Source organism: Salvelinus namaycush, chromosome 33 (assembly GCF_016432855.1).
Source record: "Salvelinus namaycush isolate Seneca chromosome 33, SaNama_1.0, whole genome shotgun sequence".
NCBI classification, from domain to species: Eukaryota; Metazoa; Chordata; class Actinopteri; order Salmoniformes; family Salmonidae; genus Salvelinus; species Salvelinus namaycush.
This window is the reverse complement of record NC_052339.1, coordinates 22,760,425-22,819,908: the sequence shown is the minus strand read 5'-3', so window position 1 is coordinate 22,819,908 and position 59,484 is coordinate 22,760,425. Positions and strand designations below refer to the sequence as shown.

The 59,484-nt window shown below is 42.9% G+C and overlaps 2 protein-coding genes across 2 annotated transcripts; one reads left to right on the top strand and one right to left on the bottom strand.

Annotated features, from left to right (window-relative positions):
• Positions 1-1,549: 1,549 nt before the first annotated feature.
• Positions 1,550-38,388, top strand: LOC120027709 (high affinity cAMP-specific 3',5'-cyclic phosphodiesterase 7A-like). Its single transcript, XM_038972699.1, has 11 exons — positions 1,550-1,562; positions 27,102-27,191; positions 31,069-31,250; positions 31,359-31,422; positions 32,044-32,240; positions 34,012-34,143; positions 34,367-34,458; positions 35,898-36,042; positions 36,171-36,267; positions 36,399-36,479; positions 36,602-38,388. The coding sequence occupies exons 1-11, from the start codon at positions 1,550-1,552 to the stop codon at positions 36,913-36,915; spliced, it is 1,407 nt and encodes a 468-aa protein (XP_038828627.1). The 3' UTR covers positions 36,916-38,388.
• Positions 38,389-38,826: 438 nt separating this feature from the next.
• Positions 38,827-52,744, bottom strand: LOC120027826 (mitochondrial fission regulator 1-like). Its single transcript, XM_038972875.1, has 9 exons — positions 52,664-52,744; positions 46,304-46,401; positions 45,015-45,116; positions 42,081-42,211; positions 41,616-41,836; positions 41,101-41,353; positions 40,786-40,984; positions 40,567-40,629; positions 38,827-40,457 (listed from the first exon to the last, which is right to left on the bottom strand). The coding sequence occupies exons 2-9, from the start codon at positions 46,337-46,339 to the stop codon at positions 40,410-40,412; spliced, it is 1,053 nt and encodes a 350-aa protein (XP_038828803.1). The 5' UTR covers positions 46,340-46,401; positions 52,664-52,744; the 3' UTR covers positions 38,827-40,409.
• Positions 52,745-59,484: the final 6,740 nt, after the last annotated feature.

Sequence of the window (59,484 nt, the reverse complement as noted above, 5' to 3'; positions counted from 1 at the left end):
AGAGGGGAGACTCGTCCCAGCAGGAGAGGGGAGACTCGTCCCAGCAGGAGAGGGGAGACTCGTCCCAGCAGGAGAGGGGAGACTCGTCCCAGCAGGAGAGGGGAGACTCGTCCCAGCAGGAGAGGGGAGACTCGTCCCAGCAGGAGAGGGGAGACTCGTCCCAGCAGGAGAGGGGCGACTCGTCCCAGCAGGAGAGGGGAGACTCGTCCCAGCAGGAGAGGGGAGACTCGTCCCAGCAGGAGAGGGGAGACTCGTCCCAGCAGGAGAGGGGAGACTCGTCCCAGCAGGAGAGGGGAGACTCGTCCCAGCAGGAGAGGGGAGACTCGTCCCAGCAGGAGAGGGGAGACTCGTCCCAGCAGGAGAGGGGAGACTCGTCCCAGCAGGAGAGGGGAGACTCGTCCCAGCAGGAGAGGGGAGACTCGTCCCAGCAGGAGAGGGGAGACTCGTCCCAGCAGGAGAGGGGAGACTCGTCCCAGCAGGAGAGGGAAGGGAGATGTTTGCTTTTTCAGAACACACACCATCGCTTGCCATGGTGCGACTACTGTCCCTCTAAACATTTGTTTTTCTCCCACTGTTTGGCCATAAGTTTGAGTCTTTTCCTCTGTGGTCACTGCAGTGTTTTTTCTGTGTGGTTCTGGTACCAGTGTGCTTGGTCCTGGTGTTTGTGGAAGCAGGGACATAGGACGGGCTAGAGCTAGCGTTACTGAGGGAGCCGGTTCAACATGTGCCCAGTTTGAGGCCAGTGGTTTTAGCTCTCTGTCAAACTCAGATCTCACTCACTCACATTTCCTCTTGTAAACAGACGGGGAAAGTGTAGGGTTCAAGCACAAAAACAAAAGTTTTCTTGGAGTTATGCATGTGAATGGGTGTGAAATATGCTCTAGAAGAGGCGGCGCGGCTCCCATGGCCACAGCATGGGAAGAGAAGGCCTTGTTTGTGTCCATAGGGCTTTTAGTTTGCAGCAATATCGTATCCTCTGTAGACGAGATCCATGCAATGATATTACATTTAAAGGAGAAACACCTTCTAGGGGCCTATGCATGTGTACGTTGAGGTGTAAAAAGAGAAGGCTAAAGTATATTCTGTGGCTTCAAGGTGTTTTACTTAGCGCTGACATCAGGATAATGTCCAAGTAGATTGGAAGCAGAGGGTGCTTGTCCACCCTAGGAGTCAAGTAGACATTAGTTTGACGCTGGACACTATGACAAGTCCTGTTGTACAGGACAAGGAGTAGAACACGGTCCTTTAATCATGTGGTCTACATTACACACAGGCAAGATTACCTCATTTGACTCCTGAGTTGGCGTTTACATCGAGAGAGCCAGGCCATTACAGGGAACAATGCAGCTGCCAGTACCATGTGCCACTGTGCCTGGAGCATTGATCGATCACTGAAATACACACCTCTTCACTGATAAGGCCAGGCCACAGAGCCAATTGATATTTCTAATGTGTGTAACCTAGATATACAAATCTGTCGACAGAAACACAGTGTTGGAGCAGTAAGTCACATGCTGATTTACGACAGGAAAAAGGAGAATTGGTAAATATGATCCAGCGAGGTACACAACAGGACAAGATACCACTAGTTGTTTTTCTGCAGACAGAGGGGATCCCATCAAGAGTTGTTGGCTGTGGGCATGTTTGGGGGGGGTGTAAAAGAGTGCACTTTTTTGTTGCGTTGGCCCGTTGATGTTAACTGAAGTGATACGGTTTTGAGATGGTGGCATGTGTGGCTGGATTGACGTAGTTTCAGGATGTGGTAAGAATTCTGAAGGAGCTGTTCAGAGCCTTGCTGCTGCTCTTTCACAACCACACGGCTTTAACCCCCAACATGCAAACTGACACAACCTTCATGAGAATAGTCTGACTGTTCCCTGAATGGTGTACCCTCTTTAGGAGTAGCACTTTCCCTTATCAAATGTCTGGAGTTTTCTTTACATGACTCAATTAACAGGAGTATTTACTCTCCCTGGAGGAGTTTAGGACTACAGTTCAGGACCTTATTTACAGTAGGAAACAGGAAGGATCTAAACCAACCATACAATTCTCTCTCTCGGGGCCCCTCTCTCACGTTAGCGTTGTTTATGTGCTACTGTGTTGAGTACAATGGGATGTGAGAATGAGGCTGTACACGTCAACACCACAGACAGTTTGTGCTGCATGCTCACTGCTCGGCCTACATGCAAGTCTTCCTTCCTGCTCTTTGTGTTTACTCTGTGAAACATTAGCATTGGAGTGGCGGTTATGAATGACTACATTTTTACCTTGATTCACTTCACATACAACAGGTGTTTCAATACCCTGAGCCACTGCCTGGATGCCTGTGAAATTCCACTGCAGCGAAATCTCCCCGCAACAGCCCGGAGTGGAGTGTGTCCACTCCCTATATAACCCGTGTTAGCAAGCAGATTCAAACTGGATTTGTGTAAGCAATGGCACACATGCGTGCACACATGCAGCAACCTGCGTTGCATTTACGTCCAGGTTTATGGCTTTAGCACTGCCTTACTGGAATGTACCATGATGTATTACAGCATTGCACCGCGAGGGTCCATAACTCAGGAGGAAGCTGTCACTTTATGAAGCTCAGCTGCTTTTTTTATCTGTTTAGACACACCATGTGTGTGTTATTCCAGAGTTTATGGGAATAGTGATGGCTTCCTCCTTAGCCTGACTTGTGCTGTCTGTCTGTGGGCAGTCCTCAGCTAGAACCCAGTGTTTCATGCCCTCAGCTAGAACCCAGTGTTTCATGCCCTCAGCTAGAACCCAGTGTTTCATGCCCTCAGCTAGAACCCAGTGTTTTTATGACTGACAACATGAGGAAGTCAGGTTTTATCAATGGGGCTAAAACAGGGAAGTGTGTGTGGATGAGCTTTGACCAGTCTCTGCTGAACACCACTGTAAAGACCTGGAGCTACTGGACTTGGCATAAATTATAATTCACAGGGTTAGCTCTGTAGAGTTCTGGTTGGGAATTAGAGGTTGACCGATTATGATTTTTCAACGCTGATACCGATTTATTGGAGGACCAAAAAAAGCAGATACCGATTAATCAGACAATTATTTATATATTAATGACAATTACAACAATACTGAATTAACACTTATTTTAACTTCATTTAATACATCAATAAAATCTATTTAGTCTGAAATAAATAATGAAACATGTTCAATTTGGTTTAAATAATGAAAAAACAAAGTGTTGAAGAAAGTAAGTGCAATATGTGCCATGTAAAAAAGCTAACGTTTAAGTTCCTTGCTCAGAACATATGAAAGCTGGTGGTTCCTTTTAACATGAATCTTCAATATTCCCAGGTAAGAAGTTTTAGGTTGTAGTTATTATAGGACTATTTCTCTCTATACCATTTGTATTTCATATACCTTTAACTATTGTATGTTCTAATAGATACTTTAGTATTGCCAGCCTAATCTCGGGAGTTGATAGGCTTGAAGTCATAAACAGCGCAATGCTTGAAGCATTGCGAAGAGCTGCTGGCAAATGCAGGAAAGTGCTGTTTGAATGAATGCTTACGAGCCTGCTGCTGCCTACCACCGCTCAGTCAGACTGCTCTATCAAATCATAGACTTAATTATAATAACGCAGAAATACAAGCCTTTGGTCATTAATATGGTCAAATCCGGAAACTATAATTTCGAAAACAAAACGTTTATTCTTTCAGTGAAATACGGAACCGTACCGTATTTTATCTAACGGGTGGCATCCCTAAGTCTAAATATTGCTGTTACATTGCACAACCTTCAATGTTATGTCATAATTATGTACAATTCTGGAAAATTAATTACGGTCTTTGTTAGGAAGAAATGGTCTTCACACAGTTCTCAATGAGCCAGGCGGCCCAAACTGCTGCATATACCCTGACTCTGCTTGCACGGAACGCAAGAGAAGTGACACAATTTCCCTAGTTAAAAGAAATTCATGTTAGCAGGCAATATTAACTAAATATGCAGGTTTAAAAATATATTGATTTTAAGAAAGATTTTAAGAAAGGCATTGATGTTTATGGTTAGGTACACGTTGGAGCAACGGCAGTGCTTTTTTTCGCGACTGCGCTTGTTAAATCAACCGTTTGGAGAAGTAGGCTGTGATTCAATGATAAATTAACATGCACCGCATCGATTTATTTGCAACGCAGGTCAAGCTAGTTAAACTAGTAATATCATCAACCATGTGTAGTTAATTAGTGATTATGTTAAGATTGATTGTTTTTTTATAAGATAAGTGTAATGCTAGCTAGCTCCTAACCTTGGCTCCTTGCTGCACTCGCATAACAGGTAGTCAGCCTGCCACGCAGTCTCCTCGTGGAGTGCAATGTAATCGGCCATAATCGATGTCCAAAAATGACGATTACCGATTGTTATGAGAACTTGAAATCAGCCCTAATTAATCGGCCGTTACGATTTAATCGGTCGACCTCTACTGGGAATACAGATATGCATCTGTCGGTCACAAATACCTTAAGATGGGCCTCGCAAATGGGCCTCGGGATCTCATCACGGTATTTCTGTGCATTCAAATTGCCATTGATAAAATGCAGTTGTCCGTAGCTTATGCCTGCCCGTACCATAACCCCACTGCCACCATGGGGCTCTCTGTTCACAACATAGACATCAGCAAACTGCTCTCCGACACAACACCATGCACGTGGTCTGTGGTTGTGAGGTCAGTTGGACGTACTGTCAAATTCTCTAAAATGACATTGGAGGCGGCTTATGGTAGAGAAATTAACATGAAATCCTCTGGCAACAGCTCTGGTGGACATTCCTGCAGTCAGCATGCCAATTGCACGCTCCTGCAACTTGAGACATCTGTGACATTGTGTTGTGACAGCCTTATTCTAAAAGGACGTTTATTTTTCCTCATCAATCTACACACTACCCCATAATGACAAAGCAGAAACAGGTTAATTTTGTATTTTTTGGTAATTTATTAAAAATGGAAAACAACTGATATCGCATACAGTACTGGTCAAAAGTTTTAGAACACCTACTCATTCAAGGGTTTTCATTTTTTACTATTTTCTACATTGTAGAATAGTGACAACATCTACTATGAAATAACACATGGAATCATGTAGTAACCAAAAAAGAGTTAAACAAATCAATGTTACAATTTATATTTGAGATTCTTCAAATAGCCACCCTATGCCTTGATGACAGCTTTGCACACTCTTGGCATTCTCTCAACCAGCTTCATGATGTAGTCACCTAGAATGCATTTCAATTAACAGGTGTGCCTTAACCTCTCTGGGGTAGGTGGGATGCAATCGTCCCACCTGGCCTATAGCCAGGGACAATACAGAGCGCCATATTCAAATAAAATGATATAAAAATCAAACTTTCATTAAATCACACATGTAAGATACCAAATTAAAGCTACACTCGTTGTGAATCCAGCCAAAATGTCAGATTTCAAAAAGGCTTTTCGGCGAAAGCATAAGATGCTATTATCTGATGATAGCACAACAGTAAACAGAGTAGCATATTTCAACACTGCAGGCACGACACAAAACGCAGAAATAAAAATAAAATTCATGCCTTTGATGAACTTCTTTTGTTGGCACTCCAATATGTCCCATAAACATCACAAATGGTCCTTTTGTTCGATTAATTCCGTCCATATATATCCAAAATGTCAATTTATTTGGCGCGTTTCATCCAGAAAAACGCAGCTTCCAACTTGCGCAACGTCACTACAAAATATCTCAAAAGTTACATGTAAACTTTACCAAAAGATTTCAAACTACTTTTGTAATACAACGTTTAGGTATTTTTAAACGTTAATAATCGATCAAATTGAAGACGGGATGATCTGTGTTCAATACAAAAAGAAAACAAACTGATGCAACTTTTCTGGTAATGTGCCTCAAACAATTTACTTCAAGTGACTCATTTAAGATGGCTGTACTTCTTCATTACACAAAGGAAAAACCTCAACCAATTTCCAAAGACTGGTGACATCCAGTGGAAGCGGTAGGAACTTCAAACAAGTCCCTTAGAAATCTGGTGTCCCAATAAAAACTCATTGAAAAGAGTGACCTCAAAAAAAAGAAAATTCTGAATGGTTTGTCCTTGGGGTTTTGCCTGCTACATAAGTTCTGTTATACTCACAGACATGATTCAAACAGTTTTAGAAACTTCAGAGTGTTTTCTATCCAAATCTACTAATAATATGCATATCTTATATTCTGGGGATGAGTAGCAGGCAGTTGAATTTGGGCATGCTATTTATCCAAAAGTGAAAATGCTGCCCCCTACCCTGAAGAAGTTAAGTTAATATGTGGAATGTCTTTCCTTTAACTTCTTACGGCTGAGATCACGTTAATGGGATCGACTTGACAACAGCCAGTGAAAGTGCAGGGCGCCAAATTCAAACAACAGAAATCTCATAATTAAAATTCCTCAAACATACAAGTATTTTACACCATTTTTAAAGATAAACTTGTTGTTAATCCCACCACAGTGTCCGATTTCAAAAAGGCTTTACGACGAAAGCACACCATCTGATTATGTTAGGTCAGTACCTAGTCACAGAAACACAGCCATTTTTCCAGCCAAAGGGGAGTCACAAAAAGCAGAAATAGAGATTAAATTAATCACTAACCTTAAATTAATCACTAATCACTCATAGGACTTCATGTAACACAATACATGTATGTTTTGTTCGATAAAGTTCATATTTATATCCCAAAAATCTCAGTTTACATTGGCGTGTTATGTTCAGTAATGTTTTGCCTCCAAAACATCTGGTAATTTTGCAGAGAACCACATCAATTTACAGAAATACTCATCAATATTGATAAAAGATACAAGTGTTTTACATGGAACTTTAGATAAACTTCTCCTTAATGCAACCGCTGTGTCAGATTTCAAAAACTTTAATGAAAAGGCACACCATGCAATAATCTAAGTACGGCGCTCGGACACAAAAACAAGCCATACAGGTACCCGCCATGTTGTGGAGTCAACAGAAGTCAGAAATAGCATTATAAATATTCACTTACCTTTGATCTTCATCAGAATGCACTCCCAGGAATCCTAGTTCCACTAAATGTTTGTTTTGTTCGATAAAGTCCATAATTTGTCAATACCTCCTTTTTGTTCGCGTTTAGTTCAAAAATCCAAATTCATGACGCGCAGGCCAGACAAAGTCAAAAAATTCCATTACAATTCGTAGAAACATGTCAAACGATGTATAGAATCAATCTTTAGGATGTTTTTTAACAAATCTTCAATAATGTTTCAACCGGAGAATTCCTTAGTCTTTAGAAACGAAAAGGAACGCAGCTACCTCTCACGGGGGCGCGTCTGAGTGAGCTCATGGCACTCTGCCAGACACCTGGTTGAAACAGCTCTCATTCCCTCATCCTTCACAGTAGAAGACTGAAACAAGGTTCTAAAGACTCTTGATATCTAGTGGAAGCCTTAGGAAGTGCAATATGACCCCATAGACACTGTATATTGGATAGGCCAACCTCAGATTTCCCACTTCCTGGTTGGATTCTTTCTCAGGTTTTTGCCTGCCATATGAGTTGTGTTATACTCACAGACATCATTCAAACAGTTTTAGAAACTTCAGAGTGTTTTCTATCCAAATCTACTAATAATATGCATATCTTAGCTTCTGGGCCTGAGTAGCAGGCAGTTTACTCTGGGCACCTTATTCATCCAAGCTACTCAATACTGCCCCCAGCCATAAGAAGTTAATGAGTTTGAGTCAATCAGTTGTGACGTGACAAGGTAGGGGAGATATACAGAAGATAGCCCTATTTGGTGAAAGACCAAGTCCATATTATGGCAAGAACAGCTCAAATAAGCAAAGAGAAACGACAGTCCATTACTTTTTAAGACATGAAGGTCAGGCAATACGGAACATTTCAAGAACTTTGAAAGTTTCTTCAAGTGCAGTCGTAAAAACCATCGCATGCTATGATGAAACTGGCTCTCATGAGGACCGCCACAGGAATGGAAGACCCAGAGTTACCTCTGATGCAGAGGATAAGTTCATTAGAGTTACCAGCCTCGGAAATTGCAGCCCAAATAAATGCTTCAGAGTTCATTAACAGACATCACAACATCAACTGTTCAGAGGAGACTGTGAATCAGGCCTTCATGGTCGAATTGCTGCAAAGAAACCACTACTAAAGGACACCAATAATAAGAAGAGACTTTCTTGGGCCAAGAAACACGCGCAATGGACATTAGACCATCGAGTCCAAATTTGAGCTTTTTGGTTCTAACTGCTGTGTCTTTGTGAGACACAGAGTAGGTGAACAGATCTCTGCATGTATGGTTCCCACCGTGAAGCATGGAGCAGGTGTGGGGGTGCTTTGCTGGTGACACTGTCTGTGATTTATTTAGAATTCAAGGCACACTTAACCAGCGTGGCTACCACAGCATTCTGTAGCCATACACCATCCCATCTGGTGTGGGCTTATTGGGACTATCATTTGTTTTTCAACAGGACAATGACCCAACACACCTCCAGGCTGTGTAAGGACTATTTGACCAAGAAGGAGAGTGATGGAGTGCTGCATCAGATGACCTGGCCTCCACAATCGCCCGACCTCAACTCAATTAAGATGGTTTGGGAAGAGTTGGACTGCAGATTGAAGGAAAAGCAGCCAACAAGTGCTCAGCATATGTGCTAACTCCTTCAAGACTGTTGGAAAAGCATTCAAGGTGAAGCTGGTTGAGAAAATGTCAAGTGTGTGCAAAGCTGTCATCAAGGCAAAGGGTGGCTACTTTGAAGAATCTCCAAGTAAAACATTTTTGATTTAACACTTTTCTTTGGTTACCAGATTTCATATGTGCTATTTCATAGTGTGGATGTCTTCACTATTATTCTACAATGTAGAAAATAGTAAAAAATAAACAAATACTTGAATGAGTAGGTGTGTCCAAACTTTTGACCGGTACTGTATGTGTGTATACACCCCTCCCGTCCTTTTTGACATCTGTGTGCTGGGGTTGTGACCTCTAGTAGAGTGGAGGGTAATCCTGCCCGTTGGCTGCTAACTGACGTGATGAGTGACCATACAGGCCAGCCTAGACACCGGCAACAGATGTCAGCCAAAGCTCTGTGTATGTTTTGTGAATGTGTGAGTAAGAAGGTTATATCCACTAGTTTGGGGTCTTTGCGTATGGTTATGCCTGTCTGTGTTTTATCTTTGTGTGTGTTCCTCTGCACATTTAGCTGTGACATTGATATAGTGACCATACTAGCACACAAAGCCCAAACATCTGCCCAAGCCAATGCCAGCGTTGTGTACAGTATGTTTGTGTTTACAGTGAGGTGGGGTATCGGGGCATGTTACTTTGCCCTTATCCAAAGGTAGTATCAGGCTGCCAGCCTTGTGTTGTGAGTGTGATGCCGTTCTGTATATGCCTGAGCGCCTCGCCCACACACACGGTTGTTATTACGCACACGCTAAGTGGCGGTGCTGTGTGTAAACACAGTGACGTGTTGACAGTAAAGTACTGCACCACATTACCTACCGTGACTCAAGCCTGTTTGCCAGATGGTAAAAGATTAGCCTTGGATTGGCTGCCACCGTCATGTTAGCTTAGACTTATAGGGACAGAGGGAGACGGACATACCCAGAGAAAGTGTGTATGAAAATGTGTGCACTCACTACTAAATTACTAAAATGTAAGTGTGTGTAGGCTTGTAGGAGAACAAACTTGGGAGAATCTCAATTGCATACTCCTTGCAGCCTCGCTCCTTGCTTCCTTCTCAAAACCCATTGGATGAGACCCAGAGGTCCCTCTCTCTGACCTTCTCCAATAGGTTTGGAGAGGAGTGGGGACACGGAGTATGCAATTGAGATTCTCCCCTCTGATCCTTATCTGTGTTTGTAAGTGGTTAGAGTTTATATCTATCATGGTCCAAACACCCCAACACCGTTGTGAAGAGGGTATGACATTGCCTCTTCCCCCCTCAGGAGGCTGAAAAGATTTGGCATGGTCCCTCAGATCTTCACATTTCTACAGCTGCACTATCGGGAGCATCTTGATTGTCCGTCACCGCTTGCTATGGAAACTGCTTGGCCTCTGACCGCAAGGCGCTACAGAGGGCCAAGCTCTCTGCCATCCAGGACTTCTATACCAGGCGGTGTCAGAGGAAGGACCAAATAATTGTCTGACTCCAAGACTGTTCTCTCTGCTACTGCACAGCAAGCTGTACCAATGCATTAAGTCTAGAACCAACCGCACCCTGAACAGCTTCTACCCCCAAGCCATAAGAAGACTGCTAAATAGCTAATCAAATGGCTACCCGGAGTACCTGCATTGACAGTTTATTAAAAAATATATTTTTTTAGCACTGATTCTATGCACACACACTAGACTCTACCCTTACACTGACACCCCAATACATACACACACTACTGTACATACGCCCACATACATACATACTGACGTGATATACACTCCCCACACGCTGCTGCTGTCTATTATCTATCCTGTTGCCTAGTCACTTTACCCCTACCTATAGCTACCTCAATTACCTCGTACCCCTGAACCTCGACTCATTACTGGCACTCCCTGTATATAGCCATGTTATTTTCTACTCCGTGTGTGTGTCTCATTCACTGCGTATTTATTCCTTGTCTCTATTTTATTTGTTAACTCTGCATTCCATGAAAAAGTACCTGTAAGCATTTCACTGTTAGTCTACACTTGTTGTCTATGACGCATGTGACAAATAAGATGGTGTGTCACAGTGGTTGGTAAACTGTTCACTATAGCTTTACTACACGACTGTGTTTTCAGATGGGACAATTGACAATAGGACCAGGCCATAACCTGCTTAGACATTTTGTTAATTGTAATGTGTGATTTTTAAGCCTCAATAAATGGATGTTTACACAGCCTCTACACATACTGCATTGTGGGAGAAAAGGGCTTCAAAGTGTTACATTTTTCCTTTTGAGAGAAGAGCCCAGAGGGGATGAGAGAGGAATGGTAAAAATCATGGATACAAATGAGGCTGAGCCGATTGACGTCACCTGTGTGGTCACCTGTGTGGGCAGCCTGGTCTCATAGACTGGACGGACATGGTAAATATAATTCTGGGACCATTTGTATGATCCAATTTTATTTGTCACGTGCGCCGACTACAGCAGGTATAGACCTTACTGTGAAATGTTTACTTATGAGCCCTTAACAACAATGCAGTTCAAGAAATAGTTAAAATAACAATAACGAGGCTATGAGTTGGGTACCTAGTCAATGTGTGGGGGTACAGGTTAGTGAAGGTAATTTGTACATGTAGGTAGGGGTGAAGTGACTGCACAGATAATAAAGAGCAAGTAGCAGCACTGTAAAAACAAAACGGGGGGGATCAATGTAAATAGTCCGGTGGCCATTTGATTAATTGTTCAGCAGTCTTATGGATTAGGGGTAGAAGCAGTAAAGGAGCCTTTTGGACCTAGACTTGGCGCTCCTGTACCGTTTGCTGTACGGTAGCAGAGAGAACAGTTTTGGAGTCTGACAATTATTTGGGCCTACCTCTACTGACATGCCTAGTATATAGGTCCTGGATGGCAGGAAGCTTGGCCCCAGTGAGGTACTGGGCCGTACGCACTACCCTCTGTAGTGCCATACCAGGCGGTGATGCAACTGGTCAGGATGCTCTCCATGGTGCAGCTGTAGAAGTTATTGAGGATCTGTTGGGGTGGTATGCAAATTAGAGTGGGTCTAGGGTTTCCGGGATGATTGTGTTGATGTGAGACATGACCAGCCTTTCAAAGCACTTCATGGCTACTGATGTGAGGACTACGGGGCAGTAGTCATTTAGGCAGGTTACCTTCACTTTCTTGGGCACAGGGACTATGGTGGTCTACTTGAAACATGTAGGTATTACAGACTCAGTCAAGGAGAGGTTGAAAATGTCAGTGAAGACACTTGCCAGTTGGTCCACGCATGCTTTGAGTACACGTCCTGGTAATCCATCTGGTCCCTCGGCCTTGTGAATGTTGACCCTTTTTTTTTAAAGGTCTTGCTCACATCGGCTATGAAAAGCGTGATCACACTGGTGTCCGGAACAGCTGGTGCTCTCATGCATGCTTCAGTGTTGGTTGCCTCGAAGCGAGCATAAAAGGCATTTAGCTCGTATGGTAGGCTTGCGTCACTGGGAAGCTCGAGGCTGGGTTTCCCTTTTGTCGTCCGTAATAGTTAACAAGCCCTGCCACATCCGACGAGCGTCAGAGCCGGTGTAGTGGGATTCAATCTTAGTCCTCTATTGACGCTTTGCCTGTCGGAGGGCATTGCGGGATTTCTTATAAGCGTTCGGATTAGTGTCTCACTCCTTGAAAGCGGCAGCTCCAGCCTTTAGCGCGGTGTGGATGTTGCCTGTAATCCATTGTTTCTGGTTGGGATATGTACGTACGGCCACTGTGGGGACTACGTTGTCGATACACTTATTGATGAAGCCGGTGACTGAGGTGGTATACTCCTCAATGCCATTGGATGAATCCCGGAACATATTCCTTACCAGACGTAGCTGTTCTGTCCTGCCGATGCATGGAAAACCCAGCCAAATGTATATCCGTGTTGTCGTTCAGCCACGACTCTGTGAAATAGAAGATATTACAGTTTTAATGTCCCGTTGGTAGGATAGTCTCGAACGGAGATCACCCAGTTTATTTTCCAGTGATTGCATATTGCCCAATAGAACGGATGGTAGAGCTGGCTTACCCACTCGCTGACAAATTCTTACAGGGCACCCAGATATGTTACATTTGGTATGGTTACATAAGACAGATGGTTACTTAAGGGGGGGGGGGGGGGTAGTCTTGTGAGGCTGGTGGGCATCCATGTACGTGTTTGTGAGAGACTCACCTTTCTATAGAGGGGTCATAATAGTTTGTAGGCCAAACCATTCGTACGCTACATACATTTTTGTGAGAAGACTGATTTTCAGGATGCCTCATGGTCCGATAAACACTGCTCTTGCTCTGCCACCTTTCACTGCAAATGCAGAAGGGGGGGGGGGGGGAGCAGAGAGGGGGGGGGGAGAGAGGGGGGGAGCCCCTCTCTGTAGACTAGGTTTGGAGGGGGGTGTGTCGTGCAAGGGGAGGTGAGCCAAGGCCGTGCCCAGGCCTGAGTGTCTGTCTGTTGGTGATAGCTAGGCTGGGGTGACAGGAGGTTGAGGATATCCCTTGGTTAGGTCCTCATGTTACTGCAACCTGCTGAGTAGGGCCAGGCACCAACATACACATACTAGGCCTATACAGTTGAAGTCGGAAGTTTACATACACTCAGGTTGGAGTCATTAAAAATCGTTTTTCAACCACTCCACAAATGTCTTGTTAACAAACTATAGTTTTGGCAAGTCGGTTAGGACATCTACTTTGTGCATGACACAAGTAATTTTTCCAACAGTTATTTACAGACAGATGATTTCACTTATAATTCACTGTATCACAATTCCAGTGGGTCAGAAGTTTACTTACACTAAGTTGACTGTGCCTTTTAAAAGGCTTGGAAAATTCCAGAAAATGATGTCATGGCTTTAGAAGCTTCTAATAGGCTAATTGACATAATTTGAGTCAATTGGAGGTGTACCTGTGGATGTATTTCAAGGCCTACCTTCAAACTCAGTGCCTCTTTGCTTCACATCCTGGGAAAATCTAAAGAAATCAGCCAAGACCTCAGAAAAAAAATTGTAGACCTCCACAAGTCTGGTTCATCCTTGGGAGCAATTTCCAAATCCCTGAAGGTACCACGTTCATCTGTACAAACAATAGTACGCAAGTATAAACACCATGGGACCATGCAGCTGTCATACCGCTCAGGAAGGAGACGCATTTTGTCTCCTAGTGATGAACGCACTTTAGTGCGAAAAGTGCAAATCAATTCCAGAACAACAGCAAAGGACCTTGTGAAGATACTGGAGGAAACGGGTACAAAAGTATCTATATCCACAGTAAAACTAGTCCTATATCGACATAACCTGAAAGGCCGCTCAGCAAGGAAGAAGCCACTGTTCCAAAACCACACAAAAAAGCCAGTGTACGGTTTGCAACTGCACATGGGGACAAAGATCATACTTTTTGGAGAAATGTCCTCTGGTCTGATGAAACAAAAATAGAACTGCTTGGCCATAATAACCATCGTTATGTTTGGAGGAAAAAGGGGGAGGCTTGTAAGCTGAAGAACACCATCCCAACCGTGAAGCACAGGGGTGGCAGCATCATGTTGTGGGGGTGCTTTGCTGTAGGAGGGACTGGTGCACTTCACAAAATAGATGGCATCATGAGGCAGGAAAATTATGTGGATATATTGAAGCAAAATCTCAAGACGTCAGTCAGGAAGTTAAAGCTTGGTCGCAAGCATACTTCCAAAGTTGTGGCAAAATAGTTTAAGGAAAGCAAAGTCAAGCTATTGGAGTGGCCATCACAATGCCCTGACCTCAATCCTATAGAAAATGTGTGGGCAGAACTGAAAAAGCGTGTGCGAGCAAGGAGGCCTACAAACCTGACTCAGTTACACCAGATCTGTCAGGAGGAATGGGCTAAAATTCACCCAACTTATTGTGGGAAGCTTGTGAAAGGCTACCTGAAATGTTTGACCAAAGTTAAACAATTTAAAGGCAATGCTACCAAATACTAATTGAGTGTATGTAAACTGCTGATCCACTGGGAATGTGATGAAAGAAATAAAAGCTGAAATAAATAATTCTCTCTACTATTATTCTGACATTTCACATTCTTAAAATAAAGTGGTGATTCTAACTGACCTAAGCCAGGGAATGTTTACTAGGATTAAATGTCAGGAATTGTGAAAAGCTGAGTTTAAATGTATTTGGATAAGGTGTATGTAAACCTCCGATTTCAACTGTATATACACAGGAAGATCTAGTATTGTTCTAGGTCTACGTTTGTGTTCAATTTAGACAATGTTTTCCATCTTTTGACTGTATGAGTACTCGTACCCTCAGTCCTAGTCGGAAGGAATGCCTGGTCTGTCTCACTTTCTCTTTTTCTGTGTATGTTCTTGTCTGTCTCACTCTCTCTCCTCCCCCCTCTTTCCATCTCTCGTGCTTGGTAAGCCTAGAGAATCAGTGGGAGTGTCTTCTGCTGCTGTCTTAATCAGCAAGCAGCTTTGCTCTATCGTCACGGTAACAAGGAGCATATTACTGGGGGAAACGAGGTGTAATTAAGTCTAAGGTTTTACCAGATGGACAACTCAACTCTGTCTGGAGCAGCATGTTCCCCTACACCAGGGCCCGCCAACCTTGTTCCTGGAGAGCTACTGTCCTGTATGTTTTCATTCCAACCCTAATCTAGCGCACCTGATTCTGATAATTTGCTGGTTGATAAGCTGAATCAGGTTAGTTATACCTGAGGTTGGACCGAAACCCTACAGGAGGCTAGCTCTCCAGGAACAGGGTTGGAAAGCCCTGCTCTACACACAGTACAGTCTCTCACACCATATCTCTCACACACCACACAAACACTCTCCACGTGAGTGTTTGCGTGTGGGTACACAGCATGTGTGTTTCCCGCACCAGCTGATAAACAGAGGGTGGGTGTGTGCGCGCGCACTACCATACAGATGAGGAAACTCTATTAGTTTAACGCAACATATCAGCAGCCCAGCAGTCCTCCGTAGAACAAAATTAACCACATGAACCTCACCTAAATGACTTTAGTAACCAGTAGGCCAACACTACCTGTATTATTCAACTGTTGCATTTCATTCGTTACATATTTCTCTGGTGCTCTACTGACTGTCTCGGAAGCATTCATGTTTAGCAAAAAATAACTTTTTTTCTCTCTCTCCTCTCTCCAGAGACGAGGGGCCATCTCTTATGACAGCTCAGATCAGACCGCTCTGTACATTCGTATGCTCGGTAAGTACTACCCACTGTCACATACACATCACATACAGTACAGAACAACTTATGCTAGTTACTGTTAGACCTGCCCACAGTCCCCATATTCAGAATGAACAGGCATCATCAGGCTTCTAGATTGCATCAATGAAAGGAAACAATTTCTCAAAGAATTTTCTGCCACATTATATAACTTGAGTAACAAAACGTGAGAAAGAGATGGATAAGTTGAGAAACTCGAGAGAGAGAGAGAGAGAGAGAGAGAGAGAGAGAGAGAGAGAGAGAGAGAGAGAGAGAGAGAGAGAGAGAGAGAGAGAGAGAGAGAGAGAGAGAGAGAGAGAGATGAGAAACGTATATGTGGATTTATCCGATTTTATTGGGATCTCCATTAGCTAGTCTGACATAACGATAAAGACATTACAGACAAAAATACTTAAACAATGTACATAAAATGTAAAAACATGAACATAGACATTACAGACCTATATGCATACATACATACATTACTACATACAGTATACATAACTAGGTCAGACAGAGGAGTGGTGTTTTATTTGTTTTTTAAAGCTAATTTTGCTGTTTGCTCGAGTAATTTGAGATGGAAGGGAGTTCCTTTTGATCATGGCTCTATATAATACTGTGTGTTGCCTTGAATTAAATTTCTATGGCAACGAATTCTTCAGAACTAACCTGCTCCGGGGCAGGCTAACTCGGGGCTAACTCCATTTATCATGAATGAAGTCTCTGAGCCGTGAGTTGAGGACCAATTAGGTAATTTTCCTCCCTCTCGCAAAGATTCTGTCATCATCCCCTTCATTTGAAGAAGATGACTGATTAAATATTTGATGAATCAAATGTTTTTTTTAATCTTAAATGATTTTAAACTACCTATCATATTACACATGAGTAATCAGAATGAATTAGAAACTTCCTGCACAGTAAGACTTTATGCTTAATATAATTATGGGTGGGAAAATAATCTATTGTGCACACCAAAGACTGCATCAACGATAAGTAATAAAGTAAAGACGGCCCTTCTAAAATCCTATTTCACACCATAGCCTGCTAAATTTGCAAGATAACTTTCTTTTTTATGTTTTTGGCACAAATTAAAATGTCACCGACTCGCACATGGATTGATGTTTCAGCATTGTCTCAGAGACGAGTTCGGCGTTTGACTAACCGTGTGCGACATGCACATGCAGTTACAAGCCTGCTAGAGTTGGCGTCAGGTGGATGAGCAATCCACCGTCGTAGTATGGTTGAAGCCTGAGCTGGTATGTGAAGCTAACTGAAGCTGGCTAGCTTTAGAAAATCCTGAGTAGATATAGCTTACTTCGTAGTATAACCCTCAGGTCAATCCCTGGTCCCTTTGATAATCTCACCATCGCATAAGGCTTAAGTCATGAATGCGTCCGTCCAGGTCAGCTGTCGGTCCACAGTATTAAGCCTTTCTGTGATTTTGTATCAGATTTTCTGAGGCAGAGATCTAATTTTGTGTCCTGCTGAGCCCATAGGCCTCTGGAATGTTCTAGGCCCTCTGTATGGATGCCAGGAGTCCACTCTACTTAGACCAGTGTGGGTGCTTGCCTGTGTGGTTGTTGTTTGTAACAGTCTCTCCTGTCTTGTTGGTATGTACACTGAGTACCATGAGACTGGCTAGCTGAAAGCTATGATCCCTTACTGATGTCACTTGTTAAATCCACTTCAATCAGTTTAGATGAAAGGGAGAAGACAGGTTAAAGAAGGATTTTTAAGCCTTGAGACAATTGACACATGGATTGTGTATGTGTGCCATTCAGAGGGTGAATGGGCAAGACAAATAACTTAAGTGCCTTTGAACTGGGTATGGTACTAGGTGCCTGGAACCGGTTTGAGTGTGTAAAGAACTGCAATGCTGCTGGGTTTTTCAAGCTCGTGTGTATCAAGAATGGTCCACCAACCAAAGGACATCCAGCCAACTTGACACAACTGTGGGAAGCATTGGAGTCAACATGGGCCAGCATCCCTGTGAAATGCTTTCGACACCTTGTAGCGTTCATGCCCCGACGAGTAGAGGCTGTTCTAAGGGCAAAAGGTGGGGCAACAACATTTTTAGGAAGGTGTTCCTAATGTTTTGTACACTGTGTATGTTGGTTATGTTATCTGCACTGCCACACAACAATTGGGGATAACGTTTATGGAATTGAATTTGATTTAGCCCTGCCTACTACAGGGAGTCCCAGTCTAGTTGACCAGATCATACCAAAACAGAGTAGACTCATGTGGGGACACATGGCCTGTTCGGTTCAATGATATATATATATTTATATATTATTTATATGTTTTATATATATATTATTTATATATTATTTATTTATTTATATATATATTATATATCAGCAATCCAGGGTTTATATACAGTTGAAGTCGGAAGTTTACATACGTTTTTCAACCACTCCACAAATTTCTTGTTAACAAACTATAGTTTTGGCAAGTCGGTTAGGACATCTACTTTGTGCATGATACAAGTCATTTTTCCAGCAATTGTTTACAGACAGACATCATTTGAGTCAATTGGAGGTGTACCTGTGGATGTATTTCAAGGCCTACCTTCAAACACAGTGCCTCTTTGCTTGACATCATGGGAAAATCAAAAGAAATCAGCCAAGACATCAGAAAAACAATTGTAGACCTCAGCAAGTCTGGTTCATCCTTGGGAGCAATTTCCAAACGCCTGAAGGTACCATGTTCATCTGTACAAACAATAGTATGCAAGTACACTGCTCAAAAAAATAAAGGGAACACTTAAACAACACAATGTAACTCCAAGTCAATCACACTTCTGTGAAATCAAACTGTCCACTTAGGAAGCAACACTGATTGACAATACATTTCACATGCTGTTGTGCAAATGGAATAGACAAAAGGTGGAAATTATAGGCAATTAGCAAGACACCCCCAATAAAGGAGTGATTCTGCAGGTGGTGACCACAGACCACTTCTCAGTTCCTATGCTTCCTGGCTGATGTTTTGGTCACTTTTGAATGCTGGCGGTGCTTTCACTCTAGTGGTAGCATGAGACGGAGTCTACAACCCACACAAGTGGCTCAGGTAGTGCAGCTCATCCAGGATGGCACATCAATGCAAGCTGTGGCAAGAAGGTTTGCTGTGTCTGTCAGCGTAGTGTCCAGAGCATGGAGGCGCTACCAGGAGACAGGCCAGTACATCAGGAGACGTGGAGGAGGCCGTAGGAGGGCAACAACCCAGCAGCAGGACCGCTACCTCCGCCTTTGAGCAGGAGGAGCACTGCCAGAGCCCTGCAAAATGACCTCCAGCAGGCCACAAATGTGCATGTGTCTGCTCAAACGGTCAGAAACAGACTCCATGAGGGTGGTATGAGGGCCCGACGTCCACAGGTGGGGGTTGTGCTTACAGCCCAACACCGTGCAGGACGTTTGGCATTTGCCAGAGAACACCAAGATTGGCAAATTCGCCACTGGCGCCCTGTGCTCTTCACAGATGAAAGCAGGTTCACACTGAGCACATGTGACAGAGTCTGGAGACGCCGTGGAGAACGTTCTGCTGCCTGCAACATCCTCCAGCATGACCGGTTTGGCGGTGGGTCTACCTCCGCCTTTGTGCAAGGAGGAGCACTGCCAGAGCCCTGCAAAATGACCTCCAGCAGGCCACAAATGTGCATGTGTCAGCATATGGTCTCACAAAGGGTCTGAGGATCTCATCTCGGTACCTAATGGCAGTCAGGCTACCTCTGGCGAGCACATGGAGGGCTGTGCGGCCCCACAAAGAAATGCCACCCAACACCATGACTGACCCACCGCCAAACCGGTCATGCTGGAGGATGTTGCAGTTCAATTCTTGGGCCAACTCTCTTCTCTGTATACATCAATGATGTCGCTCTTGCTGCTGGTGAGTCTCTGATCCACCTCTACGCAGACGACACCATTCTGTATACTTCTGGCCCTTCTTTGGACACTGTGTTAACAACCCTCCAGACGAGCTTCAATGCCATACAACTCTCCTTCCGTGGCCTCCAACTGCTCTTAAATACAAGTAAAACTAAATGCATGCTATTCAACCGATCGCTGCCTGCACCTGCCCGCCCGTCCAGCATCACTACTCTGGACGGTTCTGACTTAGAATATGTGGACAACTACAAATACCTAGGTGTCTGGTTAGACTGTAAACTCTCCTTCCAGACTCACATCAAACATCTCCAATCCAAAGTTAAATCTAGAATTAGATTCCTATTCGCAACAAAGCATCCTTCACTCATGCTGCCAAACATACCCTCGTAAACTGGCCATCCTACCGATCCTCAACTTCGGCGATGTAATTTACAAAATAGCCTTCAATACCCTACTCAATAAATTGGATGCAGTCTATCACAGTGCCATCCGTTTTGTCACCAAAGCCCCATATACTACCCACCACTGCGACATGTACACTCTCGTTGGCTGGCCCTCGCTTCCAAACCCACTGGCTCCAGGTCATCTACAAGACCCTGCTAGGTGAAGTCCCCCCTTATCTCAGCTCGCTGGTCACCATAGCAGCACCCACCTGTAGCACGCGCTCCAGCAGGTATATCTCTCTGGTCACCCCCAAAACCAATTCCTCCTTTGGCGGGCCTCTCCTTCCAGTTCTCTGCTGCCAATGACTGGAACGAACTACAACAATCTCTGAAACTGGAAACACTTATCTCCCTCACTAGCTTTAAGCACCAGCTGTCAGAGCAGCTCACAGATTACTGCACCTGTACATAGCCCATCTATAATTTAGCCCAAACAACTACCTCTTCCCCTACTGTATTTATTTATTTAGCTCATTTGCATCCCATTATTTCTAGTTCTACTTTGCACATTCTTCCACTGCAAATCTACCATTCCAGTGTTTTACTTGCTATATTGTATTTACTTCGCCACCATGGCCTTTTTTTGCCTTTATCTCACCTCATTTGCTCACATTGTATATAGACTTATTTTTCTACTGTATTATTGACTGTATGTTTGTTTTACTCCATGTGTAACGCTGTGTTGTTGTATGTGTCGAACTGCTTTGCTTTATCTTGGCCAGGTCGCAATTGTAAATGAGAACTTGTTCTCAACTTGCCTACCTGGTTAAATAAAGGTGAAATAAATAAATAAAATACTCTACACAGGCTGGTGCGCCATAACCAATCAGAGCTGCAGTAGGCCTATATGCAACAAGCTGTTGCCATATATGGATCTGTGCCATTCACTTTGAACTGGACTGTGTCTTGGCTACAGCATGAGCGGTCGCGAGTAGATGTGCTTGTTTTGAGATCAAAGTGAGCCATGTGTACACATTTGTTCATATTCCTTGATAGTTAGTGAGTTATTAGTCCAGTAAAAGCTAATTTCTTGTCAACAATGGGGGAGTGGTTGCTTCCTACAAGAGCACAAAACATGTGCATTTCTATCCATCTTTGAAAAGCGAGTCAAGTAAAGAGCTTTTTATATCTTAAAGGGAAAGTGTTGTATTTCGAGACGGTCTTGAATACGCTAACTAGCCAATAGGCAGAGCGTAGCATAATTTCTCTGATTCTGTGATATTGAATTGTATTTTGTAAAGGGGTTTCTTGCATCAAACACAACATTTTCAGTCACACCCTTGTCTGATGGACAAGTGGATAAACAAAACAGGTTGTCAAGCCCTGCATGTTTCTTTTTTCAAAAGTCTAATGGATTGTAGGTATTGAACACCACAAGTTGGCTGCTACTGTAGGCTGAATGATAGAACAGCTATTTCCATATTAGACTGTTGTGTTATGTGTTTTTCTCTATGGTTTTTGATGGTAGGTCACTCTGGTAGGCCTACATTATGATGAAATAGCCACTGTTGGCTACTTGGCCACTGTTGAAACTGTAACTTAAAGCTGGTACAGCCTCTGTGTTCACAGTAAAACTTAAAGCTGGTACAGCCTCTGTGTTCACAGTAAAACTTAAAGCTGGTACAGCCTCTGTGTTCACAGTAAAACTTAAAGCTGGTACGGCCTCTGTGTTCACAGTAAACGCACGCCGGAAGTTGCACAGAATTTTCACAAAGTTCAAGTTTGCGCTCAGCAGACCTGACATTTGCTCAATGCCTGGCTAGAATGATCCCGCCTCCTCCCTCATGTAAGGACATTTATTCCCATTGTTCGAGCAGTCTAGTCCCTTATCTTGTCAGTGTATATAGAGTGTCTAATCAAAAATGCATCTTTTGACCAATGTGTAAAATATAATGTAAATTGTGTAGATTCTCCTTTGAGAAAGAGACGAGGTTTGCACCACTGGTTATCATAATCCATACAAAAGTTAATGGAGTTTTTATTAACCCTTGTAGGATGGCCGAAATTATGGTGACTAAATCAACGGAGGACAGAGAAAAAAAAAGTGGTAAAAAATCTGGACAGTAGCATTGTCCTAACAAACTGCCAAACACACTGTGAAGTCATATAGAGAAGACAGACCTAATCATGTGGATTGGAGCTATATTGAATATAACCACACAATTTAAGAGTTCTTAAGTTGTTTTAAGGCATCTGTGATCAACAGATGCATATCTGTATTCCCAGTCATGTTAAATCCATAGATTAGAGCCTAATGAATTTATTTCAATTGACTGATTTCCTTATATGAACTGTAACTGAGTAAAATCTTTGAAATTGTTGCATGTTGCGTTTATATTTTTGTTCAGTATAAAACATGAAAATACTACATGTCATGTCTCAAAATCGATATCTATCTTACCCCTATATTGTCTTGCGGATTCCAGTAGAAAGACGACAAGTTCTGGGCGATGGATTATCTTGGCAAATTTGTGCACAGAACTTGCGATAAATAAGATTTTGGTGAATATGGAACATTTATGGGATTATGTATTTCAGCTCATGAAACATGGGACCAACACTTTACATTTTTGTGCAGTGGAGTACAGGTTTTTCATATTCATGTGAAATTCCTGTTCTTTTTCAAAGATTTCTCACAAAAAGCGTATCTCTGTTAAATGTCAATGGTACACTGAGCGTACCACAAGCTTTTTATTTTCAATGCCTTTTACATCTAATTCAACTCGTGTTAATTTTGCTTTTTGCAACCCGCAATTTTGTAGACGAGCTTCACAACATGTCTTTAAAAGCCGCTGCAAGAAACGGGCACCGCTCCTTCAAGCTCTGCTTATTATCGGATGTATTAGGTTACGAAATCTGACTTTTTGGATATAATGTTAATGAAATGTTATTTAAATATTGATAATTTATTCAGAACATGAATAATCATATTTGTCTTGGTAAAATGTATTTTATAACATAAGTGAAATTTCATCACCAAAGTGTGTTTTCGCCCACTTTGGACAGAGGTGGGTGGACACCCTACAGTATATAGATCATCTTTGTTGATAATCTTTGTTGATTCCTGCCTGGTGGAAGCCATTATGGTTCATACTAGAGATCGACCGATTATGATTTTTCAACGCCGATACCGATACCGAATTTTGGAGGACCAAAAAAGCCGATACCGATTAATCGGACGATTTTATTTGTAATAATGACAATCACAACAATACTGAATGAACACTTATTTTAACTTAATATAATACATCAATAAAATCAATTTAGCCTCAAATAAATAATGAAACATGTTCAATTTGTTTTAAATAATGCAAAAACAAAGTGTTGGAGAAGAAAGTAAAAGTGCAATATGTGCCATGTAAGAAAGCTAACGTTTATGTTCCTTGCTCAGAACATGAGAACATATGAAAGCTGGTGGTTCCTTTTAAAATGAGTCTTCAATATTCCCAGGTAAGAAGTTTTAGGTTGTAGTTATTATAGGAATTATAGGACTATTTCTCTCTCTACCATTTGTATTTCATATGCCTTTGACTATTGGATGTTCTTATAGGCACTTTAGTATTACCAGTGTAACAGTATAGCTTCCATCCCTCTCCTCGCCGCTACCTGGGCTCGAACCAGGAACACATCGACAACAGCCACCCTCGAAGCAGCGTTACCCATGCAGAGCAAAGGGAACAACTACTCCAAGTCTCAGAGCGAGTGACGTTTGAAACGCTATTAGCGCGCACCCCGCTAACTAGCTAGCCGTTTCACATCGGTTACACCAGCCTAATCTCGGGAGTTGATAGGCTTGAATTCATAAACAGCAGAGCTGCTGGCAAAACGCACAAAAGTGCTGTTTGAATGAATGCTTACGAGCCTGCTGGTGCCTACCATCGCTCAGTCAGACTGCTCTATCAAATCATAGACTTAATTATAACATAATAACACACAGAAATTCGAACCTTAGGTCATTAATATGGTCGAATCCAGAAACTATCATATCGAAAACAAAACATTTATTCTTTCAGTGAAATACGGAACCGTTCCGTATTTTATCTAACTGGTGGCATCCATCAGTCTAAATATTCCTGTTACATTTCACAACCTTCAATGTTATGTCATAAAATTTTGGCAAATTAGTTCGCAATGAGCCAGGCGGCCCAAACTGTTGCATATACCCTGACTCTGCGTGCAATGAACGCAAGAGAAGTGACACAATTTCACCTGGTTAATATTGCCTGCTAACCTGGATTTCTTTTAGCTAAATATGCAGGTTTAAAATATATTCTTCTGTGTATTGATTTTAAGAAAGGCATTGATGTTTATGGTTAGGTACACGTTGGAGCAACGACAGTCCTTTTTCGCGAATGCGCACTGCATCGATTATATGCAACGCAGGACACGCTAGATAAACTAGCAATATTATCAACCATGTGTAGTTATAACTAGATTGATTGATTGATTGTTTTTTATAAGATAAGTTTAATGCTAGCTAGCAACTTACCTTGGCTTCTTACTGCATTCGCGTAACAGGCGGGCTCCTCGTGAGGCAGGTGGTTAGAGTGTTGGACTAGTTAACCGTAAGGTTGCAAGATTGAATCCTCGAGCTGACAAGGTAAAAATCTGTCGTTCTGCCCCTGAACAAGGCAGTTAACCCACTGTTCCTAGGCCGTCATTGAAAATAAGAATGTGTTCTTAACTGACTTGCCTAGTTAAATAAAGGTGGAAAAAAAAAAAAATCGGCAAAATCGGCGTCCAAAATGACCGATTTCCGATTGTTATGAAAACTTGTAATCGGCCCTAATTAATCGGCCATTAGGATTAATCGTTCGACCTCTATTTCATACTGCAAATTAGTTTGTGATAACCTTGAATACACTACACATTTGCATTTCCTGCTGTGCAGGACATTTCCTGCAACAACAGGGTGATCAAATTCGGATCTTACACCTGTAGTATTTTTGGATAATATGTTGTTGGAAGATAAAGTTCGATAAAAACCCACACCGATTACTGACCTCACACTAGTTTAAAAAATCTGAAGACAATCTAAATCATTAGCTATTTTGCTTCAGCATGAAGCTTAATTCAACGACTTAACAATGTATTTTCTGCTGCTAGCTTTCCCCTGGTTATCTCTGGCTCTAGTATTAGGCCTACTTTGAGAGCATGTGTTTGTGTGGACTCAGTGGATATTACAGTTCTTGTCAAGAGGTGCAACAGGGTCCCTGTTTAGGACATGCTGGCTATTTGCCAGGGTCTGTGAAAAGTTCCTAGGCCAGTCTGATCTGTTGCTGTGTTGTCATACAGTGGGTTTAAGAACATTAGAGTGTAGAGGTCAGGACACATGGGTAATCAACTGTCTGACCCGTATTCCCCCCCAGCTCAAGGCCCGTTGGCACGCAGAATGGAAAACCTTGACTCTCTGCATCTCATCACACACACACACATTTACTTGCCATTGCATCTGTGTGAGAAAGTGGAAGAGTTTGTTTACACCATACATAACCTTGTATATTTTCATTTAATCTGTGAATGCTGTGTAAACTATATGTAATGTTACCATCCATTACTTCCTTTAATGGTAATTCCCAGTTTTGCTATTTTGCGAGGGGCTTTTGTTATATTCAAACAGCTGTTCCCAAGTAAGTATCAAGCTGGTGGGAGAGAGACTGTACACTACTGTATGCCTGATTTGATCTAATGTACAAATCAGTATTGAAGAGCTGCATTAGTCTGGCAGTCTGACATTACTGCTGAATGACTCATATAGAAGACTGGGTTGCCTGGGAAAGTGCCATAGTACCATAACGATACTGTCAGCGCTCGCCTCTGAGTATAACGCACTGACCTGTCTACTCTACTGTGTTACTGCAGGTCCCTCTGCTGCTCCTAGCCTGTCTGACTACTAATACTAGTGTTACTGCAGGTCCCTCTGCTGCTCCTAGCCTGTCTGACTACTAATACTAGTGTTACTGCAGGTCCCTCTGCTGCTCCTAGCCTGTCTGACTACTAATACTAGTGTTACTGCAGGTCCCTCTGCTGCTCCTAGCCTGTCTGACTACTAATACTAGTGTTACTGCAGGTCCCTCTGCTGCTCCTAGCCTGTCTGACTACTAATACTAGTGTTACCGCAGGTCCCTCTGCTGCTCCTAGCCTGTCTGACTACTAATACTAGTGTTACTGCAGGTCCCTCTGCTGCTCCTAGCCTGTCTGACTACTAATACTAGTGTTACTGCAGGTCCCTCTGCTGCTCCTAGCCTGTCTGACTACTAATACTAGTGTTACTGCAGGTCCCTCTGCTGCTCCTAGCCTGTCTGACTACTAATACTAGTGTTACTGCAGGTCCCTCTGCTGCTCCTAGCCTGTCTGACTACTAATACTAGTGTTACTGCAGGTCCCTCTGCTGCTCCTAGCCTGTCTGACTACTAATACTAGTGTTATGTGCCTGGCATGGCATTGCATGCTCAGCTGTCAGCTTTTCCTTGGTCTTTTAGGCTGTGTTAACACAGGCAGCCCAGTTCTGATATTTGTTTTCACTAATAGGTCTGTTGACCAATAAGATCTGATGTGAAAAAATCTGATGTGATTGGTCAAAAGACCAATTAGTGGAAAAAATATCAAAATTGAGCTGTCTTTGTAAACACATCCTTGGTGGTCTACAAGTTGCCTCTCTTTGATGATTGAGAGAGCGTGAAAGTGTTTTTGTGTGTGAGAGGAGTGTGTGTGTGTGTGTGTGTGTGTGTGTGTGTGTGTGTGTGTGTGTGTGTGTGTGTGTGTGTGTGTGTGTGTGTGTGTGTGTGTGTGTGTGTGTGTGTGTGTGTGTGTGTGTGTGTGTGTGTGAGCTCTTTTTCCACTGTATGTTACATGACTCTTGAGGATGTGTGTGTTGCTTCCCTCTAGGAGATGTGAGAGTGAGAAGTCAGGTAGGATTTGACCCAGAAGGAAAAGGTTCCTACTCATACCTGTGCATCGACTTCCGCACCCTACACTGTGAGTATGAACCATGATAAAACCTTCCCATTCCTCACTACCTGCCTTAGAGGCTTTTCTCATTGACGAAAGTTGGAGAGGCAGTGTGACGACATTTCAATTGAAATAAAAACTACATTAACTTTTCAATTAACATTAGCGAAGGGAACATTGTGCCGCGAGAGGGTTTGGCGCTTGGCAGAAGACATTTACTGTAAATATCCCTATGAAATATCCCAGTATAGCCACTAGCCAGCATGCTTCAACTTTGCAATCGACTTTTATCTTAACCATATTACACGTTTGAAAAAAATGGAACCAAACCACATTACACTCTTCAATAATGCAACAATTCACAAGCATGCGTCGACAATAAAGGATTTCATTTCTCGTCTGTAGGCTACTGGTTACATTTTAGCTTCAAGACGAAAGCACAGAAGTGCATGTTCTCATCAAGTAACGCTAGCCTATCAAATATAAGATAAGGTCTACTACACCCTCATATGAATATAAAGGTACAGTAGGCCTACCTTACACCCTTATGTAAGGCTTCATTTTGATCAATATAATGGAAATAATTTGGCCTACATTTGGTAAAAGCAAATTGTGACTGAAAACGTGGGTATAACATATATACAGTATATACAGTGGGGAGAACAAGTATTTGATACACTGCCGATTTTGCAGGTTTTCCTACTTACAAAGCATGTAGAGGTCTGTAATTTTTATCATAGGTACACTTCAACTGTGAGAGACGGAATCTAAAACAAAAATCCAGAAAATCACATTGTATGATTTTTAAGTAATTAATTAGCATTTTATTGCATGACATAAGTATTTGATCACCTACCAACCAGTAAGAATTCCGTCTCTCACAGACCTGTTAGTTTTTCTTTAAGAAGCCCTCCTGTTCTCCACTCATTACCTGTATTAACTGCACCTGTTTGAACTCGTTACCTGTATAAAAGACACCTGTCCACACACTCACTCAAACAGACTCCAACCTCTCCACAATGGCCAAGACCAGAGAGCTGTTTAAGGACACCAGGGATAAAATTGTAGACCTGCACAAGGCTGGGATGGGCTACAGGACAATAGGCAAGCAGCTTGGTGAGAAGGCAACAACTGTTGGCGCAATTATTAGAAAATGGAAGAAGTTCAAGATGACGGTCAATCACCCTCGGTCTGGGGCTCCATGCAAGATCTCACCTCGTGGGGCATCAATGATCACGAGAAAGGTAAGGGATCAGCCCAGAGCTACACGGCAGGACCTGGTCAATGACCTGAAGAGAGCTGGGACCACTGTCTCAAAGAAAACCATTAGTAACACACTACGCCGTCATGGATTAAAATCCTGCAGCGCACGCAAGGTCCCCCTGCTCAAGCCAGCACATGTCCAGGCCCGTCTGAAGTTTGCCAATGACCATCTGGATGATCCAGAGGAGGAATGGGAGAAGGTCATGTGGTCTGATGAGACAAAAATTGAGCTTTTTGGTCTAAACTCCACTCGCCGTGTTTGGAGGAAGAAGAAGGATGAGTACAACCCCAAGAACACCATCCCAACCATGAAGCATGGAGGTGGAAACATCATTCTTTGGGGATGCTTTTCTGCAAAGGGGACAGGACGACTGCACAGTATTGAGGGGAGGATGGATGGGGCCATGTATCGCGAGATCTTGGCCAACAACCTCCTTCCCTCAGTAAGAGCATTGAAGATGGGTCGTGGCTGGGATATCCAGCATGACAACGACCCGAAACACACAGCCAGGGCAACTAAGGAGTGGCTCCTTAAGAAGCATCTCAAGGTCCTGCAGTGGCCTAGCCAGTCTCCAGACCTGAACCCAATAGAAAATCTTTGGAGGGAGCTGAAAGTCCGTATTGCCCAGCGACAGCCCCGAAACCTGAAGGATCTGGAGAAGGTCTGTATGGAGGAGTGGGCCAAAATCCCTGCTGCAGTGTGTGCAAACCTGGTCAAGAACTACAGGAAACGTGTGATCTCTGTAATTGCAAACAAAGGTTTCTGTACCAAATATTAAGTTATGCTTTTCTGATGTATCAAATACTTATGTCATGCAATAAAATGCTAATTAATTACTTAAAAATCATACAATGTGATTTTCTGGATTTTTGTTTTAGATTCCGTCTCTCACAGTTGAAGTGTACCTATGATAAAAATTACAGACCTCTACATGCTTTGTAAGTAGGAAAACCTGCAAAATCGGCAGTGTATCAAATACTTGTTCTCCCCACTGTACATACAGCCCTACCCCTGTGAGTACTACCTTTCTTTAACTCTGTAGATCTGATACGTACAGCCTTACCCCTGTGAGTACTACCTTTCTTTAACTCTGTAGATCTGATACGTACAGCCCTACCCCTGTGAGTACTACCTTTCTTTAACTCTTTCGATCTGCCACACCAGACAGATTGACTGACAGATGTTGGTGCATATCTTATTTATTTCACACACTGATTAGTCCTCCTCGCCATCTAACACTGGCTGTCTTAATGTAAATAAGTAAGTCAACCTGAAGAATGCTTATGTGACTGAGCAGGGTTGGTGATCAGGAAGTCAAGTTACATTTAATTCAGTCATGTCTTGTAGAGAAAAGACTGTACAATATTTAATTCAAGAATTGAATGTTAATTAATCTCCTAAATGTTTTAAATTACCCCACCCCCCAACCATGAATGTGAGTCCTGCTGCGTGACGTCAGGGACTACCAGCCCAGAAGAGTTCTCTCTCTGCCGACATACGTTTCGTGTGCGTGTTCACTTCCTGGTTTAAAAGTAATGGCCTTCCTCGGAATGCTGACGTGCTTCCTAAGTGGGACCATGGCTTTCCAGCCAGCCATGGTGTGTGTGTGTGTCCACTGACAAAGCACGACTTGTGACGTTTGTGTGTGTGTGTGTGTGTGTGTGTGTGTGTGTGTGTGTGTGTGTGTGTGTGTGTGTGTGTGTGTGTGTGTGTGTGTGTGTGTGTGTGTGTGTGTGTGTGTGTGTGTGTGTGTGTGTCAAGGCAGTAGGCTAAGAACAGGTGGCTGCGTCAGCTGTGTAAGTGTGTGTGTCCACCCTTGGGCAGTAGTGTTCATAGTCAGCCAGTCTTAAATCCAGTGTGACCTCACTGGAATGAAGTACATCAATCATTTGTTTTCTACACGTCTCTTATTCTTATTGATTTATTCTATTGTTTCATCAGTGTTCTAATTCTTATTCACTTATTCAACATTTGGTCATTTGGATAGCCCTTACTGTCTAAATTATAAGTCCACACAAACATTCGTTGTTCAACATTACTGAATAGGATTTAGAGCAGTTTGAGACTCTGCGGATTATCAAGCAGAGTACATTACTAAATGATTATATAGTGTCCCTCTTTGTCCCTTTCTGTAGAGCAGGAAACTAAAGTAACTGTCCAGTGAAACTCTCCCTTTTAAATGTTCATATTCTGATATCCACATAATGTTGTTGACTTGTCCTGTACTCTTATTTGTGGCCAAAGCATCAATTGGAGAAAAAACGACTAACTCCCCACCTCAAACTTGTATCTCAAACAGATTGTTAAAAAAATTCTGCCCATTTCCTCATACTCCTGGGGAGGAGTATATATTGCATGAATATTGTTAATGACTGGTATACGCCGACACCATTCTGTTCTTGGGGTATGCCCACAACATTCCAACACAGAAAAGCTGCTTTTTAACACACATAGTTTTCCTTTTAAAAAATTTGAATTATTTCACTCATATTGTAAGTAATTATAGGTCATATTTCATAGAAATCTGGAAACACTGAACAGTTACTTTAAATCTATGTATTATATTTCTATCTACCATGTTGTAAACCCTTTACTTCTAAATAGCTTAGATGTTCTAAGCCTTTGTCTCTGTGCCTTCAGCCTTCTCAGACTCTAGTCTTATCCCTGGTCCTGGCTTCAGTTCGGCTGGGCCTGTGTCTGGCAGGAGGCTCCGCAGACTGCTCAGCTTCCAGAGGTACCTGCACTCCTCCCGTCTGCTCCGGGGAACACCCCACCTCAACCCCCTCCACATCCTGGATGAGGACTACACCGGACAGGCCAAGGTCCGATGCTCACACTCTCTTAGCCAATCATACACTCGTATGCATGCGTACACAATTCATATTTTAGTCTTAACACAGACCTACATTTGCATGTTTTTTCTCTTGCAGTGTATGCTGGAAAGGGTCACGACCTGGAATTTCGACATTTTCCTCTACGACAGATTAACCAATGGTATGTTTCTGACAGAGGTCCATCTTTCTCCCAAAAGCCTTAGCTACATATTTGTATTCAATCAAATGTATTTATAAATCAATCAAATGTATTTATGAAGCCCTTTTTACATCAGCAGATGTCACAAAGTGCTGTACAGAAACCCAGCCTAAAACCCCAAACAGCAAGCAATGCAGATGTAGAAGCACGGTGACTAGGAAAAACTCCCTACAAAGGCAGAAATCTAGGAAGAAACCTAGAGAGGAACCAGGCTCCGACGGGTGGCCAGTCCTCTATTGGCTGTGCCGGGTGGAGATTATAAGAGTACATGGCCATTTAAGGCCAGATTGTTCTTCAAGATGTTCATCATCCTCAGAGAATAAGCGAAACAGTGTAACATTACTGCATAGGCCTCCTTTCAACTCAGGCATTTGTAGACAAGGGCGCCCTCTGGTGTTTGTTTTGATAAATGCTGTGTAGAAGTGGAATGGTCGTTTTTTCCATAGATTTTCTTTGCAATGCTGATGCTATTGCAACGTTAAACTCCACCACAAACACAAAAATACATAACTACCTACCCCCAAACAATATTCCTGACCAGATCTTTAAACTACATCTACCATGTCTCCCCTCTCCATGCAGGAAACAGCCTGGTGACGCTGACCTTTCACCTCCTTAACCAGTATGGTCTGTTGGAGCTGTTTCAGCTGGACATGGTAAAGCTGTGGCGCTTCCTGGTCATGGTGCAGGAAGACTACCACAGCCTCAACCCCTACCACAACGCTGTGCACGCTGCTGACGTCACGCAGGCCATGTACTGTTACCTGCGAGAACCCAAGGTATCAGACAGAGCTGTTATTCCATTGTACAGAATGTATTCAGAAGTAATTTACTGGGCTATTGACCACCTTATCCCACTGAGCTAAAGCCTAGGCATTAGCTCATGAGTCTTCAGGCCAGAGGCAAGGTTACCTATCATGTACAGCGCATTCCGAAAGTATTCAGACCCCTTCACTTTTTACACATTTTGTTACATAACAGCCTTATTCTAAAATTATGTTTTTTTCCCCTCATTAATCTACACACATACCCCATAATGACAAAGCAAAAACAGGTTTTTAGAAATTCTTGAAAATGTGTTACAAATAAAAAAACGGAAATATCACATTTACATACACTACCGTTCAAAAGTTTGGGGTCACTTAGAAATGTCATTGTTTTTGAAAGAAAAGCACATTTTCTTTTCCATTTTTAAAATAACATCAAATTGATCAGAAATACAGAGTAGACATTATTAGGATCCCCATTACCTGTTGCAAAAGCAGCAGCTTCTCTTCCTGGGGTCCACACAAAACATGAAACATAATACAGAATGACATAATACAGAACATCATTAGACAAGAACAGCTCAAGGACAGAACTACATACATTTTTAAAAACACGTAGCCTACATATCAATGCATACACACAAAGTATCTAGGCCAAATAGGGGAGAGGCGTTGTTAATGTTGTAAATTACTATTTTAGCTGGAAACGGCAGATAAAAAAAAAAAATGAATATCTACATAGGCGTACAGAGACCCATTATCATCAACCATCACTCCTGTGTTCCAATGACACGCTGTGTTAGCTAATCCAAGTTGATCATTTTTAAAGGCTAATTGATCATTAGAAAACCCTTTTGTAATTGTTAGCACAGCTGAAAACTGTTGTCTTGATTAAAGAAGCAACAAAACTGGCCTTCTTTAGACTAGTTGAGTATCTGGAGCATCAGCATTTGTGGGTTCAATTACAGGCTTAAAATGGCCAGAAACAAATAAATTTTTTCTGAAATTCATCAGTCTATTCTTGTTCTGAGATATGAAGGTGCTTCCATGCGAGAAATTGCCAAGAAACTGAAGATCTCGTAAAACGCTATGTTCTACTCCCTTCACAGAACAGCGCAAACAGACTCTAACGGGAATAGAAAGAGGAGTGGGAGGCCCCGGTAGTGTCTAGTTTAGTGTCTAGTTTGAGAAACATGCGCCTCACAAGTCCTCAACGGGCAGCTTCTTTAAATAGTACCCGCAAAACACCAGTCTCAACGTCAACAGTGAAGAGGCGACTCCAGGATGCTGGCCTTCTAGGTGTAACAGTATAGCTTCCGTCCCTCTCCTCGCCCCAACCAGGGACCCTCTGCACACATCAACCACAGTCACTCACGAAGCATCGTTACCCATCGCGCCACGGCCCTTGCAGGGCAAGGGGAACAACTACTTCTAGGTCTCAGAGTGAGTGACGTCACCGATTGAAACACTATTAGCGCGCACCACCGCTAACTAGCTAGCCATTTCACATCGGCCACATAGGCAGAGTTCCTCTGTCCAGTGTCTGTGTTCTTTTGCCCATCTTAATCTTTTATTTTTATTGGCCAGTCTGAGATATGGCTTTTTCTTTGTAACTCTGCCTAGAAGGCCAGCATCCCGGAGTCTCCTCTTCACTGTTGTTGTTGAGACTGGTGTTTTGTGGGTAATATTTAATGAAGTTGCCAGAATAAGGCTGAAACGTAACAATGTGGAAAAAGGGGGATGAGCAGAGAAAAGTACACCTACATTCCCTGTCTCTCCGTAGCTGGCCAAGTCCCTGACGTCCTGTGACATCCTCCTGGGCCTGTTGGCAGCCGCCACTCATGACCTGGACCACCCGGGAGTCAACCAGCCCTTCCTCATCAAGACCAACCACTACCTGGCCAAGCTCTACAGGGTGAGAGCACATCGCTGGTACATTCCACAGCTCCTGTAGCTTTCATATTAGACATGGCTGGAGGACACTAGATGGCCATGTTCGACAGGACAGAAGTGTTGATAACTTGACCTAGTTCATGGGTTATTTGTTATTTTAAGATAACGTTGAGGTCTATGATTGAATGCACTTAGTAGAGCAGGATTACAGCGTTCTAAAAATGCTAATGTTTATGGGTCTGTAGAACTCCTCTGTTCTGGAGAACCACCACTGGAGGTCTGCAGTAGGTCTGCTCAGAGAGACCGGCCTGTTCTCCCACCTGCCTGCTGAGGACGGGTCAGTCTGTTCATTGCTTTTCCCAGTGCCAAGTGATTTAATGACTGTTTTTAATTAAATGTAATGGCAAAATGTAGATTTCCGCCTAAATAGACATACCCAAAGGTAACTGATATTAATGTATAATTACATGATTCTGACATGCAAAAACTTGGTATATATTTGGAAAGGAGACTTTGATTTTGAGGAGTGATCAGAAGATAGAGAGCAGTTACATAGTTCACTGTACACAAGTCATCTTTCATTGACAAGCTATAAGTGAATTATTGATGACTAGAGCTGGAAACACGTTGGATGGTTTCCACAACATGTGAACAATATCAGAAAAAAATGATTGATAGACCTAACAACTAGAAATGGGCAGATGTTTTAGTAAGTAGTGTCAGGTGTGGTCACGGGACGTTTCCAAGTGTCCCTAAACCTCTCCAAAGTGGCATATGTCTGTAAATTAGATAATTCCAGTGCTATTACATATTTGCAGTCCCTAAATGCTATTTGTTCAGTATATAAACACAATTTGTACCATATCAACCTCACTCCAACATTGTGGTGGTGTTATGGAGCATCCAGGATACATTCAAAGTGTCCACATGTGGTAATTGCACTGTTTTTGCACACTGGAAAGTTATTATTCACTACTGTTTAGCTATCCATCTTCTGGGCCTGACCCTGCTCTCTGATCCAAGGCAATTTCCTCTTATCTGATTAGGTCAACCTTTCTAAATTAGCATACACCATTTCATGGCCTAAACTACTCAGAGTAATTATTCACTAAACAGGATACAAAATAACTACAGTTTAACTTGAAACATGTTCCATTTTTAACAGAATCCATCAGGCTAGGCGTGATACCCCCCAATAGCTCTTGCTCAAACACAGACCAAATGGAAGCTTACCTTGTAAGATGTTTGGTGAAAACGTTGTGTAAAATAAACATATTGACTCTCGGGGCTGGTGATCAGTAACGGTAGGTCACAGGCAGACAAATAAGATATCCTCATGCTCTGTGGAGTCCCGGCTTTCGGTGTGTATCAACGTATTCTGTGTTTATTTTCGTTTATGCTTGACAACGCTTAACATAATGTAGGTAGCAGCCATCTTGAAATGAGGTCATCGGCTCGCCCTGCCTTTATAAATTCTAATGCCCAGATGTGGTAGTAAGTCACACCAAAGATTTGAAGGCACCGATCAATAGCCAAGATACTCATCTTTCCACAGACTCCCTGCTTTTACAGATAGGGACTACTGTTCTCATACCAGACTGTTCTCATATCAGACTGAATTGAATTTTTAAAAATCAAAGAGGGTCCCCAAATATGGGGACTTTACATTTAAGAGGTTTTAAAGATCAAGGTAATGAGTTGTTGTTGTACACTTAATTATGGTAGTAAAACACATTAAGCATATTTAATGAATTCCTCTGTTCATCATCTCCTCAGGCTGAAGATGGAGCACCAACTGGGTTCTCTTATCCTAGCCACTGACATCAGCAGACAGAACGAGTACCTGGGAAAGTTCAGGACACACCTGGACCAGGATGACCTGTACCTGAGCAACGCCAGCCACCGACACTTCATCCTCCAGGTCAGTTAATAGCTGGGCCATAGGCTTAGAGTTGTGCCTGGGGAAACTGTGTAGAACCAGCCATTTTGGATCTTATCAGCTGGAAACTGTGGGGTCTGACTGGCTATTTTGTCTCTAACTCCTTGCAGATGGCTCTGAAGTGTGCAGACATCTGCAACCCCTGCAGACCCTGGGAACTGAGCAAACAGTGGAGTGAGAAAGTGACGGAAGAGTTCTTCCACCAAGGTATTCTCTCGTTCTTCCTTTCATTCTGTATGGTTATCATTCTCCCTCTACCCTTCTTAATCTCCAACAGTCTTTTCACCTATGCTGTTGATTTCTGATCAGTGTGTGCTGTGTTGTCTATCCCTCTGTAGGAGACATTGAGAAGAAGCACAGACTTGAAGTCAGTCCACTGTGTGATAGCCAGAGTAACTCCATGGCAAACATTCAAATTGGTAAGTTTTTAATGACGATTTCTAGTTTAGTACTAGCTACAATATATTGATATAAACCAGAAGCTCTCTTAGGCCTGCCTCTATAACCCTGTGTGTTTCCCTATCCCTGTCTTCCTTCCTAGGTTTCATGACGTACGTGGTGGAGCCTTTGTTTGTTGAGTGGGCCCGGTTCTCTTACACGCGTCTGTCCCAGACCATGCTGGGCCACCTGGGGCTGAACAAGGCCATCTGGGGTGGGTTAGTACAGCAGGAGGGGTCCTCTAGCCCCGAGGAGCTGGAACCTAGCAGCCCTGCCTTCTTCACCATGCCAACGCCCACCGTCACCGAGTCAGAACCAGAGTCTGCCTCTGCCGCGGAACCCATAGCTGTCACCACGGCAACAGCCACAGAAGAAACCAACTACAAAGAAATACCTCAGGGAAGCAAAGAGTCCTGACACTCCATGTTTGCCCTTAGAACCCTGACCCCTGACCGCCTCGACAAACACTGGGGAGAGGGTGGGAGGAGCGGGGTATGGCCTTTAACCCCCCCTACTCCCACTGCCCCACCCGAACAGTACTCACGTTTTTGTTGCCTTTGCCTCCCATATTTGACAAACCACAGATTTTATTTATTTCATTTTTAATTCCTTTCCTTGACATACATAGATACTGCTGCTGTATTTAGTATTTTTATTGGCTTGTTTTATTTATTTATTTGTCCTCTGTAGTTTTAGCCTTACTAATGTAACACCACCATTTTGAAGGCGAAGTGCCATTCTTAAACAAAGTTCTGTAGGATGTTTTGAAAGTGATTTGAAACACACTGAGTATTGAAGAGATGCTCTCCTAAGACTGCACAGAGATGCTCTCCTAAGACTGCACAGAGATGCTCTCCTAAGACTGCACAGAGATGCTCTCCTAAGACTGCACAGAGATGCTCTCCTAAGACTGCACAGAGATGCCGTGATGTGTGTTGATGCATTTGTAAGGAATCTTCTTCCTGAAGATAATGTGACAAGCCCAGTCCTTTTGCTGCCTCTTTGAAGACTGTTTACAGATGTCTTGTTTGTCCTTGTTGTCCATTCGAAATGAATCATTATGGTTCCGTGATATGCCTTCTAAGCACAGATGCGAAGAACCACTAGTGTTTGAATTGTTGACCCACTGCTTAAGTTGACTGATAGAAACACCCCTGTGCTCCATTGTATTCACCTCTTCCTTGCACTGCCAAAAGACTGAAATATTGGACACACAACTTCTGTTCTGAGAGAACTTGGGTCAGACAGAATGGTATTCTAGAATGCAACTGCCTTCTACTGTATTCTAGAATGTAACTAATATGAAGCATTGTTGTCAGTGACTGTAGAGTATGCGTGACCTCTAACCCTGGACCAGTCACTGAGGCATAGTACACACACCCCATCTGAAAACTCCCGTCACAACACCACTCACGCAGGGTGGACTGTAGGAGGGAAGTTTACTGTGGTTTAGCTACCTGTTAAACATCTGTTTACGTCTACTGAATGGGACTCTCTCCCTCTCAGAATGTCTCTCATTATCATCATAGCCACATGCAACCTAGGACTGCTGTACCGATGCCTTATAACTATGCACACTGCGCTAAGTGACCAAACCAGCTCCTACTACTAGTTCTAGTAATCTCATGAAGTACATCGTATGCACTGTCTGATTTTCTTTAGCCTTTGTGAGGAAAAACTGAACTCAAACACATTCTGTATATAAATGGTTATTTTTTTTACATTCCATCTCCATTTATATATTTTTTTGATTCTGTAGACTGCACAAAGATTTTAATAACAGGTGCTTTTTCCTATTTTAGCATTTTCGCTGTAAGACTGTTGCGACAGCCATTTTGGGAAGATTTGTCAAGCCATTTTGTAAAGGATTTGCCGTATTGACCTTTTGATACATGCTTGTTGCTGTTACATTTTGATAAATAAAACAAGTTGACATGAATGACCCAAGTGAACTTTGACCGTGGTAGGAGTCATATAGGGATGTATTGAGGTGAAATCTTCATTGTAGCTAGAAATGTAGCATACATGACATTACCTGTTCATCATACACCACTTGGTCCTTTTGTAGCTCAGTTGGGTGTCACTTGTAACGCCAGGGAAGTGGGTTTAATTCCCGGGACTACCCAAATGTAAAATGTATGCACAGATGAGTAAGTCGCTTTGGTTAAAAGCATCTGCTAAATGGCATATTACCCTCCTGGTGACAAACTATAGTCATTCACTGTTCAACCTTGATGGTTGGGATTACTGTGCTCAGGCAATGTGGAAACAGTTCACTTTAGTTACCCAAGACGTGACATTGAGGATTGGACAAACATTCCATGCACACAAGTTTCATTTTGGTTTTATTCATGAATTTGAATTTTCTTTCAAGTATGGAAGACATTTCACAAAACAGATCGTGTTTTACATCAAGTATCACTGACAGTTGAGTTGTCCATGTTCTCTTATTCTCCCACCATGCAGTTCAAGTTCAAAGCTTAAACACACTGAGCAGGAAATAGATATCGGTACAGCACATACAGTATGTCAATGATAAACACACTGGTCATTGATTGTCTTAGTGTTAGATTTATCTGAAATACTGTTTTTCCCCTAAATAGTCATATCGGTCATGCCATATGTGTCAAGGTGTGCAGAGAACACCTTTGTTATTCCACAAAAAATATGAAGTATGAAATTCTTAACCATCAACAGAATATATCCAAGAGGAACAGTGGTTACGGTATGAAATATTCTTAGTATCAAGGCATCTGGATATAAACAGAGGGATACTCAGCTTGTCATCAAGAGGCACTACCTCCCAGGATACCATTTGGCTTCTAACCATATAACAAAATACAACTGAATGATAATGCCAGATCAGGAACACACAATGGAACAATAAAAAAATAATCATGCCCAGCATTGGTAAGTTATAGTTAAAATGACTGGTAGACTACCCGTGTTAAGCTTTAGTTCAACACTGACTGCATTAAGACAACACTGTCAGCATAGATTCATTTGGTCCAGTCTTCATACTGAGGTACTGTATGGTAACAGTGGTCCCAGTTCAACTCAATAAAGCTAAAAGAGAGCCAGTCTAAAACTAAACATAAATACAATTACATCTCAACCATACATGCTTTGATAGCATTGATAACAGCTACAACTTCGTTATTTGTATCAAGTATTAACTAAATTCAGTTCAAACCAAAACATAAATAAGAGATCTAGAAATCATAAATTAGACTTTTTGTAAATTGCATTCTAGTCAATGGCCCAATACTCTACAAGAGGGACCAAATGACAAAGTGTTCCCTCTCCTCTGCATACATTTCTCTCTACCCACAGCAAGCAGTAGACAGCAAATACCCAGTGAGGCAGAGAAATACAACTGCCTTGAAAAGGGCATGCAAAAATGATACGCCTTTCCATCTGTGATTTAGAGAAGGTTCATTCCCATAAATAAATGTAGTTATTAACGGTTGTCAGCTGAGAGGAATGTTAGGAGTCTGTAGTGTTACAGTGTGTATCCAGAACATAAAAACACTGGTGTGCCTCATATTGGAATTTAGTTATGATACAAAAAAATAAAAGATGTACAGCAAAATTTGACCTTCTAGATCAAAGACTTTGAAACTGGCGTCAATTAAGAAACAAAAATAGACATTTGATTAAAACAAGTTAAAATCTAAGTGGTACACACAAAAACGGATCCTGTATGTTATCAAAGTGCAAGAACTAAAGAAGACTATGAGGCAATGCAACACTGTTGGTGAGCAGATGAACTGAATATCTAGTCAGAAACCATGTGTCCATCCACAGAGACAGCTGACAAACCGCTTCATAAGGCACTGAAAGTGTCCATGACTGTCTGAAGGTCCAGAACTCTGAACAAGTTCAGAATTCCATCCCAGCTCTGTGGGTGCTCAGAGGAGATTTCTCTTGCCAGTAGATTTCAACATGTGCTGCCCAAACTACAGGATGGGAAAAGAGATAGTAGCAAATTAGTTTCCAAACGTATCAAATATTAGATCAGATACCTTTATAAACCAAAAAGGTTTGTCATGCTTGCACTTCTCTTACCAGGGGGGTCTCTGGGCGTGGTTTCACTACAGGGGCTGGGGTTTTCAACCGGGGCTGCCTTACCTAGAGGACAGAAAAAAGTAAGCAACTGACAACCCAGACACACAATAGCCATACACACATCTTTGTTGTTGCACTATCATACAGTGTAGATGGAAAATGATAAGGCCCAAAATGAGGATTCCTAACAGAGTAATGTAGTATCCGTGTTGCTCTTACCAGGGGAATCTCTACTTTCTTGTTGGTCTTGGGGAATTCAGAACAGAAAGGTTTCAGTTCAGAGGCTGGGAAGTCAAACTCCTTGTCCTCACTGCTGTTGTGGCGATAGCGATGTGCGAACTTGCGCTTCAGGGCATTAGCGATGAGAGATGCAGCGTCTGTGGGCTCTCTTGGTTTGGCTTGGCTCTCCTCTGGCCGGCTGGACAGGAACACACAGGGAGTACGGGAAAATCAGTACAGGTTTCAGTTAGTAAAACAAGAGAGTTGTGTCCATCTTCTGTAATGTACAAGTTAGACAATGAACATGGTGCCTACCTCTTGGCGGGGCGCAGCTTGACTTTGCCGATGTCTTTGAGCACGTCCAGCATATTGGGAACCTCTGCCTGCTTGAGCCCCTGGTGCAGCAGTGTCTGGCCCTCAGTCTTCTTCCCACGGCGCTCCTGGATGAGGTCAATGACTGAGAAGCTCTGTTGGAGCCCCATGAGTGGGGGTGGAGGAGGGGGAGGCGGCGGCGGGGGAGGCGGAGGGACGCAGGGTGGAGGAGGGCCGCCTGGGGCGGGAGGACCTCCTGGGGATAAGAAATGTACAGATTAGTCTGACAATTATTCCATGAAAAGCTGCCATCTTCAGGCAGATATAGGTCATTACAGTAGAAAAAATAGAACTCTTACCCAACAAATGAAGGGGCTAAATTACAGTTCTCTGTTTTGAGGATTCTTCTTTACCTTTTAGTGTGTGTGTGTGTGTGTGTGTGTGTGTGTGTGTGTGTGTGTGTGTGTGTGTGTGTGTGTGTGTGTGTGTGTGTGTGTTCTGAGGTCTCTCTCTCGTACCTGGTGTCAGTGTGTTCTGCTCCTGGGTCAGTACTATCTGTGCGATCTGGGCTCTGAGTTTAGCCAGCTCGGTCTCTAGAGCACTGATCTTTTGGATGGCCTCATTGTTGCTGCAGGTCTGAACCTGGGGCTCCGGCTCAGCCTTGTGCAGCCTGGGTAATGACCTCCGTCTGGGCTGAGGCTGGTGAGAACGAAACATGAGCCCTGACGGTGCCTCTGACCTGAACGGGACCGATGGTATACAAGCGCCATATTAGAAAGCAGGAAAGAGATTCATGGAGTAATACACACATGGAAAGTTAACAAACGCAAAGGAACTCCCTAATAAGCACAGTGTGGGTCAAACAGGGGCAGCATCACAGCTTTTAAGAGCAGCGTCACGGCATTTAAGAGCAGCATCACGGCATTTAAGAGCAGCATCACGGCTTAAGAAAGGGTGCCTGTGCTAACGCCCTCTTTTCTTACCTCAGTCTCCCACATCCAAACCAGTCATTTTTCTCCTCGTCGATCCAGCAGACATCAGCCAGAGAGGCCAGCAGTCCATTCTGTCTCCCAGCGCTATTCAGGACACTACTGTCCTCAGTGTAAGGATCGAGCTGAGACACAGGGCAGCCATGTTAATTAATACACCTAAACATTCGGTCCTATTTAACCACGTGAGGTATTCTCTTTTCATGACTCAAACTTCATTCACACTACTTGGAAACCTACCCTGACAGACATTTGATTGGCTACGGTTGACTTTTAGAAATAGAGCACATGACAGCAACTGAAGAAAGACATTTTGATGCCGTCTGTCAGCCTGTCGAGGTCCATTCTTAATTACGCAGTCTGTCAACAACCCGTCGAGGTCTATTCTTAATTACGCAGTCTGTCAACAACCCGTCGAGGTCCATTCTTAATTACGCAGTCTGTCAACAACCTGTCGAGGTCCATTCTTAATTATGCAGTCTGTCAACAACCCGTCGAGGTCTATTCGTATGCTGTCTGTCAACATGAGCGTAAAGTCATAGAAAAATATAAGAAAAAGACAGTAGATACCTTCCAGAGGACAGTCCAAGGGGACCAGTGTTTCACCTATATTTATTTAGCAGCGGTGATCTAACTATACCTACACACACTGAGTATACAAAACATTAAGAACACCTCTTTCTACGATAGCTTTCACCTGGTCAGTCTACGACCCCCTACTGACATCACCTGTTAAACCCACTTCATTCAGTGTAGATGAAGGGGAGGAGACATGTTAAAGAAGGATTTTTAGGCCAATCAATTTTTAAGACAATCGAGGCATGGATTGTGTTTGTGTGCCATTCAGAAGGTGAACGTGGAAGACAAAAGATTTAAGTGACTTTGAACGGGGTATGGTAGATGTCAGGCGCATCGGTTTGAGTGTGTCAAGAACTGCAACGCTGCTGGGTTTTTCACACTCAACCGTTTCCCGTGTGTTTCAAGAATGGTCCACTAATCAAAGAACATCAAGCCAACTTGACAACTATAGGAAGCATTGGAGTCAACATAGGCCAGCATCCCTGTGGAACGCTTGGCACCTTGTAGCGTCCATGCTTCGACGAATTGCCGCTGTTCTGAGGGTGAATGGGCAAGACAAAAGATTGAAGTGCCTTTGAACGGGGCATGGTAGGTGTCAGGCGCACTGGTTTGAGTGTCAAGAACTGCAACGCTGCTGGGAATTGAGGCAAAATGTTTTGTACAGTAATCCATCTACCTCAAGTTATTTCAGCCACACCCATTGCTGACAGGTGTATAAAATAAAGCACACAGCCATGCAATCACCATAGACAAACATTGGTAGTGGAATGGACTTACTGAAGAGCTCAGGGACTTTCAACAGGGCACCTCATAGGGTGCCACCTTTCCAACAAGTCAGTTCATTACATTTCTGCCCTGGTCAAGTGCTGTCAATGTGAAGTGCAACCATCTAGGATAAACAACGGCTTAGCCACAAAGTGGTAGGCCACACAAGCTCACAGAACGGGATCACCAAGTACTGAAGCGTGTAAAAATCGTCTGTCCTCTGTTGCAAAACTCACTACAGAGTTTCAAACTGCCCCAGGAAGCAACGTCAACACAATAACAGTTCGTAGGGAGCTTCATGAAATGGGTGTGCATGGCCGAGCAGCCGCACACCAGCCTAAGATCACCATGTGCAATGCCAAGTGCTGGACTCTGAAGCAGGGAAACACATTCTCTGGAATGATGAATCCTGCTTCACAATCTGGAAGTCCGACAGACAAATCTGGGTTTGGCGGATGCCAGGAGAACGCTACCTGCGCCAATACATCGTGCCAACTGTAAAGTTTGGTGGAGGAGGAATAATGGTCTGGGGCTGTTTTTCACAGTTCGGGCTCCTTAGTTCCATTGAAGGGAAATCTTAAAGCTACAGCATACAATGACATTCTAGACAATTCTGTGCTTCCAACTTTATGGAAACAGTTTGTGGAAGACCCTTTCCTGTTTCAGCATGACAATGCCCCCGTGCACAAAGCGGGGTCCATACAGAAATGGTTTGTCGAGATTGGTGTGGAAGAACTTGACTGGCCTGCACAGAGCTCTGACCTCAAGCCCATCAAACAACTTTGGGATGAATTGGAACACTGACTGCGAGCCAGGCCCAACCTCACTAATGCTCTTGTGGCTGAATGGAAGCAAGTCTCTGCAGCAATGTTCCAACATCTAGTGGAAAGCCTTCCCAGAAGAGTGGAGGCTGTTATAGCAGCAAATGGGGGGGACATTAGTCAACAGTACAAAGTTACTGTTGTAGGTTGCCTGATGAACTGACCTAAAACAGACATACTGCATTCCTCACAGAAAGGAAGGACAGCTAAAGGGAGGGAGAGAGGAAAAAAAGAGAAAACAGTAATGACAGGAAAGACAAATGTAAAGACTGAGCAGGGCAATGATAACATGGCTATCTAAATTAACTGTTGTGTTCTGTGTAACTGGAACTTTCTAATGCAAAAAAATACTAATTGGATCAGACTTCAAATCTAAACATTAAAAAGGCACCTCCATATTTGATTACCAATGAGGAGCAACATAGCCTAACTTCCCTAAACATTAAATCAGCACCTAGGTCCATGTTATCAGTCTCATGACGTTTTCTATTCTGTTTAGTGTTGAAGCATCAAAACAAATGAACAAGCTGGCAAACACTCTTGATGAGGGTGACTTGACCATTAGATCAGAATACATCAGGACATGAGAACACCAAGATAACGTGACACTTGAGCACAAGGTAAAGAGCAGCGACACAGAAACAGTGACAGACACGGAAACAAAGTCACATGGAAACAATGTCCCACACAGATCATACTCTGTCAAAGTATGGGGGCAGACATGTTGTATGCCTGCCTGCCTCTGTCGCAGAAACAGTTTTACCTGAAAATGGACCCTGGGGCATGGTTTAAGGGGAAGATTGGTGGCTATTCTTCTCACAATACTCCTTGAGGAGCCATACGCCTTGCCTGAAAAGCCAAAGGCCTGTCAAAATAAACACACAGGTCTATGGTTAAGTACTAGAATCAAGATAATCGGTACATAACAATTAAATCATGCCTTATAAAAGACAGTATAGTAGAAGTGCAGTATACTGGAAATGCCATGAGGACATGGATTGGATACTATTGTGATCAAGACGCTTCAACAATGTCTTCAGTCCTCCTCTACTTCTGGGTATACTGTAGTTGCTACACCGTCTGATAAGTGACAGTTGAGATGACAGATATCTGGTTACCCTAAAGGCCGGCACATTGCGATATGGAGTGGTTTCATCTTACCGTCCAAATGCATTGCATGCAGCCGGCAATACATTTGGACTGGTGAGGTAACCTAAAACATTATCCATTCAGGCTGCATTGGCTTCGATTTCCTCCTTAACTTTATTTAATGGCGAGAAGCCGTAATTTTATTTGTATGTAATTTTTTTAAATAGAAAAATACGCATACCTTTATGAAAACACCATTTCCCACCACCATGCTAAATTGGCTAAATGCTAATCCCGGATGTTGTGTATTGCGTTCAGCCAGTCAGGTTGAAACTATTAGCGGCATCGCATTAGCGAAAACCAAAACTGTACTCAGGGCAGACCTGGCTGTAGCTAAATATGTTTGAGTCGCTTCGGGAACAATTTTAGCAAACTAAGCCTTTTCCTAATCTTAACATAAGTCTCCTAACCTGCCACATTAATTATCCTAACCTGCTACATAATTTCTTCTAATCTGCTAAGAAAAGTCACTTCTGCTAGTCAAAACCGGCAGACCCCCCCCCCCCCCCCCCTGAGAAATCTTGGTTTTCACTAATGCGATACAGCACTGCCTTAGGTTAGGGATGAAAAAACAGACTGATGCAACCTGATTGGCTGAACGTGATACACAACATCCAGGATTAGCATTTAGCCACTACCATGCTGGTGGTACACATTTGTCCTGTTTTTCTCCGCTTTCACCATTAAAGTTCAGGAGGAAATCAAAGCCTATGCAGCCTGAATGAAGAATGATTTTAGTCCGAAACGGTTCACAAGGGATATGAATGTATTGCCGGTGCATACAATGCGTTTGGATGGTAAAATTAAAACGACTCAATATCGCCATCTGCCAGCCTTTAGGCAAATAATATCTGGTCTGATCATGACTGTACTCCATGGTATGGGAAAAATGAAAGTACTTACCAGGTCCATTTCTATCCTTGGACTTTCTTTACTCATTCTATCGATGTGTTTTCAAAGCAGCAGTTGTACACAAGAAAGCATCTTCTTTGTGAGGTAGTCTGGGGGAAACAACAGGAAGACAAACAGGGGTAGAAATACTTGTAGTTAGCATTGTGATATTTTGGCCTTGCTCCTGATATTCTAAATGTGTTCGTTTTTATCCTAGCCATCACTTTGGACTTCTTTGTTTTTGTTCCGTATAGTATGAATACAAACTCAACATGTAAAGTGTTGGTCCCATGTTTCATGAGCTGAAATAAAAGATCCCAGAAATGTTCGATATGCAAAAAAAGCATATTTCTCTAAAATTGAGCACAATTTCGTTTACATCCCTATTAGTGAGCATTTCTCCTTTGCCAAGATAATCCATCCAACTGACAGTTGTGGCATATCAAGAAGCTTATTAAACAGCATGATCATTACACAGGTGCACCTTGTTCTGGGGACAAGAAAAGGCCACTAAAATCTGAAAACATTTTTCACACAACGCCACAGATGTCTCAAGTTGAGGGAGCATGCAATTGGCATGCAGACTGCAGGAATGTCCACCAGAGCTGTTGCCTGAGAATTAAATGTTAATTTCTACCATAAGCTGCCTCAGTTGTTTTAGAGAATTTGGCAGTACATCCAACTGGCCACACAACCACACCAGCCCAGGACCTCCACATCCGGCTTCTTCACCTGCGGGATTGTCTGAGACCAGCCACCAGACAGCTGATGAAAATGTGAGTTTGCGCAACTGAAAAATGTCTGCACAAACTGTCATGAACCGTCTCAGGGAAGTTTATCTGCGTGCTCGTCGTCCTCACTAGGGTCTTGACCTGACTGGAGTTTGGCGTCATTACTGAATTCAGTGGACGAGCGGTTCACTTATGTCAAATGCCCCATGGTGGTAGTGGGGTGAAGGTATGGGCAGGCATAAGCTACAGACAACAAACACAATTGCATCTTAAATCGATGGCAATTTGAACGTACAGCGATATCGTGATGAGATCCTGAGGCCCATTGTCGTGCAATTCATCCGCCACCATCACCTCATGTTTCAGCATGATAATGCACGGCCCCATGCCACAAGAATCTGTACACAATTCCTGGAAGCTGAAAAAGTCCCAGTTATTCCATGGCCTGCAAACTCACCAGACATGTCACCCATAGAGAATGTTTGGGATGCTCTGGATCGACGTGTACGACAGCGTGTTCCAGTTCCCCCCAATATCCAGCACCTTCACACAGCCATTGAAGAGGAGTCGGACAACATTCCACAATCAACAACCTGATCAACTCTATGCCAAGAAGATTTGTCTCGCATGAGGCAAATGATGGTCACACCAGATACTGACTGGTTTTCTAAGCCACACCCCTACTTAAAAAGAAGAATCCCTAGAATATTTATTTCAATTGACTGATTTCCTCATATGAACTGTAACTCAGTAACATCTTTGAAATTGTTGCATGTTTTGTTTATACTTTTGTTCAGTGTATATATGGTGAAGTTGAGTTCTCAGCTAGTTTTATTCCCTGCCTTTTTAGGGACCCCGTCTGAAAGCTCTCAAGGACCCCCCTATGGTCCCAAGCACCCTGGTTGAGAATCAATGAGCAATTTGATTTGAGAGTTCAGGTTCTTGTGTCATGTTCGCTCTCAAACTTTTGGCATCCTTCTGCCTTCTCCCTACAGTTCAGCCATTAGCGTCGCCCATGACTACCTCATGTTAACTACAACCCTGACACTGTGTTTTAACGTTTAGAAACGTCAGTGGTGAAAAGTACCTAAGTAGAAATTATTTAAAGTACAACTTAAGTTGTTTTTTGGGCTATTTGAAAACTTCAAATTTTACTACACTACTTTCCTACAGAAAATAATGTTTTAACTCCATACATTTCGCCTGACACCCAAAAGTACATTTTTAATGATTAGCAGGACAGGAAAAAAGACAAATTCACACTCATCAAGCGAGCATTCCTGGTCATCCCTACACAGTGAAATCAATGGTGTACATTTAAACTCTGACGGTTTTAAAAGTACACTATTTTCAGTGAACCTATGAATCCCACTGAACTGGCGTTAAAATAACACTTTTTAAAGTGTTAAAGATTTAACTCTGTTGCAGTGTTCCCCATTCAACTCTTAGTGTTCAAATGAACTTCTTCAAATGAACTCTATTGTAGAGTAATGCGCAACCCCTACAGTGTAAAACAGAACATTTAATTTAGAGTAAACTCGACTCACTCTGCTTAGTGCTGACGCTGTTACACTTTCTCAGTGTAAGAAACGAACACCTGAGGGGTTACAGTAAATACTATTTGGGTGTTGACTGTATGAGTGTTCACTGTGTGGTGCAAAGCATCATTTGCAGATTTCCCAGGGTTCCTTTTCTTTGAGTTAATTTTTATTACCACCCATGACTATATTTGTTAGTGACAGAGACATGGTTAAAGGCCTGTGGCTTTCACCAAGTGAGTACCTAGGTGAATGCTATCATTAAAATTAAACTCTGACAATACACACATCATAAGGCTTTCATCTGATGGCCTAGTTTTACCCTAACACAGTGGTGTTAGGAAACTCCTGGTTTACAGACCACATCATGCCTACAAGTCACAATATCCTGGCTTGCAAAGTTATATGTATTTCCTTTAAGAATCATGCCAGCGTTAGGATATCCAACAGTTGGAATTTTTATTCACTCATAACCTGCATTCAGAATGACGGTCAGAGTTAGGAAAGTTGATAAGAAGACTACCTAAACCATTTAAACTGGAACCACCATTTCAGTAAGGGGTGCAATAAATCTAACTAACTGATTGGATTAGTTTAAAACAATTTATGTTATGTTTGTGTAGCATAAGTTTAATAAATTAATCAATGTACATGCAAAAGCATTAAAACAATCTTTTAAAAAATAAACCTACTTGCATTTGGGAAATATGATAATGATGGGTGTGATTGATGGGACTGTTTTACTATCCAATGTGTAAAACCGCTTCTACCCCCAAGCCATAAGACTGCTGGACAATTAATCAAATGGCGACCCAAACTATTTGCATTGACACCCCCTTTGTTTTTACACTGCTGCTACTCACTGTTTATTATCTATGCATAGTCACTTTACCTCCACCTACATGTACAAATTACCTCAATTAAGCTTTACCCCCGCACAATGACTCGGTACCGGTACACCCTGTAAATAGCCTCATTGTTATTTTATTGTGATACTTTTTCTTTAGTAAATATTTTCTTAACTATATTTTCTTAAAACCTCATTGTTGGTTAATGGGCTTGTAAGTAAGCCTTAAAAACGGTAAGGTCTATTACACCTGTTGTATTCAGCGCATGTGACAAATAATATTTTATAACTCTGGTTATTAACACCAACACTGAGGGTTCTAATACACCATTGAGTGTAAAATTCACTCTTAGAGTGAATTGGATCCTGAATTAACACTAGAAATGTTACACTGAAAAATCAACACTTGCCAATTTGCTGTGTACTGAAAAATCAACACTTGCCAATTTGCTGTGTACTGCCACTGATCTGGCAGACTTAAACATAATTTACAAACAAAGCATTTGTGTTCGAGTGTTGGAGTGTGCCCCTGGCTATCCGTAAATACAATTAAATAGATAATGTCCTTAATATAGGCCAATTTAAATGAATTTAGGACTGACCCCAATTAGTTGACTGTTCGATTGTTCGGTCAATAGGCGGTTGGTCAACCAAGATTTATTTTTTTGAGCAGTAGCAAAGAAATAAATATAAATATATTTTGGGCTCACATATAGGACTATGCATTATCCCTAATATTCATATGGGAGTTTTGAATGAATCATCACCTTTGAAATCGCTGTCCATTTCGTTGTGTTAGGCTTTGAAACAGCCACAATGACCATGTTTCCACTCAGTTTCAACCTACTGATTAACTTCTTTCTTCAAACTAATCCATCACAGTGATGTGTTTTAAAAGAACATACTGTTTTGACGATAAGTGTTTGATGTGATTTTTGATTGCATTTGCATTGAATCCAGAGTGGTTAGAGGGACAATAGAGCCCTGAGTACCAGGCCATTAGTGACCTGATGATAGTTTATGAGTTGGGTACCACTAACATGTCCAGAGTGCATGAGGAGATTACCTTGAGTCAACAGTCATAGAATTTTACTGTGGTCATGAAGCATGACTGCCGGAGCGGCAGAATAGTTGATTTTATTAAAGCACATAGGGTGTTGATGTGAGATGTCAAAACCATGACTAGAGAGAGACTCAACGAATACAGCAAAGAGCTGCTGTTTTTATGAGTAAGTCCATGTTTAAGTTGTTATTCAGCACTGTAAATACTTTCTTCAGCAGTTGTCTAAGCCATTAAATGCACGTTCTCCCTACTTCCAAATATTAGCCAAACAGCATTGAGCTGAGCTCAACTGTGGTTTGTCCTGGCGCAGCAAACCAGCCCCCAAGGGATGCCAGTTTGGATTGGCTTCACACCAATCAAATCACATTCTAAAGCTGGGTGGACACTGCACGACTTTCAAAATCCTATCATCACTGAGCGTCTCCCATTAAACATCCGTCTTTCATTTAGTGTGTTGCCAACGTAGTGGGTGTGCACATTAAACGATGTGACAGACGGTGGTCACAAACTACAAGATACTTCAATTGGCTGTGAAGATTTTCGATACCATGCTGTCTCACAAAATCTATCATGTGATTTGATTTAACGTAGCTCTACGAGCTGTGGCTACCAAACCTGTTTGAAAATATAGGGATGTCTGGGACTGCTCAAAGACGAGATCCATAGCCCTCAGATTGCATCTTTGACCCGCTCACATTAAAAGAGCGTCGGTGACGGCCACATGACCTGAATAGGCAAAGACATGGGGATTTTGTCTCCAATCTCAAAAACTTGTCTGAGACAGCTAAATCATGGCCAAAATTGTATAGTGTTTACCCGGCTTTCGCAAAATGTCATCATTGTCAGACAAACGTGTCTGTTTCTGGTCTGCTTCTGTTGATGTCCTGCAGTAGCTACCATGCTAAAACTGCACTTTCCTAAACCATGGATGGAGATATGGATTTGGATCGTGGTTTTGACTTAATTCTCTGTACAGGCCAATGATTCTGAACTAACCATAAATGCATATATTGTGCCTAGGAGTAACCTAGTAGGCTCACGTTAACTAGCTAGCGAATTTATCTGGTTCATTTTTGCACATGAGGGGAAGTTAGCTAAAATGCTTACTAGTCTAGGTAGCCTATAAAAACAAAAAGCATACTGTATGACAGAGCCATAGACCGTTTTGCCAACATGAAAGAGAAGAGGTTGGTATTGGCGTTCAACTAGTCTACAAGTTGGGTCAAGTAAAAAAAATATGTTTAATTGCGCATGCAACACACACGATTTTTAGCAACTGATTAGACTAAATAGTTTTTTTGTATATTTAAGTTTGTTTTCATTGTATTAAACTAAGCATATATAGCCTTGTTGATGTTTAAGTTGAAATTGTGCTGGAATAGTGGAGGCAGTGCTCCTGTTGTCTTTTGCTGACTTGCAGTAACTCTGTGGGTTCTAAATCAGTAGTTGGTTAGTAAACTGTTGAAAACATTTAACTTGCTTGACCATGCTGCAGGTTTGTTGCATGCAATATTTGCTTTGTGGATGTCACTGGACAGATCATGCTCTCCGGTTTTGTGACGAAACAAACATATGTGTAGTTGAATTTATTCGGCCAGTGTGTGGCTTGACTTGTTGTTGTCACGGGCTTATTGTATTATATTATGGTGGCGTAGGTCCTTATGATTCCAAAACCATAAAGCGACGCCTGTAAATAATGTTCAGATTGAGCGTCGGGGCTCTTACCAAAACTCTCCCTTACAGAAGACGCCTTCATCCAACGACATGTGTAATGTAATGGAACAGAGTCACGATCGGGCTAGTGTTACGTTAGACAACTCACCGGCCTCTCTGACTTGCAAACTACTGCTAGCAAGTTGCTGTGTGTAACTAAGCCTGGCCTGGCTTAAGTTTGGGACGAAAGCCATACATTTCTGGAAATATCCACTACGTGACGAAAAACTTAACTAGGTTTTGAACCATTGAATCTCCTGACATATCCCTCTATGAGTCTTTTGTAACTAAGCAAGCATAGTTATGTTAGTTGGTTGGTTGGCTAACGTTAACTAAACTAACAAGTTACTGTAACGTTAGATAGATATCGAAACTTCTTGTTAACCAAGGCGTTTTGAACGTAGACAGTTAACGAGTCTAGCGAAAGGTAAGTCATAGCAAAGTTTGTGGAGTGAATTTGATTAATAAAAAAATACTTACGAGACTGACTTTGTCGACGTCCAGGGAAAATGTGTGTTTCCCAAATCTCCACTCTAGTCTTGAGTAACCGCGTTCCTGGCGGAGTGAGTGGGCGGGATAAAATATTTATTTCTTGACGTATGGGTTGGTGGATAATTTTAATGAACCAATGGGCATTGAGACATTGTTTAGACTGGGCTTGTACTATAACTTTATGATACTATTATTGGTTGATTATAATAAATAACAGGCCAACTGACCAACTGGAGTTCTTGTCATAAAGGACGCGGACCCAAGGTCTTGGTTTACAGACAGCAAGTAACAAAATGTCAAGTAACATCAATTCCTTGTCTGTAGTTTACTGTCACTGTCTTTTTTTGTGTGAACAATTTGGTAAATACAATACATTCATTAGTAAATTAACCACAAAAGTAATCAAGGTCGTGACAATTTGTTCCAGTAATGTATTTGTATTTATTATTTATTTAATCAGGGAAAACCCATTGAGACAAGGGTCTCATTCTCAAGGGTGCCCAGATCACAGTAATGCAACAATCAAATACAATGTGAAACAAAACAGCAATGTAAAATAATATGAAAGAAAAACTGTTACATTCCTCAGATACTAGGTCCTCAATCAACACTTTAAATTTCCCGAGCAGCACCAGAACATCCAATTGTAAGGAGTTTTGTAAATTGTTCCAGCAGTGAGGTGCATTAAAACCAGGGCAATAGGCATGGGTGGACCTGGGTGCACACACTGGGGAGCCAGGCCCATCCAATCAGATTGAGCAAAAAGTAATAATATATATACATCACTTGCTTTGGCAGTGTTAACATATGTTTCCCATGCCAATAAAGCCCCTTGAATTGAATATATACAGTGGGGAGAACAAGTATTTGATACACTGCCGATTTTGCAGGTTTTCCTACTTACAAAGCATGTAGAGGTCTGTAATTTTTATCATAGGTACACTTCAACTGTGAGAGACGGAATCTAAAACAAAAATCCAGAAAAACACATTGTATGATTTTTAAGTAATTCGTTTGCATTTTATTGCATGACATAAGTATTTGATCACCTACCAACCAGTAAGAATTCCATCTCTCACAGACCTGTTAGTTTTTCTTTAAGAAGCCCTCCTGTTCTCCACTCATTACCTGTATTAACTGCACCTGTTTGAACTCGTTACCTGTATAAAAGACACCTGTCCACACACTCAATCAAACAGACTCCAACCTCTCCACAATGGCCAAGACCAGAGAGCTGTGTAAGGACATCAGGGATAAAATTGTAGACCTGCACAAGGCTGGGATGGGCTACAGGACAATAGGCAAGCAGCTTGGTGAGAAGGCAACAACTGTTGGCGCAATTATTAGAAAATGGAAGAAGTTCAAGATGACGGTCAATCACCCTCGGTCTGGGGTTCCATGCAAGATCTCACCTCGTGGGGCATCAATGATCATGAGGAAGGTGAGGGATCAGCCCAGAACTACACGGCAGGACCTGGTCAATGACCTGAAGAGAGTTGGGACCACAGTCTCAAAGAAAACCATTAGTAACACACTACGCCGTCATGGATTAAAATCCTGCAGCGCACGCAAGGTCCCCCTACTCAAGCCAGCGCATGTCCAGGCCCGTCTGAAGTTTGCCAATGACCATCTGGATGATCCAGAGGAGGAATGGGAGAAGGTCATGATGAGACAAAAATAGAGCTTTTTGGTCTAAACTCCACTCGCCGTGTTTGGAGGAAGAAGAAGGATGAGTACAACCCCAAGAACACCATCCCAACCGTGAAGCATGGAGGTGGAAACATCATTCTTTGGGGATGCTTTTCTGCAAAGGGGACAGGACGACTGCACCGTATTGAGGGGAGGATGGATGGGGCCATGTATCGCGAGATCTTGGCCAACAACCTACTTCCCTCAGTAAGAGTGTTGAAGATGGGTCGTGGCTGGGTCTTCCAGCATGACAACGACCCGAAACACACAGCCAGGGCAACTAAGGAGTGGCTCCTTAAGAAGCATCTCAAGGTCCTGCAGTGGCCTAGCCAGTCTCCAGACCTGAACCCAATAGAAAATCTTTGGAGGGAGCTGAAAGTCCGTATTGCCCAGCGACAGCCCCGAAACCTGAAGGATCTGGAGAAGGTCTGTATGGAGGAGTGGGCCAAAATCCCTGCTGCAGTGTGTGCAAACCTGGTCAAGAACTACAGGAAACGTATGATCTCTGTAATTGCAAACAAAGGTTTCTGTACCAAATATTAAGTTCTGCTTTTCTGATGTATCAAATACTTATGTCATGCAATAAAATGCTAATTAATTACTTAAAAATCATACAATGTGATTTTCTGGATTTTTGTTTTAGATTCCGTCTCTCACAGTTGAAGTGTACCTATGATAAAAATTACAGACCTCTACATGCTTTGTAAGTAGGAAACCCTGCAAAATCGGCAGTGTATCAAATACTTGTTCTCCCCACTGTATATATATATATATATACACACTGAACAAAAATATAAACGTGAGTTACAGTTCATATAAGGAAATCAGTCAATTTAAATGAATAAATTAGGCCCTAATCTAAGGATTTCACATGACTGTGAATACAGATATGCATCGGTTGGTCACAGATACCTTAAAATAAAAGTAGGGGATTGGATCAGAAAACCAGTCAGTATCTGGTGTGACCACCATTTGCCTCATGCAGCGCGACACATCTCCTTCGCATAGGCTGTTGATTGTGGCCTGTGGAATGTTGTCCTACTCCTATTCAATGGCTGTGCAAAGTTGTTGGATATTGGCGAAAACTGAAACACGCTGTCGTACATGTTGATCCAGATCATCCCAAACATGCTCAATGGGTGACATGTCTGGTGAGTATGCAGGCCATGAAAGAACTGGGAAATTTTCAGAATTGTGTACAGTTCCTTGCGGCATGGGACCGTATATTACCATGATTTGAACTTGTTTTGATCCAAACTTGTTTTTGCATGGATTCTGTGAGGCGGTTAGTGTTTAACAGCTAGGACCGCAATTTCTTGTCCCGGATTCCCGCTTAACTGACAGGTTAAAGTCTGCTTGAAATAGCCGCTAACCTAGCTAAGCTGCTAACGTTAGCCATCAAGCTAACAAAGTTAGTCCCAGATGAGTTTTCCAATGGAACCCTCTTTGTCTGGAGAATAAATGAACGGTTCCAGCACTGTATGAGCTGTATCTACTACGCTTTGTTTCAGGACAAACTGGATCACTCAGAGTTCCAATGCGGCACATGATTGCTTGTCGAGGATTATAGGCTTGAGGTGGCTTCCTTGATCACGCAGGTCGCCAGCCTACATAAGAAACTTGGGAAACCGCAGAGTGGAATATTTACCTTTTCTACGCCGGTGGCTAGATGGCGTTTGCGCATTTTGGATTCATCTCCATCTTGTCATTTGTTGTTATTCGACTGGCCGGTATTGCCCGCAGTTCTTTTGCCAGGGGAGCCATCTCCTGCCTCTCCTCCCCCAGCTGATAGCAGAGTCGAAGGAGCACAGCAAGAGGAGCATGGCATCAACGATGGTCGCAAATCACGAGCCATGGAAGCCGAAGATAGTGGCCTCCCGCAAAGCAGTCTACACTCCCAACGAGAGGCCTGGAGCGGATACAAACAACGAATAGTTTTGCTGCCCTGGAGCCTGATCTTCCTGCACCTTCGTTGCTGAGGGTACCAGTGTCTGAGGCTGCTGTGCCTACTCCTAATCCTTCCCCTACGATTTAGAAGTCGACGGGAGTGGGCGGATGTCCTCGTCCTTCTCGCCAGCCATGATTTTGGGCAGCTCCATGGTAAGAAATGTGACTGTTCCTGGTGGAAAAACAATGTCCTATCTCGGAGCTCAATTAAATAACATTACTAAGCTGCTCCCGAATGTCCTACGTCAGGACATGGACATTGATTCTATCGCAGTCCATGTGGGTTTTAATGACATTATGAAGGGCAGCTCTGAACAGTTGAAACTGAATTTCAAAGAGCTGATTGACTCTCCGCTACACACTAATAAAAGACCCACCATATCGTGGCTCTGTGCCCCCTCTGAATCGTGGCATTGAACGCTTTAGCAAGATTATTTTCTTCACAACTGGCTACGTGATTATTGCAGCTCAATGGGTGTAACTTGTTTTGACAATTTTGATACCTTTTGGAAACAAAACATGTTTTATAAGGAGGATGGGATCCACCCAAATCATTTGGGTTCCTGGATCCTTTCACAGCATTATAAGGCTGCTGTGGTATCCCAGGAGGTCTACCCCGGGGGATGGTAATAGAGGGGAGGTACGTGAGGTGACGTTGGCTCCCTCTGCTGGGAATACGGGAGCTGGGCACCCCGACATGGACAGCTAAGTGGAGGTAGTTAGAGGAAAGTGCCAACCAGCCGTGGAGGCTAAATATGGTGGAGGATGCGGACAACTCAATAGATTTGGGTGCCGTGGGGTCGAGTGTGCGGAGATTACCATGGAGGAGCTGGTGGCTCAGTTCATCCTCAGCCAGCAGAAGAAACAGGCTCTCCAGGAGCAAGCACTGGAGGAGCAGCACCAACAAAACCGCAGACTGGTAGCGGAGGTAGCCCAGTTGAAGGTTGGGAGGGCTAAGGAGTCTGGCCCGAATCAGTTCTTGGTTCAGTTAAGGGAGGAAGATGACGTGGAGTCGTATCTGTGCACCTTCGAGAGGACGGCACAGCGGGAAGGATGGCCCAAGCCCGAGTGGGCCAGGCTGTTGGCACCCTACCTCTCTGGGAAGGCCCAGAAGGCCTACTTTGATTTGAACACTGACCAGGCTGCAAATTATGAGGGACTCAAACAGGAGATACTAAGCCGTTATGGGTTCAATCTCACAAGCCGTGCACAACTGGTCCATGACTGGGCCTTTGACCCCACCCTGTCCCCCCGTGCGCAGATGAGCGACCTGGTGCAGCTGACCAAGGGCTGGCTACTGACGGGAAATACCGTCCCTCGCGATGCTCGACAAACTCATCCTGGATAAATACCTTCGGGCCCTGCCCTACGAGATGAAGAAGACGGTGAGCATGCAGAACCCCCAGAACCTGGAGGAATTGTTGACAGCGGTGGAAATTCACAACAACACCCAGGACCTGTTGAGAGGGCCCCTAGCGGAGAGAGGAGAGGCGGCGAGGGGGCCGACCAACACAAAGAGAGGCGAGGAGCTGAAGGGGGTCCGGACGGAACCAGCCGAGGCTGTGAAGCGGGAGGGTGGCATAAATCGACGATGCCGGCGGCTGCTGGACCCCGATCAGAGACGCTGCTATGAGTGCGGTGAGCCGGTGCACCTCGCGTGGAGCTGTTCCGGCCGGTAGGAGGCCATGTAGGGTAGCCTAGTGGTTAGATCGCTGGACTAGTAAACGAAAGGTTGCAAGTTCAAATCCCCGAGCTGACAAGGTACAAATCTGTCGTTCTGCCCCTGAACAGGCAGTTAACCCACTGTTCCTAGGCCGTCATTGAAAATAAGAATTTGTTCTTAACTTCACTAGGGTAGGGGGCAGCATTCGGAATTTTGGATGAAATGCATGCCCAAATTAAACTGCCTGCTTCTCGGGCCCAGAAGATATGATATGAAGTTTCCAAAACTGTTAAAATAGTGTCTATGAGTATAACATAACTGATTTGGCAGGCGAAAACCTGAGAATAATCCATTCAGGAAGTATTTTTTGTTTTTGTTTTGTTGTTTTCTATTCAATGCCACTACAGTATCCATTGACTTAGGACTCAAATTGCAGTTTCTATGCCTTCCACTAGATGTAAACAGTCGTTAGAAATTGTTTCAGGCTTGTATTCTGAAAAATGAAGAAGTAAGAGCAGTCTGAATGAGTGGACGCTAAAGTGTCACAGAGCTTTTTCATGCGCACGACCGAGAGAGTGCGTTTCTTGTTTACCTTTTAAATTGACAACGTTATTGTCCGGTTGAAATATTATCGATTATTTAGGCTAAAAACAACCTGAGGTTTGAATATAAACATCGTTTGACATGTTTCTATGAACTTTACAGATACAATTTGGATTTTTTTGTCTTCCTGTTTTGACTGCGTTTGAGCCTGTGGATTACTGAAGAAAACGTGCGAACAAAACTGAGGTTTTTGGATATAAAGAGACTTTATCGAACAAAAGGAACATTTATTGAGTAAATGAATGTCTACTGAGTGCAAACATTTGAAGATCATCAAAGGTAAGGTATTAATTTTATCTCTATTTCTGACATGTGTAACTGTTCTACTTGGCTGGCTACTGTTTGTAATGATTTGTCTAGTGGGCTATGTTCTCAAATAATCGTAAGGTATGCTTTCGCCGTAAAGCATTTTTAAAATCTGACACCGTGGTTGGATTCACAAGAAGTTCATCTTTAAAACTATGTAAAATATGTTTTGTTTTCTGAATTTTTATAATGAGTATTTCTGTATTTGAATTTGGCACCCAGCAGTTTCACTGGCTGTTGAAGAGGTGGGACGCTACCGTCTCACGTGCCCAAGAGAGGTTAACTGACTTGCTTAGTTAAAGGTAAAAAAAAAGAAAAAAGAAAGCTCTCCGCACCCCCCAGCTCTGGGATAACCCAGGTGGTGAGTTACGTCACCTCCTGTTGGGCGCACACCGAGACGGCCCCTCCGATGGTTACGGTACGAATCGATGGCATCGACACCAGCGCTCTGCTGGACTCCGGCAGCATGGTGACCCTGGCCCACCCGCAGTGGCTCACATGAGAGGGGAAGGAGGAACCGTTGGTGAAGACTGCGAGGGGACACCAATACATCCTGGTAATCATGGATTACGCCACCCGGTATCCTGAGGTAATCCCGCTA

What these genes read in the sequence shown, in the direction of transcription:
- LOC120027709 (XM_038972699.1), top strand. An exon ending in CGACTTCCGCACCCTACACT is followed by an intron (nt 27,192 to 31,068) that starts GTGAGTATGAAC and finishes CTGTGCCTTCAG; the next exon opens with CCTTCTCAGACTCTAGTCTT. An exon ending in CATGGCAAACATTCAAATTG is followed by an intron (nt 36,480 to 36,601) that starts GTAAGTTTTTAA and finishes CTTCCTTCCTAG; the next exon opens with GTTTCATGACGTACGTGGTG.
- LOC120027826 (XM_038972875.1), bottom strand. Translation starts at nt 46,339, where the DNA reads ATGAGTAAAGAAAGTCCAAGGATAGAAATGGACCTG. An exon ending in CAAGGATAGAAATGGACCTG is followed by an intron (nt 45,117 to 46,303) that starts GTAAGTACTTTC and finishes TTATTTTGACAG; the next exon opens with GCCTTTGGCTTTTCAGGCAA. An exon ending in AAGCTGCGCCCCGCCAAGAG is followed by an intron (nt 40,985 to 41,100) that starts GTAGGCACCATG and finishes GTTCCTGTCCAG; the next exon opens with CCGGCCAGAGGAGAGCCAAG.